This window comes from Humulus lupulus, chromosome 3, assembly GCF_963169125.1.
Source record: "Humulus lupulus chromosome 3, drHumLupu1.1, whole genome shotgun sequence".
Taxonomy (NCBI): domain Eukaryota; kingdom Viridiplantae; phylum Streptophyta; class Magnoliopsida; order Rosales; family Cannabaceae; genus Humulus; species Humulus lupulus.
Genome location: NC_084795.1, coordinates 163,495,155 through 163,567,243, shown reverse-complemented (window position 1 = coordinate 163,567,243; position 72,089 = coordinate 163,495,155). Strand labels below are relative to the sequence as shown.

General features: G+C 39.6%; 1 long non-coding RNA gene across 1 annotated transcript; it reads right to left on the bottom strand.

Annotated features, from left to right (window-relative positions):
* Positions 1-33,802: 33,802 nt before the first annotated feature.
* LOC133821431 (uncharacterized) lies at positions 33,803-53,166 on the bottom strand. Its single transcript, XR_009887569.1, has 4 exons — positions 52,982-53,166; positions 52,598-52,691; positions 50,799-51,223; positions 33,803-33,983 (listed from the first exon to the last, which is right to left on the bottom strand). It is a non-coding gene; the product is annotated as an uncharacterized LOC133821431 (long non-coding RNA).
* Between the last annotated feature and the right edge of the window lie 18,923 nt (positions 53,167-72,089).

Sequence of the window (72,089 nt, the reverse complement as noted above, 5' to 3'; positions counted from 1 at the left end):
TGGGGGGAAACGGGAGGTCCCGAGAGCTCAGGATTGGTTCCGGGAGATGGTTATAATGGGTTAGTAATGATAGTGTATGTATGTGTTGTGACTAGGTTTTCAGCGAGGCTCGGGTTAGAGGATCGTGCTCGTGATTTCGGTGCTCAAGAAGCTGAGGACACAGGTAAGAAAGCTGTTGTACTCATAGAGCAGGGCGAGGCCCATAGTTGTGTTGCAGGGCACGACCCTATTTGATTATGTGTTGGGTGTTTCCCATTGATTATGTTAGTATATGTTTAAGCTATGTTTAATTATGCTGTGTATGCATATATGTGAATGATCGACTAGAGCTGAGAACGGTGAAGGCTGGGAACGGCAAGGGCCGGGAACGGCGAAGGCCGAGAACGGCAAGGGGCCGGGAGCAGCGTTTAGCACGCGGAGTGCGAGTTGCCAGGGTAAGACCCTAAAGGATACCTGGGATATCCTTACAGTGTAGATCGCAACCTAGGGCCTGGTAAAGCGCCTGGGACGGCATGGCCGTATGTGTTTAGCCTGTTGGCGAATTTGTTATATGCTGAGTGGTTCATATGTGTATGTTATCTATTTATGTGGAGTTTTCTTGCTGGGCTTTGGCTCACGGGTGCTCTGTGGTGCAGGTAAGGGCAAGGAGAAAGTCAACCGACCATGAGTGGAGAGCGTGAGGCGGCGCGTACATGTCTGGTCTGCCTGGCTGCCACGACCAGGGGTATTTTGTTTGGAAGATGCTTGTAGTGAACTGTAACGCCCTACTTCCTTAGAGCCGTTACTAAGTGAGTTTAAAAACGTGCTTTCAACTCGTTAATCGAGGTTTTAGGTCAAATAGTGTCATTAAGCCATAAATAGAGGAAAAACTTTAGAAATAACAATTTCCATAGAAAATCATAAAAGTTTTACACTTGGAATCCCAAAATACAGTTTAGAAACATTTACAACATATAAATTGAACCAAGTCGACTAAACGACAAAATCTAGGTTTATTTACAAACTTCTCCCAAAATCCTCTGGCTGTGGCAGCCAGGCTGGCCAAACATGTACACGCCGCCTCACGCCTGCTACACTCACGATTGGTTGGCCTTCTCTTTACCTTTACCTGCACCACAAAGCATCTGTGAGCCGAAGCCCAGCAAGAAAACCCTCAAACAGATAACATATGCAATACATATATCAAGCATATAAACAGGCCACCAATGGGCTAAACACATACGGCCTAGCCGTCCCAGGCATTTACCAAGCCCTGGGTTCGCGGACCACACCGTGAGGATATCCCAGGTATCCTTTTAGGGACTTGCCCTGGCAACTCGCACTCCACGTGCTCAACGCTGCTCCCAGCCCCTTGCCATACTCGGCCTTGCACTCAACGTGCCTAACGCTGTTCCCAGCCCTTTGTCGTTCCTAGCCCCTGCCGTTCTCAGCCTACACCATTCCCGGCTCTTGCCGAACATTCACATAATAGCATAGCAAGCAAATACAGAATTTCAGTGAATTTAGATAAAGGGCTACGCCCTGCAATTCAAACACATTGGGCTCAGCCCTGCATACCAGTTCTATTCAGACACATTGGGCTCAGCCCTGCATGCAAGCTTTATGGGAACAAGGGTTTTCTTACCTGAGTCCCGAGCTCTCCGAGCACCGATGTCCCGAGCACAGTCCTCTAATTTGAGCCTCGCCGAAACCCTAGTCACAACACATTAACAATATCCATCAATCAAGTTCTAATCCAATAAATAACTTTGAGCCATAACCCTAACCTCCGGGACCTTGAATTCTATCAATCCGGGTGATAAAATTCATCCCGAGCCTTAACCATTGAGTTCCCAAGCCTAAACACCCTTAGAAACACAAGCTGGCACTAAGGGCCGCGGCCCCACCCTCAAGCGTCGCAGCTAGCCTCAAAATAGAGGCTAGCACTCCCCTGCAACACATACGGGCCGCGGCACGCACACCAAGCGCTACGGCGCGCATGAGCTTCTCGGCCTCCCATGGCCGCGCGCGCACACGGGCCGCAGCGCACCCATCCTAAGGCCGTGGCCCTCACCTCCAAACCCAAAATTCTTCACCAATTTTCTATATTTTTCTCAAGCCAATTCACCCTAAAACTTATCTAACAATCCCAGATAATCAACACAATCATTCCAGCTCAATATCAGCATCAAAACCCCATTAAAACCTGCTCCAAAGCCCAACTAAATACTCAAGACAGATCAAACTTAACCAGCATGCAAACTCTTAACAAACCAGCAGCAATTCTAAACATAATCCTTATAATTAAAGCTTACCTTTGCAGAGCTTAGTCCCTGAGTTTGATCCTTAATCCTCAAGCTTTTAGCTCCTAAGTTTTCTCAGCCCAATTCCTTGCTTTAGCTAGCTTACACCAGGATATCCCGAGTCGGAATCTCAACCCCATTGTGACTTCCTGGCTAACCGCTCCCCAGGACTGTCTTGGATCGTGCCGCACAGACATATCATATATATATATATAACATTTATCACATCTATCACATTTATACCCCTAATATCCAGACGGGGCCCACATGCACATTTAACTCAACTAAACATGCATCATTATCATATACTCACATAAATCCACATATTAACATATTAAATCACTTGTTGCCCTCCAGGCACACTAATCAAGGCCCTAAGCCCGATTAGCAAATTCGGGTTGTTACATGAACCCTATTTTTTTTTATAGTCGACTTTAAATATATTTTGAGTTGTAAATATTTATAAACAGTATTATGGGATCCCAAATGTTAAACGTTTTATGAGTTTCATTAAATGGTATTATTTTCAAAGTTTATGACTTTGTTTATGATTTAGTTACACGTTTGCCTTAAAACCTCGATTAGCGTGTTAAAAGCACGTTCTAAACTCACTTAGTAACGTGTGACAGTCAGAATCCCGTGATCCGTAAGGGGAAAGACCGGGTAAGCTGTGCAATTCCACACCTCCTGGGGAAGGTCAAGTGTGATGATTCTAAGACTGTGTAGGTATGGGACTACACAGTTGAAGAGGGCTTAAATGGATTGATGGGTACTACCTATATCAACAAGATGCATCTTCTTTTCGGTAGCCCATCACTTGAGAACTCCAAAGTTAAGCATGCTTGACCTGGGGTAATCTAGGGATGGGTGACCTCCTGGGAAGTTTTCCTCGGAAGCATGTGAGTGAGGACAAAGCACGCTGAAAAGACTCGTGCTGGTTTGTAGGACCAGTCGTCATTCCAGAAAGCAGCCATAGTGACGTGGGGCATCACAAATGGTATCAGAGCCTTGACCCAGCTGGAATTGTGGCTGACGGGAATGTCGGGCCTGTAAGGGGGGGGGGATTGTGATAGTCAGAATCCCGTGATCCGTAAGGGGAAAGACTGGGTAAGCTGTGCAATCCCACACCGCCTGGGGAAGGTCAAGTGTGATGATTCTAAGACTGTGTAGGTATGGGACTACACAGTTGAAGAGGGCTTAAATGGATTGATGGGTACTACCTATATCAACAAGATGCATCTTCTTTTCGGTAGCCCATCACTTGAGAACTCCAAAGTTAAGCGTGCTTGACCTGGGGTAATCTAGGGATGGGTGACCTCCTGGGAAGTTTTCCTAGGAAGCATGTGAGTGAGGACAAAGCATGTTGAAAAGACTTGTGTTGGTTTGTAGGGCCAGTCGTCATTCTAGAAAGCAGCCATAGTGACGTGGGGCGTCACATAACAGCTCTAAGGAAGTAGGACGTTACAGCTAGCCTCCCAGCTAGATCAGCTGCCGAATGTGCCACCTCAAAGAGGTCTCAATCCTAGCCCTCCGCTCCTGCCGGCAAGCCCTCAAAGGCTGGAGCAGCCGCCTATGGCTCAGGACGATGTCCCACCTAGGGATCCTGAGCAGCAGCCTCCATCTCAGACTGGTCAAGGCAATCCCCAGCGCTCGAGGCAGAATAGGGCCGGGCAACTGCCCCGCAGCCCTAGACGCCCAGGGGATGAAGAGCCGAATCTACCGAGCAGGGGGCAGCGTCCTTCTGCCAATAGAAGGAACATCCAGTGGGGCTCTGCGATCAGGGGCCCCCCACGGCATAGCAATGCACGGGGACCCAACGACCAGCGCAGGCCTCCCCCTGACACTCGGGAGATGCCAGCCCGAAGAAGAAATAGCGTGAACAGCCGGTCACACCGTAGTCAGCCACAATTTAGAGATGGCCATGACTATAATGAAGCCGATTGCGGCAGAGGAAATACTGGTCGTAGAAATGAAGAAAGAGGTAGAGGTAGAAGCCCCCCACCTAGAGTTGGAAGTCTGATGTATGCCATGTTGGAAGTCTGATGTATGCCATGTTGTGTACTAGACCAGACATCTGCTATGCAGTGGGAGTAGTGAGCAGGTATCAGTCAAACCCAGGACCGGAACATTGGATAGCAGTTAAGCATATCCTGAAGTATTTGAGACAGACTAGGGATTATATGTTAGTCTACAAGGGTGGTGTTCTGAACCCTGTAGGCTACACCGATTCAGATTTTCAGACTGATGTTGATGACAGGAAATCTACTTCTGGAATGGTGTTTACTCTTGGGGGGTGGAGCTGTGATTTGGAGAAGCGTAAAGCAGTCTACAATCACAGATTCCACCATGGAGGCTGAGTACATAGCCGCATAAGAAGCAGCTAAGGAAATAGTCTGGCTAAAGAAGTTCTATTCGGATCTTGGTGTTATTCCAGAAATGGATAAACCGCTTGTGTTGTTTTGTGACAATACAGGAGCGATAGCCAACTCGAAAGAACCTCGTAGTCATAAGAGGAGTAAGCATATAGAAATGAAGTATCACATTATTTGAGAATATGTGGCCAGGGGAGATATGAAGGTTATAAAGATTGCAACTGAAAACAATCTTGCAGATCCGTTTACAAAGACACTACCAGAAGTTACATTTGATAAGCATATCAAGAAAATGGGATTAGTAGAATTAAGGTATTGGTTTCAATTAGTGCAAGTGGGAGTTTGTTGGGTTTTTATGCCAAATTCTTTGTAATCTCATTTTACTATCAATAAAAAAATAGAAATTATTTTTTGACTTGGTCAATCACTTTGCTCACATGTTTTATTTTCATGATTATTTGTTTAATATAAACTTCTATTAAATCCCGAGCATATAGCTAATCTTATTTATAGTGACGCAATCACAGTGGAATATAAATATGATTATATGTTCAAAATAAGTTAGTCCTAAGATTAGTCAGTGCATAGGATATACACTGACTTGCCAATCTACGATATGATCTACTTACACATTACAGTGTTATGTTCTTTCCAGAACATTAGCAAAGTAGATAAGATCGGATGTATTTGTTACATCGGACTGGACCGATATTGACAGTTGATAAGATAAGTAAACATACCATTATTATCTATTCTAGTCATATCATATAGTTGGCCATAGGTCAATTCAATCTCAATTCTGAGTGGTTAGTATTCTAACTGATTGTATTATTTGAGTTCTTTGACTTGTTCGTTACCAGCTTACCCTATGGACTAGCCCATACTTACATCTTGGGAACTCGGTAGTATAATTGAGTGAGAGTGTTAATCATAGATATGAACATCTATAGCTTCTGATGAAGAAGTGAAACGATGGTTTCCTTTTAATTTGGTTCAAGGTGTTAAATGATAGAGATCTCATTTCAGTAATTAAATTAGTTTACTGAAATATCATTTACAAGGAAATAAGTGTTTTAAGGATAAAATACAATGAGGGGTAAAACGGTATTTTAGTCCTATCCCATTGTAGACCGTCTATAGAGGATTGAGTGACAATTATGGTTATAACAATGGATAATTAATAGCGTATCTATATTTGTTATAGAGCATTCTATGAATTCAAGAGTGCAATTCCGAGTCTATAGTGGAGTCACGAGGAATTAATAAGTTAGTAAATTGATTTGTTAGATTTATGATAACTTATTGGAGCTTGATTTCATAGGCCCATGGTCCTCATTGTACCTTGGATATAATCATCTAGATAGTCTCAATTAATTGATTTAATCATCAATTAGAATTATCAAAGTTGACCTGGTCAATTTTGGATAGTTTCACAAAGTTGTGTAATTTTGAGAAGAAAAGAGAAATTATGGCAGATTTATTAATTAAGATAAATTAGTATCTAAATTAATAAATAAGTTTAAATCAAGGTTCAAATTATAAATAATTAATTTGATAAATGATTTAAATAATTATTTAATTAATTAAATCAATAGAAAATAATACATGCCTTGATTTTAAGTCCAATGGGCTTATAATCAAATGGGAAATTTCACGGGCCTATAACCCATGATAATTTCGACCTAGGGCTTCAAAATGGCTATTATTTTATTGATTTTTTTAATTAAATTAAATGGCCTGATTGAGTCTATAAAAGGAATGCTTAGAGAGAAGTCAAAACATAAGTGACAAGTCAGATTTTCTGATAGTTTTAGATTATCTCTAAACACAAGTCCTTTTCTAAGCCTCTTTGTTATTTTCTCTTCTTCTCTCTATATCTATCTCATGTGTTGAGAATTGCCCACACTAGTCTAGGTGGTTCTAAGGATACATTGGAAGATTGTGAAGAAAATAGAAGATCGGTTCAGTTTCTTGATAATACTCTGCGACCGAGAGGATACAAGAGTTAGAGAAACTGAAGGAATGACTGTTTCATTTCGCTGCGTATACTGTAAGTATTCTATTCTTTGTTTATCTTTGAATTCAATTTTAGAAACATATTTTAGGCTATCTCATATTAATTTATTTAATATTAGATATACATGAAAATAAATAAAGATCCTGTATAAGCTAATCCAACATAGGCACCATTCACCCCTCTGGAGTAACCTCAGAAAGAATGGGGTAAGAAGTACCCAGGAGTTTTTGGATCGGGCTGATCGATATATCAAGCTCGAAGACGCGATTGCCAATGAAGGGAAATCGCCAACAAAAGACAAGGGGCTGAAGGAAGAACCCGCCAAAGTAGCCAACGAGTTGGAAAAGCTCAATGGCAATGACAAAGGCAACGGGAATGGCAATAGTAGGAACGGTGGAAAATGGGCGAACAATGAACCCTTAGCTTCTGAGAGTAAACGCCCCAAAGGCAGTCGATACGAGCCGAGATTTACCAACTACACGACCCTTGTCGAAAGTCGAGCTGAAGTCTACCAGGCGACCAGCTCAAGCGTGCCTTACAAACGACCCGCAGCTATAAGGAAAAATATATCCAAGAGAGATACGACGAAGTTTTGTCATTTTCACAACGACTATGGGCACGACACCAATGAATGTAACCAGTTGAAAGATGAGATTAAGTTCCTAGTCAGGCAAGGACATTTAAGAAGATATGTGCGAGCTGCAGGAGGGTCTCAGCGAGAGGCTCAAGGTGGCAACGAGCAGGCGCCTGCACGCCAACACTTGCCACCTCTACAGCCAGCTCCTGTGGCAGGCACTTTACTCACCATCTGCGGAGGCCCACATCTTGCAAGAGACAGTGGGAAAGCAAGGGAACGATATGCTTGAACCCTACGCCACGACCAGGACATCGAGATGATGAGAGTGGAGGATCGAGCACCAAAAAAGGCTCGAACAGAGGAGGAATTGATAACCTTCTCTGAAGACGATGCCCAGCACGTGCGATTCCCACACTCCGATCTGCTGGTCGTAGACGTACAATTTGCCAACATGATGGTGAAGAGGGTGTTGGTCGACACAGGTTGTTTGGTCAACATCCTGTACAAGTCTTTGCTGGAAAGAATGAAGCTGTCCGTCAAGGATCTGGAGCCATGCAACTAGACCATTTATGGTTTTTCCGGTGAAGGGCTCTGTAACGCCCTTGTTACCCCAGAACAGTTACGGTGAAGGGCTCTATAACGCCCTTCTTCCCAAACCTTCTCACCCCTTTCCATGGCGAGACTCTAAGGAAGACATAATCTCCCACCTGGAATTCCACGTTCCTATGCTTGGGATCTGCATAGCTCTTCTATCTACTTTGAGAAGCGAGCATCCGAGCTCTAATCTTCTCAATGGCCTCATTGGTCCTCTAAACTGCCTCAGGACCTAAGTATCTCCTTTCACCTCTCTCATCCCAGTGAATGGGAGATCTGCACTTCCTACCATATAGCATCTCATAAGGTGCAACTCTAATGGTAGACTGATAACTGTTGTTGTAGGAAACTCTATCAAAGGTAGATACTTACTCCAAGATCCACCAAAGTCCAGCACACATGTTCGCAACATGTCTTCCAATATCTGGATCGTCCTCTCAGATTGCCTGTAACGACCCAAATTCACTAATTAGGCTTAAGGGCCTTGGTTAGTGTGCCTGGAGGGCATAATGGGAATTATGTGTGATTTTAATGATTAAGATGCATGATTATGATTTAAAGCATGTTATATGATTATGTGTATTATGTTATGTGATAATTATGTTATGTGATTTGTACCACGTGGGTATGGTGATATCAATGTGATGCACGTGGGTATGGTGGTATGGTGATATCCTAGAAAACTAGATAATGGTAACTGGTGATTTGGTAACCTGTGTAACTGTCAGTAACCATAGAGAGTAACAGGTTTGGTTGGAAAAGTGGTAGGATTGTAATGTAAGTAAAAGGACAAGTGTGCCCTTGAGGTTTAGTTAGGAAGGGGTATTAGTGGAGCGATAAGGAGGTCTTTTGGTAGTGGCTTAGATGGCTTTGGCTGAGGGAAATGGATATACACGATTCTTTTATGCTAAGTGTAACTGAAATTAAGGTTTGGAAGGCTAGAGAAATCAAGAAGGAAAAGGGAGAATTAAGAACCTAGAAGGCAAAGTGAAAGAGGAGTTGAGTTGTGTTCTTTGAGGCTAGTAAAGGGCTTAAGGGTGTGGAATCAAACACAGATCAAGGTCTACACTGAGGTAAGGATTTAGTCCCTGTTTTGTTAAGTTCTGAATTTGATTTTGGAAGGAATTGAAAGATAGCCATGGCTTGTTTTGCATGGGAATTCAACTGGTTTGTCAAGGGGGAAATTCAGTTTAAAGCTTGGATTGGAGGAAGCTCAAGTTGAAATTCTGATTGAGTTAAGGGTATTAAACATGTTTGAAATCTCATAGCTGTTATGGTTTAAGAATCTAGAGGTCTGGTTTGCACTTTTCTCAAGTTTTGGTTTAAGGGTTTGAATCTGAAATTTAAGTATGAATTCTGTGAGTGGTTGTGTAATTGAGCTAGATTATGGTGTTTATAGGTTTTTGAATGGTCTATTTGGAGTTTTGAGTTGATTTTGGAGCTTAGGTATGAGTTTGGAATGATTTGAAGTGATTTAGGTTCGGGAAAAACGCAAGGGAAAACCCAGAAATCTGGGTTCGCGAAGGAGCGCCGCGGCCCTGTTCTTGGGCGCCGCGGCGCGAGGCTGTTTCTGGGCAGAGCAAGCTCTCTGACTTGCTAGGCGCCGCGGCTCTGACTTGCTGGGCGCCGCGGCCCTATAGGGAAGAGCCGCGGCGCTAGGCCAAATTCAGAGCATGGGATTTTTCAATTTTGAGCCTTTGCTCCGGGGGTTCGGGGGATGTCTTCGGTGCATTGTTTTAGGGATTTGGGGGATTCCGAAAGTGTGGGATTGATTCTGGGAAGTAGTTTTGGATTGGTTAGTGACAAAGGATGTTTCATTTGTGTTGTGACTAGGTCTTTGGAGAGGCTCGGGGTAGAGGACCGTGCTCGCAGCTTTGAGGCATCGGAAGCTAGTGAACTGGAAGGTAAGAAAACTGCACCTGGTTGTATGAGTGTGATGGGACTAAGTGCTCCCGAGAGTTGTGTCGTGTCAATGTTGGTATTACGCCATGGGACATGTCAAAGCGGTCTAAGAGTGCCGTACATGGTTTTAGCGCACAGGGCGCGGATTGGCCACTGGTAGCCAAGGACAACGGGATAACGGAGGGAGCAGCCTGAGGGCGCTAGCCCTAGTTATCATTTGTGTGCTATATATGTTATGGATTGATATGCCTAGTATGTGGAATACTTGATTATACTGATTGATGATATGGCTGAGTTTATGTGATGCAATGTGAGATTTGACTTGGCTGCTAATTGTTTATGCTCTGTTGTTGTTGTGTTTTCTTGCTGGGCCTTGGCTCACGGGTGCTACGTGGTGCAGGTAAAGGCAAGGGCAAGCTGGACCAAGCCTGAGGTGGAGAGCTCCGAGGTGGAATGTACATAGCCAGCGGTTCGACCGCCACGGTCGAGGAGTGGACCAGGACAGGGATCACCTAACTGCTTGTTTTGCCTTAGTATGGCCGGTTGTTGTACATAAACCTTGTGTCTTTTGTAAACGGTCTTTGAATTTAATATTTTTGGGATCCCATGTAACAGATGATGTTTTTTTAATGAAAATGTGGCTTTTGAGACCAAAACGCCTTTAACCCTAGTTCCTTTATAGTTTCAATAACACGATTTTATTTAAATGACTTGATTAGCAAGTCTGACACTTTATAAACACATAGTGTAACGGTCCTGGCTATCCAGGGCGTTACATTGCCCATCTGTCTGAGGATGATAAGTAGTGCTGAACTTCAATTGTGTCCCCATGGCCTTCTGTAAACTCCCCCAGAACTTGGAAGTAAAAGTGGGGTCCCGATCTGACACGATCGACCTCGGTGCTCCATGGAGGCGCACGATCTCTCTCACATAGAGATCTGCATATTGATCAACTGTATAAGTAATCCTCACTGGCAAGAAGTGAGTTGACTTGGTGTAGCGATCCACTATCACCCAAATAGAATCATGCTGACCAATAGTCCAAGGTAAGCCCACCACGAAATCCATCGTGATGTCCTCCCACTTCCATTATGGGATATCCAGAGGCTGCAATAATCCTGCCAGCCTCTGATGCTTAGCCTTGACCTGCTGACATGTCAAGCACTAAGCCACATACTCTACTACATCTTTCTTCATCCCCGGCCACCAATACAACGATCTCACATCCTAATACATCCTCATGGTGCCTGGATGCAAAGAATAAGGTGTAGTATGAGATTCATCCAGAATCTCTCGCCTCAAAGCAGTGTCTAACGGAACACATATCCGCCCATTGTATCTCAACAAGCCTAACTCAGGCACTGTATAATCTCTGGATGCTCCAGCCAAAACATCCTCTCTGATCTTGATCAGTTGTGGATCACTCAACTGACCCTCTTTGATTCTCTCTAACAGTGTAGACTGTAGCGTAATATTAGCCAACTAGCCCACCAGCAACTCTATACTAGCTCTGGTCATATCATTTGCTAACTCTCTGGCTATCAGCCTCATACCATAAATCTGTCTCGGACCCTTCCGGCATAAAGCATCAGCTACCACGTTGGCTTTTCCTGGATGATACAAAATCTCACAATCATAATCTTTTACTAACTCTAGCCAACACCTTTGTCTCATATTCAAGTCTTTCTGGGTGAAGAAGTATTTCAGGCTCTTGTGGTCTGTATAGATCTCACACTTCTCTCCATAAAGATAATGCATCCATATCTTTAAAGTAAAGACCACAGTTGCCAACTCTAAATCATGAGTGGGATATTTCTTTTCATACTCCTTCAACTGACGAGAGGCATAAGCAATAACCTTCTTTGATTGCATCAGAACACAACCCAAACCTTGATGAGAAACATCACAATAAATCACAAACTTCTCTTGATCTGTTGGAAGACTCAGAATTGGAGCTGTAATCAACCTCTGCTTCAGTTCCTGGAAGCTGTTCTCACATTTATCTGACCACACAAATTTCTGGCTCTTGTGTGTTAGCTCAGTTAATGCAGTAGCAATCTTTGAGAACCCTTCCACGAAACGCTTATAATAACCTGCCAATCCAAGGAAACTTCTAACCTCAGAAGCATTCTTTGGCCTTGGCCAATCTTTGACCGCTTCAATCTTCGTTGGATCCACCTTAATTCCCTTCTTATTGATAATGTGTCCAAGAAAGGACACCTGAGATAACCAGAACTCACATTTCTTGAACTTTGCAAACAACATGTGTTCCCTCAGTCTCTGTAGAACCAACCTCAGATGCTGCTCATGCTCTGACTTAGACTGAGAATATACTAGAATATCATCGATGAAGATGATCACAAACTGGTCCAAATAATCCTTGAACACTCGGTTCATCAGATCCATAAAAGCATCAGGGGCATTAGTCAATCCAAAAGACATGACTAAGAACTCATAATGCCCATACCTGGTACGAAAAGCAGTCTTCGGTATGTCTCCCTCATTGACCCTCAACTGATGATAACCAGAACGGAGGTCGATCTTTGAGAATACCTTTTTACCTTGCAACTGATGGAACAGATCATCTATCCTTGGAAAAGGATACTTGTTCTTAATTGTCAACTTATTCAGTTCTCTGTAATCAATACACATCCTTAGAGAACCATCCTTTTTCTTCACAAATAGAACTGGCGCACCCCAAGGTGAGAAACTAGGTCTGATAAAACCCAAATCTAACAGCTCTTGCAACTGTACCTTTAATTCTTTCAACTCGGCTGGGGCCATTCTGTAAGGTGCTCTAGACACTGGCTCCGTCCCTGGTGCCAGTTCTATCACGAACTCAATCTCTCTATGCGGTGGCAACCCTGGCAAATCTTTTGGAAACACATCCAGGAATTCACAAACAAGTTAGGTATCTTCTGGTCTCACTAGCACAACCTGAGTGGTATCAACCACACTGGCTAAGAATCCAATGCAACCTCCTTGCAATAAATCCCTAGCCCTCAATACAGAAATCATAGGTATGCGAGATCCATGCACAATACCAACAAACACAAAAGGATCCTCACCTTCAGGCTCAAAGGTGACCATCTTCCTTCTGCAATCAATGGTTGCCCCATACTTCGCTAACCAATCCATACCCAATATCATATCAAAGTCAGTCACAACTAACTCTATCAAATCCACTGACAATTTTCTACCATGCACTGTCACTGGCAAAGATCTGACCCACCTCCTGGATACCACTAACTCTCAAGTGGGTAACAAAGTTCCAAACCCCACAGTATAAAAATCATAGGGCCTACACAGTCTATCAATAATACTACTAGCAATAAAAGAGTGTGTAGCACCAAAATCAATCAAAACATTATAAGGGGTTCCAGCACTAAGAAGCTGACCTGTAACTATTGAGGGAGAAGCCTCAGCTTCTGCTTGTGTCAATGCAAACACTCGAGCTGGGGCCGAGCTGTCCGCTTTTCTGGGTTCTTCTTTTCTTGCCTTAGGGCAATCCTTTTTAAGATGACCCACTGCTCCACAAGAGAATCAGGCCCTTGCCCTACACTCTCCAAAATGACGCCTCTTGCATCTAGGGCATTCAAGATAAGACTTCCAGGCTTCATTACCACCTGGACGGCCCATTGAGATACCACGGGACCGCCTATCAGGACTTGGAACTGGGAAGGTGTCAAGAACCTTCCTTTTCTACTCACTGGGGCCTCCACCCCTACCAGAACCCAGAAATGGAGGACTTGTCCTCCTGAACTCTTTTCTGGCTGCATTGTCTCACCAGATCTTGTTCTCTGCACTCTCAGCCGTGAGTGCCTTCTCAACCACCTGTGCATAGGTAGTAACCATAGCCACAGTGGTAATACGTACATCACGGGCTAATCTGGGCTGTAGCCCCTGAATAAATCTCTCTCTTCTGGTCCCATCAGTGGGCACCAGCTCCATGGAAAATTTCACCAAACGATCAAATTTTAAGGCATACTCAGTGACTGACAAACCTCCCTGAAGTAGCCTAATGAACTCCTCGGTCTTTGCCGCCTTGATAGCATCATTATAATATTTCCCATTAAATAGAGTCTGAAACTCTTCCAAACTCAGGGCATTAATATTTCTGGTCTGAGTAATAACCTCCCACCAGATTTGGGCATCCTCCCGAAACATATAAGTGGCACAAGCCACCCTCTCATTACCAGTCACCCTCATGAAATCTAAGATGGTGGCAATCATACTCATCCACTGTTCTACCTTGGCAGGATCTGCACTGCCCTAAAAAATTGGAGGTTGTTGCTTCCTGAACTTTTCATAAAGAGGCACCCATTTATTTCCAACCTCAGGCAGCTGCCTAGCTGCTGGCACCGACACAGGAGGTGCCTCTGATACTCTGGCCACTGCAGGCGCTTGCTGTTGTCTCAGGAGACGAAGCTCTTTCTCCTGTCTCAACACTGTTGCCTACAGATCGCTAATTATCTGCTGCTAGTTTACAGGAGCTGGCTGTGGAATCTGTCCTTGGTCATTTTCCTAACCCTGATTGTTATTATTCTGGCCTTGATCATTCTGGCCAGCTGACATATTTGTCTGCCCTGGATTCATTCTTAACACTAATACCTTGCTGAAACAATGATCAATATGGCCAGTCAGGTAGTAATAACTAAACCTCTTGCCGCCTTACGGTCCAAGAACAAGCAGACAATTATCATATTCCACAGTCATACAAATATACAAGCAGATACATGTTTATAGCATTTAGCACTTAGCATGTATCACATAATAATCCAAAAACAACAATACTAATAAGTATGTTCCAACAATCTCAGTACTATTTAGCACACAATTGCTGAGGATATAATATTTCAGGGCACAGGTTTAACATGGTGTCTCACGCATACAGGTAAAGCATATATACTATATTTAAGTAGTTATACATATAACTACATAAATAGTTACCAAACCATGAGTCGAGCTTGACTTCAGTGATGTGTGTACATACCCAGCCAGTCTACAGGAGCCCTAACCTTGGCATGCTCTGATACCAAGTTGTAACGCCCGGGTTACCCCAGAACAGTTACGGTGAACGGTGAACTGGAAATTTAACTCGCTACCCGAGTTCTTTGGTTAAAAACGTGCTTCTAAGTGTTATTAACAGGCTAAGGTGAAAAACCAATCAAAAGGAAAGGATATATTTTATTCAATACATAAAACTATTCATGGGCCCATAAAAACATTTACAAGTTATTTACAACTCAAAATGGTCATTACTGTTTAAATTTTACAACCCACCGACCTAAGTGGCAAAAATAGGGTAAACCCCCTAGTTCCTTTGAGAACTGCTTGGTCGTGGTGGTCAAGCGGCCGCATATGTACACATCACCACCTAAGCTCTCCACTCAAGGCTGGATGAGCTTTTCTTTCCCTTTACCTGCACCACATAGCACCCATGAGCCAAGGCCTAGCAAGAAATCACAATGTATCATGAATATAATATCAACAATGATCATAATAATCATTCAGGACTTTCAGTCCAAAACAGATGAGTGACAGTCGCAAAAGTCACTAAGGTGGGTTATGTTCCCTCTAGCCATGTGACGATAGGGTCACCAGGGCTTTACAAATATGTGAACCTGTCACTAGCTTAAATAGGATAGGTGCATGATGAATAGTCACCAACATAACCTACCTCATGACCGTAGAGTCATAACCATGGGATTCCGCTCCCTAGCCATGTGACAAGCAGTCACCTAGGCCTTAGGCCCTAGCTCTGAGTAACTAGTCATAGACTAGTCAAGCGCTTATAAGTTTCATCGACCTTAGAGTCGGTCCAGCATTAATGGTCCTAGAGTCATTCAATGCTGATTTCGATTAGATCTAATCTTTTATCGACCTTGCGTTCATAATACTTATGCCGTTTCTGACTCTCAGATCAGTAATATGCGACCAGTGTCGTCCCTGACTAATCAGTGCCTTACACAAGTAAGCAAGCTTTGCTAATTATTTGATATGCAATCAATGTCCACATTTACCAATCAACATGCCTCAACAACAATCATGCATGTCATATACACATGGTGCAGTTTTCTTACCTTTGGTTCGAGTGAGAATTAATATAAGAACGACCCTTGAGAACGATCTGTCTTTTTGTCCCTTAGCGGTTACCTGGTCATAACCAATTATGGGATTTTGGGGCATTGCAGGCTCGCCCCAACAGGCTCGATTAGGCTTCCAGTTACAGCAGGTGCTGCACCTGCTAATAGGACATTACTCATTACTTTCATAGTAGTTGATTGTCCTTCAGCATACAATGCTATAATTGAGAGACCAATTCTGGTCGACCTACGGGCCGTCACTTCAATATGGCGCCTTGCCATGAAATTCCCAATAGACGCAGGGGTAGGATGTGTATTGGGAAATCAGCGGGAAGCAAGGGAGTGCTACAACACCTCGATCATCAAGGCAAAGAAGGGTGTACCAAGAGATGTTCCCGGAAAAGAGTTGCAAATGTCAATTGATGCTTGGACCCAGTCAGGTGATAATGTCACCAAATAGGGCGTTGCCCAAAGTGAGGATAGAGATTTGGATCCTCGCTTTGGGGATTTTGAGGAAGAAATAGGACCCATCAAGGACCTTGAAGAGGTCCAACTCGATGAAGAAAATTCAACCAGGGTTGTGAAAGTCGGTAAAAATTTAGAGACAACAACAAAACAAGCACTGGTGGACTTTTTAAGGAGGAACCAGGAAGTCTTTGCCTGGTCGTACATGGACATGGTCGGAATAGACCCTGCATTCATCAGCCATGTCCTGAACATCGACAAGAGTTATCCACCAGTGCAACAGAAAAGAAGGCTGCTCGACAAAGATAGATCAAAGGCCTTAAAAGAAGAAATCGAAAAGCTGAAGGAGAATGGGTTCATCAGGGTGGTGTTTTATCCATCGTGGGTCTCTAATCCCGTGCTAGTTCCCAAGCCGAATGACAAATGGCGAACATGCGTGGATTTCACAGACCTCAATAAAGCCTGCCCCAAAGATTGTTTCCCACTCCTTAGGATCGACCAACTGGTCGATGCCACTGCAGGGCACGAGATTCTCTCTTTTATGGATGCATACTCCGGATATAATCAGATTAGTATGCATTCTCCTGATGAGGATCACACTAGCATTCGGACTGATACCAGGCTTTACTGTTACAAAGTAATGCCCTTTGGTTTGAAAAACGCTGGTGCGACTTACCAACGACTAGTCAACCACATGTTCAAGGAGCTAATCGGGATAAACATGGAGGTCTATGTCGACGATATGCTGGTAAAGTCGAAGAAGGCAGAAGGGCATATAAAGGATTTGCAGGAGTGCTTCAACATCTTGAACAAATATCAGATGAAGTTGAATCCCCTAAAATGCTCTTTTGGAGTAGGATCAGGGAAGTTCTTGGGATTTATAGTTAACTCGAGAGGAATTGAAGCCAATCCCAAGAAAATCAAAGCCCTGATCGATATGAAATCGCCAGCAAAGATTAAGGATGTTCAAAGTTTGACCGGAAGGATTGCCGCTCTCAGTAGATTTATTTCAAAGTCAACAGATAAGTGTGTTCCATTTTTTAATCTACTTAGAGGCAACAAAAAATTTGAATGGACGAAGGAGTGTGAGCAGGCTTTTCAAGCATTAAAAACTCACATGGCGCAACCACCCATCCTATCAAAGCCGGTCGATAAGGAAACTTTGTTCATCTACCTTGCGATCACGGAATATGCTGCTAGTGCCGTTTTAGTATGGGAGGAAGAAGGCATGTAGAAGGCTATTTATTATGTAAGCAAGAGGCTAATTGGAGCGGAGCTGCAGTACCCACTGTTGACCACGTTTTTGGCCAACGACGTGAGAACGTCAAAAATGATACAGCCTTCAAGAGAAATAAAACGACACAGACAGTTTTTAACAGAAAGTAAATAAAACACGTAGTTTTTATAGTGGTTCAGCCCCAATATGTTGGTAATAGCCTAATCCACTTAGAGATTTTATTAAATATTCACACTCAAGATCAGATGAACCTATGTCAACTGAGTTTCTCCAGTGTGAATTCCCAGAATACAAAAGTTCTCTCATGAAAAAGCTCTTTCTCTCTCTAGAAAAATCCAGACCCCAAATTTCCAAAAGTCCTTTTCTGATCCCATAAGCCATGTATTTATAGGCTTAGGATCATACCTTGATATCCCCTAGGATCGGGATATTTTATTATTCGTATTATATTTAAATTACAAAAAATATTCAAAATGTAACAGAACCCCCAATTTGTGTGAAGAATGAGAGATTCCCGCGTACGCCCAGACCGTTTCTTGTTGAAGCCGTTTCTGGGAATCTTGACGTAGTCTGTTCTATCTGGTTGATAAATATCATATTCTGGTCTAACATGGCACTCTGGTCTAGCATGCCACAGTCATGCACTTGCTGGTAGGACACGCAGGTGCTGGTCGGACATATGCATGCTGGACATATGCACACGGACCATGCCTTTGTCACTCCTCAGATGCAGGGTGTCCGACCGGACACGCTTAGCCTGGTACCATGTCAACCATGGTTCGCTCGGACCAACCCACGCCTCTTTGTGGACACAAGGCACGCACCCTCTCGATCCTTCTCCTCGGATGCCTCTCCTCGAGCATAGAGTGTCCGACCGGACACTTGGATTGCTTCTTGGATGTATCGTGTCCAACCGGACACGCATTGGGCTCCTCGGGTGCAATTGGTTCGGACACAGATGGATAGCACCATGCCAAGCCCAAACTCGCACCTCTCCTCCTCGGACACATGGTATCTGATTGGATACCTCATAACTCCTCGCACACGCTGGCCACGCATCTCCTCGGACACGCCTTTAGTCTAAGTACACGCCTGGATGCATGCGGTTGGCCTTGCATCTCCTCGGGCCTAAGGTGTCCGACCGGACACGCCCCTTAGCTCCTCTTTGGACGCTGGGCTCGGACGCAGATGGATAGGCACGCACTTAGGCATGCACACGCTTGGATGCTTCTCGGATGCATGGTGTCTGACCGGACACGCATCGGGCTCCTCAGGTGCACTTGGCTTTGACAAGCCAGTGTTGGGCAGCAAAGTCACTGCTGGGTAGCAAAGTCATTCCTAGTCGGGTGCAAATTACCCGGTCGGTAATGACACCTCTCAAGCAGTCAAAACTCTTCATTGATGTATTGGGCTACTTCTAAGCCAGATCACCCAACCATTCCTTGCCACTTGTCATTTCTAATGCCACATCATCATTTTTAAATTTTGGGGATAACACCCACCTATTGAAAAGTTAGTGTAGCGACCCAAATTTGCTAATAGGGCTTGGGGCCTTGATTAGCGTGTCTAGAGGACAATAATTATTATATTGTATTAATATATGTGAATTTAACGAATATGTGATTAGAAGTGCATGTTTAGGCGATTAAATGTGCATGTGGGCCCCGTTTGGTTGTTATGGGTATATTTGTAATTTTAGCCAGTTGAGGGCATAAATGTGATATAATGGTGATATATTTGTGATGCACGTTCCGAGACGGTCCTAGGGAGCCATTTCGCAAAAAGTCACAACGGGGTCAAATACCCGGCTCGGGAGAAGCTTAGGGGTATTTTGGGAATATTATAAGGTGTTCGGGAATTATTGAGTAGCGTTTAGTGATAGTAATAGTTTAGACATGTCGGGATTAAAACGAGGATTTTTAGACGTACTCGAGGATTTAGCGGGATGTGTTAAAAGACTAAATCGCCTTTGGTGGCATATGAGGACTTGGGGTAACTTAAGGGGCAATTGGGTCTTTTTGACAGCTGGTTATGATGAGATAAGGACTGGGAAATTTTAGAACATTTTAAAAAGGCAAAGGAAAGAAAGAAAAAAATAGAACTTCTCAGCTCTCTCTCTGTCCCATGCGGTTTCCTCTTCCCTCTCCTTGGTGATTGAGAGCTTGCTGAGTCTTGAGGATTTTGGACTAGGAAGTTGAAGGATTTTGGCTGCTGTGACTAGGGGAGTTAGCTCAAGGGTGTGTTAAGCTCAGAGGTAAGGAATTCATCTCTATTTTCTTTAAGTTTCCAAGCTTGACTTTGAAAGTTTGAGAATGGAAGCTGAAAGCTGGATTTGTGGATGGTTAGTGTGAGAATTCATCTTGGTAATCAGAAAGGGGCTTAGCTTGGAGTTGGAATTGGAGGAAGCTCAAGGTCGAATTCTTAATTGAGGTAAGAATTCCATGCATTTATGAGGTTAAGCTCTGTTATGGTTTAAGTTTTATAAAGTTTTAAACCAATTTGTGAATCATGGGTTTGAATGTGTGTCTAGGCTTGTTGTTGATGTTTCTGAGTTGTTAGATGGTCTATATGGGGTTTGGATTGGATTTGAGACTTAGGTATGCTTTGGTATTGATTTGGGAGTGTTTTGGCTAGGGGAAAATGTTGGGAAAAACCCAGATTTCTGGGTTCGTGTATGGGCGTCGCGGCCCTGTTCTTCCGTGCCGCGGCGCTAGGATGCATCAGGGGAAGGGCACCACTCTGGGCGCCGCGACCCTTAGGGATTAGTGCCATAGCACTAGGCCATTTCTGGGCAGGGGAAATTTTCAGTTTTCAGGCTTTTTCCCAGGGGGCTCGGGGGATGCTTTCGCTACCTTGTGGGGGGAAACGGGAGGTCCCAAGAGCTCGGGATTGGTTCTGGGAGATGGTTATAATTGGTTAGTAATGATAGTGTTATGTATGTGTTGTGACTAGGTTTTCAGCGAGGCTCGGGTTAGAGGACCGTGCTCGTGATTTCGGTGCTCAAGAAGCTCGGGACACAGGTAAGAAAACCGTTGTACCCATAGAGCAGGGCGAGGCCCCATAGTTGTGTTGCAGGGCATGGCCCTATATGATTATGTGCAGGGCATAGCCCATTGATTATGTTAATGCATGTTTAAGTGTTTGATTAATCATGCCGTGTATGCAAATATGTGAATGATCGGCAAGAGCCGGGAACGGTGAAGGCCGAGAATGGCAAGGGTCGAGAACGACGAAGGCCGAGAGCGGCAAGGGGCCGGGAGCAGCGTTTAGCACGTGGAGTGCGAGTTGCCAGGGTAAGACTCTAAAGGGTACCTGGGATATCCTTACGGTGTGGACCGCGAACCCAGGGCCTGGTAAAGCACCTGGGACGGCATGGCCGTATGTGTATAGCCTAATGATGGCCTGTTTATATGCCGAGTGATTTATATGCATATGTTATCTATTTGTGTGGGGTTTTCTTGCTGGGCTTTGGCTCATGGGTGCTTTGTGGTGTAGGTAAGGGCAAGGGGAAGATTGGCCAACCTTGAGTACGGAGAGAGTGAGGCGACGCGTACATGTCTGGTCTGCCTGGCCGCCACGGCCAGGGGTATTTTTGGGAGTTACTTTGTACTAAATCTCATTTTTTCGTTTAGTCGACTTTAAACACATTTTGAGTTGTAAATATTTATAAACAATATTTTCTTTTTGGAATCCCTAATGTAAAACACTTATAATTTTCAATGAATGATTATATTTTCAAATTATGCGATTTTAATACAGTTTAGTTACACTTTTGAGCTAAATGCTTGGTTAGCAAGTTGAATGCACATTTTAAACTCACTTAGTAATGACTCTGAGGTGGTAAGGCGTTATAGTTAGCTTATTGCTTAATTTTGGCCTCGAGGAAGTTGCGGCCTTACTTTCAAGCTCACCCAATCACGGTTTTGACCGACCAGCCTCTACGGCAAGTTCTGCAAAAACCAGAGGCTGCGGGTAGATTGTTAAAATGGGCAGTCGAACTTGGGCAGTTTGATATCTCTTACTTTCCGCAAGCAGCGTAAAAGGGCAAGCCCTGGCTGACTTCATTGCAGAGTTCACCGAACTTACAGATAGCGAGCAGAACGAAGAACCTGATGTGCCTGAGTCTTAAAACCAAGCTCCCTCGTGGAAATTATTTACAGATGGTTCTTCGAATGAGCATCATGCAGGGGCAGGGGTGATCTTGATTACGCCTGAAGGGCATCGATTTCACTGCTCAATCAGGTTTGACTTCACTGCTTCTAACAATGAAGCTGAGTATGAAGCTTTACTCACTGGGTTACGATTGGCCAGGGACATGAATATAAAGGTGCTCGACATCTACAGTGATTCTCAGCTGGTGGTGAATCAAGTCATGGGAAAGTACCAGGCACGAGGTTTAAAGATGGTTGCCTATTTAAACAAAACAAAAGATCTATTGGCTCAGTTCGACAAATACACCCTCCAGCAAGTACCTCGCGACCAGAATTCCAATGCTGATGCTTTGGCCAAGTTAGCAAGCGCGAAGGATGCTGATACTTTGAACATAGTACCATTTGAACGGCTATCTGTGCCAAGCATCCAAGCAGAGGATACCACTTTGGTGATCCAGATGGCGGATACGTGGATGGCACCATATGTAGAGTATCTAACGCAAGGCGTGTTGCCGGCAGACAGAAACAGAGCTAGGACCCTTCAGCGATAGGCTGCTAGGTATATCCTGGTAGATGGAGTCTTGTACCGGAGGGGATACTCAATGCCACTCCTCAGATGTGTTTCGAAAGAGAAAACCAAAGAATTGATGAAAGAGGTACACAAAGGCTTTTGTGGGGACCACGCTGGGGGGCAAAGCTTGTAAAAAAAGATCCTGAGGCAAGGATACTTCTGGCCCACGATGAATGAAGACTCGATAGAGTTTGTACGGAGATGCGACAAGTGCCAGAGGTTCTCCAAAATCCCACGAGCAGCCCCTAATGAGCTTAAACAGATGCAAAGTCCGTGGCCATTTCCAGTTTGGGGTATAGATTTGATCGGCTCTTTGCCCGCCGGGAAGGGCGGCGTCAAGTACGCCGTAGTTGCCGTCGATTATTTCACTAAATGGGCCGAAGTTGAGCCACTCGCAACCATAACGACCAAGAAGGTGCTGGATTTCATGATAAAAAACATCGTTTGTCGCTATGGATTGCCAAGGAAAATTGTCTCGGATAACGGCACACAGTTTGATAGTAATTTATTCGCGGACTTTTGCGAACGGCATGGGATTATCAAAAGCTTTTCTTCAGTCGCTCATCCCCAAGCAAATGGACAAGTCGAAGCAGTCAACAAAACCCTAAAGGATACCTTGAAGAAAAGACTAGAAGAAGCTAAAGGTGCTTGGCCAGAGCAATTGCTTGAAGTCCTTTGGTCGTACAGAACTTCTCATCGAATAGCAACAGGCCATACTCCATTCACTTTGGCTTATGGATATGAGGCTATGTTGCCCGTGGAGTTAGATCCGCCCTCACATTGCAGAATAATGTACGATCAAGGCTCGAACAGCCAGCTATTGATGGAATCCCTGGACTTGATCGATGAGAAACGTGAACAAGCCCAACTCCGAGTAGCTGCGTCCAGCAAAACGTCGCCCGGTATTTCAATTCTAAAGTGCGAGAAAGGAAATTCAGTGTCGGGGATCTAGGACTTCGAAGAGTTTTCCTAAACACCCACGACCAGGCTGCTGGAGTACTCAGACCTAATTGGGAAGGGCCTTACCAGATTGAAGAAGTCCTCCATCCAGGCACCTACAAACTTGCTCGCTTAAACGGAGATCTCATTCCTCGCTATTGGAATGGAGAACACCTGCGCAAGTACTATCAATGAACAATTCTTCTCAAATGATTGGCTTGTATTAATTTTACTTTTTACAAGTTATGAAAAATGGTTGGTCATTTTATGTGACTAATTGCTTATAAGTGTAAGATCTTATTGATCAATCGTACAGACACGTTTTGTCCATTTATTACAAGAAATATAAGGGACTGTGCGCACCCAATCATTCTTGCCATTTATTGTATTTTATACAAGTATTTGCTCATTACGTGTGTTGTTTTGCTGTATTATAATTTTAATTATTTTGCTCCGAGCAGTAATATTCGAACAGGTTTTGGTCAAGGCAAGTGACCAAGGACCTAAAGCTCCTCGATCACTTGGGGGGCATATAAGGTATCTAGTAGGCAAAGCATATCGAAAGGTATGTAAACACATGAGCAAAATAAGTGAAAGCATGCTAGGGTACTTAGAGTATTTTTCAAAAATTTTGTTAAATCAAACCAAAGTACTATGCTAAGTTCGGTCATGCGAACAAATATTATAATAAAAGGCAAATAATATAATATCAAAAAGAATCCCTTTACACCGCGAGCAGTAATTGCTCGGATGTAATTGTTTGTTAAAAGAAAAAGTGGCTGCCCACGCAGCAATAAAAATAATATTGTCTTTACATCACGACCCATAGGCCGTGTACTTAAAAGGTTAAAGAGAAAGAAAAATAGCAGATTACGAGGTTGGAGGATCTGGAGGGGTGCCCTGATCGACGACAGTTGTAGCTTCATTGTCTGCCCCGTCCATGCCAGTGGCCAAAGAGATTTCGGGCGAGGTAGGTATCCTTGCTCTCTCTTCTTCCGCCAAGCGAGCAACGCAGCGGGCTATCTCAGCATGCCTTGTGCGCTCGAGAAGATAGCTGAAATTAGCCTCCTGGTTATGTTTCCATAAGTCATAGAAACACTTAGCCGTGGCGTTCTTGTACCTTTCCAAATTGCTAGCGTTGGCTTTTTCAAGTTTCTCGATCCGGCCCTCCAATGTTGTAGTCGCTTGTCTGCTCCCAGTCAAGTCCTCCTTGAGCTTTTTAGCCTCACGGTAATAGACGCGGTTAGACTCCTTGAACTGGTCTCTTTGCTCGACGGCCTTGTCCAGAGCAGTCTGCTTCTCCCTTAACTCCTCAGCCAACTTGTTCTTCTCCTCGAGCAGCGCTGCATTTGTCTTCTGGGCCGCCTCAAGCTGTTCAGTGTATTTCGCTTCAACGGCTTTGAGTTCTTCAGCGTGTCATTTCTTGGAGGTCCTGGATTGCTTGGTGATAGAACCCAAGCAGAGCGGAGCCGACCGGTAGTAACAGTCAGCATTGCCTGCGATCAGAGCGAAAGTTAAACTGACTGTAGTGTATAAAAGGACTTAGTCCCTACAGAAAAAGATGATTTACACTGGCAAGCTCGTTTAGTGCGCGAGTTAAGATTTGGTCGACATCCATCGTCTCTGTCCCCGCCATCGCCTCTCGGCAACGTTCGTGCCTCAAAATTTTGGCCATCCTATCTTTGGCTGATCTTAAGGCACGACTCGATATGTCGCCCCCTGTGGAAGCAGGAGCAGCCTGCTGAGTCTGGTCGGTTGGAGCCAGTGGAGAAGGTGTCGACCCGACCGGAGCAGGAGGAGTTTGATGCTTGAGAAGAGAAGAAGGTGGTGTTGCATTTGTTGACGGTCCGTCTGCTGAAGGGTCTGCAGTACAAGATTTCTTGGTCGGAGGCGCTTTACTGCTTTCCCCTTGATGCCGCCTGCTCGCTTTCTTCTTGCTCGCAGGAGCTTCAGGAGCCTCGGGAGCGCAGTACATGTCGAACACATTCTCGGAGTCCATGTCTGTAAGAAAAGCAAATACACAAACAATGAGATAGTACAAACGATTGAGTATGTTATGTCAGGAAAAGAAACAAAGAAAATGAAAGTATAATACCCAAGCTATATTTATTGGTTGCTACATTATATACTCTACTAGTGTTACACTCACTCTCTGGCATGAAGAATTCTGAACCTAAATTGGGAGCGTACTTAAAATTGCCATCCCCGTCAAACAAGTGACAGGGAATTGGCAAACTATCTAAAAGTGAAAGATCAATACCATTCTCACCCGAAGACTCGTCAAGGGGCTCGAGAGGTTCGGTGGCTTTCTTTTTTCCCTTTCCCATAGGGGTGGGGGGAGCAGCAAGTTGGGGGGCACCAGTTGGCTCATTGATGGTCACCCCAGTTGCCCTCCTCGGAGGAGGTTGTGACACATCTGGCTGTTGTTCGAGGACTTCAGTGCCGGTGGCACTCCCCACAGTGGATTCCCTCACATCCTGGTGAGGAGCCAAAAGGTCGACTAGTCGCAAATTGGCCTCTGTGACCAGTTGTTTGACACTTTTCTCCATGTCGGTCATGCTAGCCAGGAGGGCTGATCCGATCACCATGTCCGGAGTAGGGTCTGGTCGTAACCATGGGCCTGAAACGCACTAAATTTCTAAGGGAAATGCAGCAAAAAATTAAAGAAAAATAAATGATCAGTGGTACAAAGACTTTACCTCCTTGTGTGAAGGCCAAGTTGTTCGCAACCATGTCAGTCATAAGAAAGTACTCCAGATGGTACCTCCCCATGTTCGAGATAAAAGTGGTGTCAGTCAGGAAAGTGCGACCTGTTTCCTGGTGACAGAAGTGGAAAAACCCCGTGTTTTCCTGGTTAGGGTTGGATTTTAGGTCGAATAGGCAGTTGACCTCATGTGGCGTGGGGACGGGCCATTTCTTATGGCTATAGAGGATATAGATTGCAGAAAGCATTCTATATCCATTGGGAGTTATTTGAAAAGGAGCGACCCCGAAATAATTGGCCATTCCCTGGAAGAAAGGATGAAGAGGCAGGATCACTCCTGCCTCGATGTGATACCTCGACCAGGTGCTGAAAGCGTCTCCAGGCAAGTTTGCCCATTGGTCTTGGGTGGGTTAGACTAGAGTCACCCCAGGAAGTCCATATTTTTTAATGTAATTAGCGATCATCCTAATCGTTACTCGGCTAGGAGGGGCGACGTACCATTCAACATCTGGTTGAACGACGTTTCGAAGTTGAGCGTGAGTTTGGATGTTAAGGTCGGGGATATTTCTTTCTCGACCACTGGTTGAGGGAATTCCAGCCTGAGGAGCAGGCTGATTTGAAGGGTTGGAAGATTTCTTTTTTGGGCAGTGGATTTTACTCTACCCATGGCTGGAAGGTTTGACTGAGGTCTATTGGGTGGGGTTCGAGAAAAAGGAATTTCTGGTATCAACAGCAAAGGTTGCTCCTTGTCTTCAAGCAATTGGGCAAGAAAGTCGTCGTTGATAGGCCTTTCACCTCCCCACGGATCTTGCATGAAAAGCTGCTAACAAAGAAAGGGGGAGATGAGAAGGTAAAGCCTAAAAATCTGTGTTGAGAGTTAGGATAACGTTGTTCGCGTATAAAAGTTAAGCTTTTATACGGCCAACAACATTCTAACAAAAACACTAAATTTTATTCGAGCAGTTTGAGAAACAGATTAAAAAGCAGAAGTAAAAAGTTTTTCAGAGAAATGCTTTTTCAACTCCGAAGGGGCGGGGAAAACCCAGTTTTTCAACTAGCTTAAAAATCAAATTTTTACTTCGATTTTACGCCCTTAAATTTACAATCTCGACTACCAAACTGGCTCCTAACTCCTACGAAACGTTACTTCACTACCCTATCAAGCATCTATTGATATACACACAATCCCCATAACAATTTCATCCAAGAACATTCAAGGGTTCAGAAATAAAAATAAGTATGAAACAGTTTTGCATGGCAACTCAAACGTCTAAAGAGTTCGTGAAACATACTTAGATGAAAAACGGAGTCTGAACACGAAAGCTTTTGAACGTCCGGATGTGAGTTCCTGGGATTTTTGGGCTCTGAAGATGGAAGTTCTTCGCAGTTCTTGGAGAGGAGATGGCAAGTGAAAAGTAAAAAGTAAAAATGTGGATTTGAGATATTATTTATAGTGACTGCCACACGATAAAAGAGGTAATCATGAATTACTTTTTTTGAGTATGGGGAAGTGTGATAGCAGTCAGACAAGTTTTTGGGAAACCAAAAAGGCTTGATTAGACATGATTGATTGCTTTTTCCGAGAGAGCATGGGCAGTTCTGACAGATTTGGTGGAGTAAGCGAAGGGTCAGTTTCCTAAGTTTACTTATTGCTGGTCACAATAAATAAACTTGGGGGGCAAATGTTTACCCAAAAAATGGCTGCTGATAACGTGGCAAGGATTTCTCACACGTGGTTGACACGTGGCGGAAGTGCTGTTCGGCTATCGACCAGAGGCACATCACTTTGTCAAGCTTAACTGTTAGAAGCGACCAGGCTGGTCGTATAATTTGATTTATTTACTTCTAAGATTGTAATCCTGTAATAATTGCATTGAATATTTCATCTTTATTACCTTGATACGCGGTTATTAAGGAAAGTTAAGGCCCATTGGCCCATGTAATCCTCCTTGAGCCTATAAATATGCATGAAATAGCTCAAGGAGAGGACTTTTGATATTTGAATCATTTTTGCGAAGTATTGAGAGAAAAAGAGCTATAGTGTATTATCCATCGTTTTATTGTAATTCTTTCAAGGTTTGTGAAACTCAAGAACCTTAGTTCTTTGATCACGGCTTTGAGATCCAAGATTAATAATAGCACTAAATGGACATAGGTCATTACCATTCTTTGGGGCTGAACCACTATAAATCCTTGGTGTTTTCTTCTTTTTCATTAGATCAAATTCTTAATTGTCATTTTATCTTTTGTCGTACATTTGACTCTGTGTCTGTAACGACCCCAAATTCACTAATGAGGGTTAAGGGCCTTGATTAGTGTGCCAGGAGGGCATTACTGGATTAAATGTGATTTAAATGTGTAATTATATGTGTAATAATGTTTGCATGATAGTAGATGATAATATGATATATATATATGTGATAAATGTGAGAACCACATTATTATGTGGTAGGTTTGCAGGACACGACTCGAGGCGATCCTAGGGCTAGTTAGCGGGGAAAAGTCACAACAGGGCTTAACAGTTGGCTTTGGATAAGTCAGGGGTATTTCTGGTATTGGGTAGTTAATTAGACTACCGAGTTATGAAAATAAATATATGGAGATATATTTGAGGATAGGAAGTCTAGGCGGGAATATTGGGGGATTTTACCGTTTTGCCCTCGGGGATGTTTCCAGCACCCCGAGTCTCGGGATTGATTTAATGAGATAAGATTAGACTGAGGTTTTAGAAAACAGTGGATGGAAAATTAAACCGACTCTTTCTCAGCCCTTCTCTCTACTCTCTCTCAAGGAAACACAAGGAAAGAAAGGAACACAGAAATCTTAAGGGAATCAAGCTGGAATTTCTGAGAATTGAGGTGGGGATTTGGAGGCTTAGCTCAAGAGTTAATCAAGAACTAAATCAGGGCTAAGGTAAGCATTTAATTTCCTTTTCTGTGGTTAGAAATTCTGGGCTTTGGTTGGGTTTTGAGGTAAATATGGTTTTGATGTTTAAAGACATAATTAAGGAGGGAAGCTTGGGAATTTGCTTGGTTTTGGCTTGGTGAAGTGGTTCAGCAGAAGAGCTAAGTTTCAATTCATGGTTTATAAGTTTTAAATTGGATTTGAATGGCTGTTTTGAGTGTTTATAGCTCTTGAGTTTCAGAAATTGAAAAGAGAAGATTTGTGTGTGTTAGGCTGAGTTTTCTGTGGAATTATGTTGTTTAAGTCATGCCAAAGGTGTTGGGATTAATTGGTTATGAGTTGGGGAACTTTGGGATGGTTTAAGGTGAGGTTTGGATGTTAGAAATGGTGGGTTTTCTGGGCACAAAGGGAAGGGCCGCAGCTCTGTTCTAGAGCGTTGCGGCCCTAGGATGAGGATGAGCCAAGGGGGCTCGGCCAAGGGTGAGCGCCGCAGCGCCCAAGGCAAGGGCCGTGGCACGTGTCCTCTTTCAAGGGTGGTCCTTGGCTCTGTTTGAGGCTAGGGCCGTGGCTAAGCTTCAAGGGTTGCAGCCCTTAATTATGCACTTGAACTTTTAAGGATTTAAGGCATGGGAATGTGGTCTAGTATGCTCGGGATTGGTTTCACCACCGTGCTTGGTGGAATTTGGATTCCTGGGAGTTAGTTTTGTAACCGGAAACCGATATTTGAATATTAATGGAACCCTATACCTTGGTTGTGACTAGGTGATAAAAGCTTAGGCTCGGGAACGGATCGTGCTTGAGGAGTGTCGCTCATAATCAGTAATCGCAAAGACTAAAGGTAAGAAAACTACACCTGGTTGAATATATGTGACGGGACAAAGGGTTCCCTATTGTAAATGCTTGAAGTGATGGTATTATGCCATGCAAGCTATTTAGTGAACCAACGACCTAAGGGTGCCAAGGGTTACACTAGCGCACAGGACGCGGCTCGGCCACTGGTAGCCGAGGACAGCTTATTATGCACTGAGCTCGGTTTAAGCGGGCCGGAGTCAATGGGATAAATAGAGGGTGCGGCCTAAGTCGTCGACCTTGAATATTATGTGATATGAGTGATATAAATGATTGATTGCATCCTGAATCTGAGTATATGTGCTGAATGTCTATTGTGAGTTATTTGATGAGAGTTCATGCTTGATGAATTAACTATCTGATATCATTGATTGTGTTGTATATGATGTTTCCTTGCTGGGCCTTGGCTCACGGGTGCTACGTGGTGCAGGTAAAGGCAAGGGTAAGTTGGATCAGCCTTGATTGGAGAGCTCAGCGAGTGGAATGTACATGGCTAGTTGCTCAGCTGCCACGGTTGAGGTTTAGGCAGGGACGCGAGACCCAAAGACTGTCTATTTTTCCTTAGTATGGCTAGTGATTTCTCACGTACCTTTGGGAGTCTGTAAACTTACTTTTAACTCTGTTTCTTTTGGGATCCCGTGTAAGTAATAGTTTAGTTATATAAAATGAGTCTTTTGAGACCAGAACCTTTTTAACCCTAGCTCTTACATGTTTAATGGCACGTTTTCAAACTATTGACTTGGTTAGCAAGTCTTGCACCTTTATAAGTACACAGTGTAGCGGTCTTGGTTATCCAGGACGTTACATTGTCGTTGGCCAAATCAAGGGTCAACATGATCGTTTACTTCATTTATATTTGATGAATTTGATTTCTGGACATGATTATTGAATACCTTGTATGGTAACTTCTTAAATTTGCGAATATGTTATTGATCAGTGACATTATTCATACTTGTTAGTTTTAGAAGTTGGAAGGTGTGATAAGTTATTATATACTATTACTACTAAAAGATATTACAATACATATACATATATTAAATTTTCTATGTAGCAATATATTTTGATGGGATGATAAATTTAGAATTTTTCCATTCTACTTACTCGTATCTCTTTCGAAAAAATAGAATGATTATTGAGAAAGATTATAGGCTTTTGTATCATAATTATAAGATTCAATTCAAATTATATCAAAACTTCACATATAATAATAATAATAATATATTTAATAATATCCATCGAGAATAATTTTTAATTAATTTAAAAAATAATTATTTAAATTTATATTCATATACAAAATGATAATTTTCTATAAAATATCTTTAATTCTAAAAAAAAAGTATACAAAAATAGATATGAACATTGTTATCCACGTTTTTTTCCAAAATGTACGGATCCACACTCTAAGTCCATGGGCCGCCTTCCAGGGAGTTAAAGCCCAGATCGGGCCCATTAGACGAAGAGAAAACGAATATTGGCAGCCCAAGTCTCGGCAAGGCCCAAAGGGCATCCGGGAGTGTAAGTTGGGACCATCGCCGGGGCAGGTTGTATAAACCCGGGACCGTGTACCGGGATGTCTCTTGAGATGCGATAGAAGAGGTCGCGGCTCCCAAGTTCGAGATTAGGCCGGGATCGCTGTGGATGAACCTGGGTCCTAGTAAATGGACTGGGACCTTGGTAAATGTAGGGGGATGTTGGTAAACGGACTTGGGTCGATTGGCCGAGTTTGGCATGGTAAAGTATCCCCGATACTGACATCATCCCAAGAAGCCTGGAGCTATGTTCCCATAAGTAACCTGCAGAGGAGGCTACCTCGGGAATGTACGCCGTTGGTTCAGAACTACGCCGCCACTACACTGATAGATCTTGTCTCCCGAATCTACCTTGTAGCCCATGACACCCAGACTGAAACACCAGTTTGTCTGTGATTGTGTTTGGGCTGGCCCAATGGGCCTTGGTTAATTTACGTTTTATATTTCAATCATTTGTATTGAGCCTCCATCAGAGAGCAAATAATATTTACACCCTTATTGGGCCCGGACTAGCCCGGCCCAAGCCCAGTGCACTCGCTTGCCTATAAATATGAATAGTGGTGCATTGATAAGGGGCCCCCAGATTTTTCTTGTAAGCAATTACTCTGCTAAAACTTGTAGAAAACTCTCTTGTCAAAAGCTCTCTAAGCTCTAATACAACTGACTCGTGGACTAAGGCTCATTAACGCCCCAACCACGTAAAAACCTCGCTTGCATTTTCTAAATCCTTTCTTTTTAAGCTCTCTTGTCTTTTATAATTTTCATTTCCGAAAAACTCGGTAAACAAACATATTATTACAAATAAAAATATTAATATTTTATTTAAATTTAAAATAATAATAGTAAATTAATTAACCACAAATAAGCACATAAAAAATAAGATAGTTATATCATTTTTTTTCTATTTTTATTCATTTTAAATAATAATAGTAATTAAATAAAATATAAATATATTAGAACTCGCAATAACTTCCACACTATTGGAGATGGTGGAAAATCTTTCGATTAATGATGCTACAAAATCTATTTGAAGATTTATCAATTAACTTATGCTTACTAATTTGTTAAAACTTTGATGTCTCTTTTTTCCCAACCATCTCCAACAATTTCAATATCATCCGCATAACATAAACACCTGATAACATCTAAAACATGATAGAAATATAAAATGAAGATGTTAGAATATCAAGATCAATAATTTAAAATAAAACTTTAAAGATTAATAAACATTAATGATTGAATAAATACTCAAACTTTAAAGATTAACAAACATTAATAAATGAATAAATACCTGAGAGGATTGTGTTATCATTATTACTATGTAAATCAATCAAATTTGGAGATATGAATTGAAATTCATTGAAAATTGAAATTGAAAGAATTTAGAGAGAAGAAAAAAAAAATTAGAGTAGAGGAAAATATGAGATTAATGGAGAATGTTTATAATATATATAGATTTACAAAGAGATATTTATCTATATTTAAATAACATAAATATCTCATTTAAATTTAAAAAATTACATTTATAATTATTATAATCTATAAAATGAATAAAAATATTAGATTAAAGGAGAAAATAGATAGAGTGGTTTGAAAAGTTTTTAGAGTGTCACATCATCACTTTGGTGCTCTCCTTTATATATATATATATATGGGGACCGATTCTATCTCGTGCACGGAACCATTCCGTGAAAAGCAGATAGTCGTTGGATCAAATCCAAGGGCCGGGGTTCAATTGGGCATTAAAAAATTTAGCTGACATTCCCAGCCTTTTGTCAGCAGGGGTAAACAGTGTTTTCACTGTTCACTATGTATTGAATAACTGGTTACCCAATCTCTCACTCTCACTCTCTCCTCTCAGCCAGTCTCAAGCAAAACTCGGCTTCTTTCTTCAAGAAAAACTCATCCTTTCTTCAAAAAAAAAAAAAACACAACCTCTCTCTGTAAAGAAAAACACTCAAACTTCAGTCCATGATCCCCTTATCTGTTGAAGCGAAAACTCAGTACAAAACTCTTTGGTAATTCATTTTTTGGGTATGGTTTAATGGATTCCTCTGCTGTTATGCATTATGATTTGACATTTTGCTTCTTTTACTTGTGTTGGGTGTTAAACAATGAAGGTCTAGATCATGGTTTGTCGGTTTCAAGCTTTGAGCAGGTATAGTTCTTTATCATGATCAGTTATTGTGTTATTTTTTGCTTCTTTAAAACTCAATTCCATGTTAATTTGGTCACTCATTCTCTCGTCATTGAAGCTCAAAACAAGAAGCGAACTCTGTATCTAAAATCTAGAAGACCCACTGCAATTTTTGAAGGTATGATGGATCAGAAAGAATAAGTTGTCTCAGAGAGTGCAAAGGAGAGCATGGAATAGTTGAGTTAATGTATTGATAAAGTTAGTTTCAAAGCCTCTTTTATTTTGATTTTTTAAAAAAAAATATTAAGCGGGAAATGCATGCTGTCTGTTGTTGAATATTGGTTGATTGTAAAGATTTAGTGTTTCATATTTTTGTTTGTGATAGTCATGATCAATTGTTTTTTGTGAGTGATACATTTTTAGGATTAATCTAGGACATTGCCGAGAGAAGCATTTGAGAATTTGTGATACATTGTTAGTCCAAGAAGCTAAATTATAGCATAAAAGCATTCACTTAAAACTCATTTCTCAAATTCCCATTACAATCAAGGGACTCAAAACCAATATAAATATGTGTAGTTGCTAGTTACAATCAAAGCACTCAAAACCAACATAAGATGATCTCAAATGAAGAATGATCAAAAAGCCATGTCCAGACTTAAAATCCCTGCAAACAAAAAGCTATTTACCATGAGAAGAAAGAAAGAATGTCTCTATTTCCTTTTAGAGGCAATGAAACGATATATATATATATTTATATGCATAAAGAAATTGAGAAAGATGATGCCTCAGAACAAGAAATCATGAATATATATGTATAAGCACCAAAATTTAAATCATTTATTGACTATTAATCCAACCAAAAGTAAACATAGATAAAGAACAATAAGACTTTCAAAATAAATATAAACATTTCCATTTTAATTTTCTCTCTTAAGTTGCAAATATAGTTGCCTTCAATTTCATTGACCATAAAAATTCAAATAGTATTAAAACTGAAAATGAACTTAGTACTATTAGTAACAAGAAAAGTCACTCTTGAAACCTTTTGTTGGTTGCTAATTTAATGCATTAAAACACTTTACTTGAACCTGGTTAAGCCCTCGTAACCCATGAACAATAGATATCAATGTCTTTCCAAGTTAGTATCCTAGTGTAATATGAACCTTAATTTCTTACCATGAAACAATGAAACAACTATTGAATAAACTAATAGCTATACATACAAAATGAATAACTAAGAATTGAAACTCATTTTATGAGGACACTTATAGGAAGCCAAAGTTAACCAATATTTAAATAAGCAGCTGTTGTTATTTTCTGGATATAAATATTGTAAGATCAGTGAATCTCACTTTTATTTTTCCATGCTATTTTAGAGTGTACATGTTGAGTGGTAGAGAAATCCATGAGTTAATTTTCCATAACTGTCCCAGACATGGAAATAAAGCACTTTCAGACTCTTAAGGGAACATTCTTTCTTCTCAACTAGTAAGAGTAGAATCATTGTTAATTTTGGTTTTTGTCTAAAACCTTGGAGGTTCGTAATTTAATTTTCATGAGACTAATCATAGTAAGAGATAAGACTTGTTCATTTTTGTAATTGCTGCAGTTGGAATATACATTTCGATAATCGATCGTATTCTTAGATGGAGAATTGTTTGTGAGGGAAAAGTTTTTTGTACCCTTTTTATATACATTTTGTTTCTAGCGTAGCTGTTAGTTCGCACCATTTATTTAATTTTTTGTAATGTACTATCTAGATCGTAGTCGATTATTCTAGATGGTCATTTAGATATGTGGTTTAAATCGGGTTGTGAAGCAAATTTTTAATTTAAAGACTAATTTTTTCATAAATATTTCAACTTGTAATTTAATTTTGAATTTGATAAGTGGTCAAATTTGTGAAAACTGATTATGTACATTGTTTATAGGTTGTTGTGAAGAATATTAACATTATAAATTGATTTCTATTTTGACAGCTACTATTTTCGGGCCGCATTCAAGCAGACTCTACACCATTAAATAAGATTGAACAAGTTTCTACAGAGACATGTACCACCTATTGTATCCAATTGAGAAAGATGCCCCATTACCCCCCCCCCCCCCCCTCCCCCCCCAAAAAAAAATCAACCACCTCGAAGACTGATCGTGTCGAAAAAGTAAGAGAAAAAAGTCTCGATGCAGCATCAGGGGATGAAGGAATATCAAAGGCTGGGGACATCATCACCCGGTGCTTGTTCGAGAGAATTGGTCGAATCATGTCAGTCATGTCACCAAACCAAAAGGAGGAGGCTACAATTACAAGATTTTGTTTTCTAATGACAATTGATGGTCTTAGCACTAATAGTAGCTTAATTCAATGGTTGGTTAAGAACGTTGATACGACCAATAACTAGCTATGCATATATGGCAAGGAGTTCTACATCAACGCTGCTGCCTTTGAAAGGGTGATGAATATAAAAGATGGGGGAACAAAGATTAAAATGACCCGCCCACTTCCTAAAACAGATTTGGTGAACGTTATTGTGGGAAAAGAATGCAGCGTTTGCCTGAGGAAGCTGGAGAAAGGCCTGAAGGAGTCACAATATGCCAATGACCTCTTCTTTGTAAGATTTTCCCTGGCATGCATCGGTAGTATCTTGTGTCCATTGGCCAAAAATAAAGTTAGCACTTCCTACATGAAGGTGTTGCATGATGTTAATTCCATAGCATTGAAAGACTGGGCCACCTTCTACGTGCAGTTCCTTATGGAGTCCATCAGGAAGTTCCAAGTGGGTGGGTACAGATATTTTTCCGGATGCTTAATCTTTCTCCAGGTATCTTATTTGTCTTTTAATTGTTCAAGTTATGACTAATTTTTTTGCACAGGCAGTGTATAGAAACTTACATTTTTTGTTTACTATTTTCTGGTGTAACTCTTCTATTTGGATCACATTGACTACGGTTACGTTGATCGAACCATTCCTTGCATAGATTTCTGGATGGACAGCCAAGTGAAGCGAGTGAAGAAGTGGCTTAAAAAATCTGGAGGATTCCAATTGAACAATGTAATTTTTTTTTCCTTTCTTTATTTTAGTGACATGTTTGTTTGATGTGCTAATCTTGATTATGCCAAAAAATTATGTAGTTATTGCTCAAGATCCCTTTCTTTTTGTTTTATTTTTGCAGATTCCACTTGCTAAGGGGGCCAGGACCGTAGCTGTTGGTACCTCTAAGTCCCCCCTGTTGATGTAGCTGATGATGGGACAAAGCAGTATGTTGACAGTCTAAGGCAAGTTGTAGATGGTCTAAGGTAGGATGCGGGTGCTCTGAAGTAGGACTTTGGCACATTCATGAATGAGTTGACAGAAGTGAGGAAATTCATACTCATTTTACCACAAGAAACATCCGTGAAAGTCCAAGTGGCTTTGTATGCAATGTAGAAGCATTTAGACCAAAAGCTGAGTGAAATAGCTTTATCCATTACAACCAGCCTGGTTGAAGAGCGTACAAAAAAGGAGACTATTGAGGATATCCTTAGGGCTGCTGCGGTTAAAGATTCAGAGTCCACAATGGAGTGTGAGGTAGAGAGTGTTGGAAAAAGATGAAAGAATTTTGAGTTAATAAAAAAAGAGAAAAAGGGATTTAGTGAGAAAAAAAGTGATACAGAGAACACCTAACCTGCGGCTGAGAGGGTAGTGCATGATCTTATGCACATCGATTTTGACGGGGATAGGAGCCCCACAAAATCAAAGTCCCCAAAACAAAAATTACTAGCTCAAACAGGTCCTTATGGTGAGAAAGCCATTGAAGTTTTCTCTAGTTCGGGGGGAATGGTGGTGGGCTATTTTCACCTAGATGTGCCAGTCCTACTTGAGGTGATGAAGCTTGCAAAATGGATGTTCAGCCCATACTTGGAGTGGAGGTATGGAATCCTGCAATTGAGTGTTATGCCATTTCAATTGATAAAATCAATTTAAATACCATCTAGCGGTGTATTAATAATGTGCCTTTATATTTTCTCTGTTTCGTTCATCTCAGCTACACTCTGATGAAGTTTGGCAAGATGAAACTGTTCAGGAGCTCCACGTGGACCTTGATTCCCGAAAGAGACCTTTCTGGTGATGTAAGTTGCAACTACATGTGGATTTTATATTTTCGACGTCATTACTTTGATTATTAACATTTACATTGTGGTTTATTGATTTTAGATCATTACTTGCTTTTCCCGGGTGTTGACACACGAGGAAAGGCAGCGACATGAGGTTCCTGAAACGGCTTCCATTTGGTATATGCCCACTCAAATATCGATAATTCACCGCTAAAGTCCATAATCGCTAATTCAACCCACATTTTATGTTTACTATTTCGTGTTGTATGAGGCAATTTGACAAACGTCGTGAATATAATAGGAGGCATACTTGGGGAAAGGGAGGCCAGTGGAAGATTACGCCATAAGTCAACAATGGACTGATTTCCACTTTGGGCAATTTTCCTTCTATGAACTAGTTTGTATTAAGCCTAACCCTTTAATAAAATTTATTTGTTAAAGTTAACAATATCCCCGCTGCTAAAATGGTGATAATCTAATGAACACCTCACTATCATCTAATTTTGATGTATTCTTAGATGCTTGTACTCGTGTTGGTTACTGAAATTTTCAATCATTGGTTCCTAGTCGTGGTGAATATAATCAATGGTGTGCTGATATTTGAGACCCCCTTGTTGTAGCCAGAAGCAAAACTGTAAGCACGAAAGCCACAAAAGAGATGGTGAGAATATGCCCCAACACCCTTGTCATGGTTATTCCTTTTAAAGGTTTTTTTTTTTAAATTTCTCATGACTACTAAAATTTTTCACTTCAGCTAAGCACTCTTGATCGCCTTTTCAAGTCGGAGATAAAGCAACATAAACAAAATAACTTCCAATTCTCCAACTTCAAAGTTACAATAAAGAGCGGTACACCCCAGCAGGACAATGGGCACGATTGTGGAGTATATGTCATGAAGTTTATGGAGTCCTTCTACAAACGGAAGGAATCCGTGTCTCTGGTATGTAGTTGTTAAAATTAATTATTTGTCTACCTGTGTGTTAACACTAAAATAAACCGTTTTAATCAATGGGTCCTTGCAGTTTGCTCAAGTGGATGAGCGGCTGAAGATAGCATGTCGGCTTGTAATACATGATTGAAATGAGGTGAGGGCGACCGTTTTCACTGACAAAGCAAAATACTACATGCAACAAAGTCCTCTACCCGTAGGTAGCCCTGTCAAGACCCCTTCCGACCCCAGATTTTCAACGAAGAAGCTAAAGTCGAAGAACTCCATTCCCACACGTCTAGTACCAACAAGGACCAGTGGTAGACTGAAGAGAATTAAGTATGATGAATAGTTAATCAAACCATCTATGTTTTTTGGTATTTTCCATGCCCACTTTTCCTTTTCCTGGATGTATTATATCAAGTTAGAAGGGCTTGAGGAATTGTAAAGGAGAACTAGTTTAAGTTTTTGAATAGACATTTTTATTTATTAGGTCCACATACATTTATCTACAATCGGCATTGTAGATCATAAACTCTAAATTTGGCTAGTACGAAGTAGGTATGTTTGTATACTTAGTTAATATGTAATAATTAAGTACTGAATTAATTTGTCTAAAAAAAAGTATATTTCCAAATTAATATTCAAACTTACTATATATCCAATAATTTTTTTCTATTCAAACTCTTATCTATAGATTTAAATTCAGTAGGAGAAGCCACCACAATTGTATCCCTAAACTAGACCATTCGATTGGTCTTTGGTGAAAATATAATAAATACATTATTCGATAACCATTTGATTAGAACAAGTAATGAAAAAAAAATTATCTTCGAAAGTATAGAAGTTATTTCACCTTTCTTTTTACTTTTGGATAAACTAGATGGATCTAGATGTCAGTCGAATTTATTAGCAGATTGTATTTCTCAATTGAATTGACATTTAAATTTATTAGCAGAGTCCAAGAACTTTACTCAGCTAGTTAGATAGTAGTAGTAATAGTAATAGCTAGTAGTACTTATAGTATGTTTATTACTGTGGATTTTGGTTCAAGACGAGACTTAGTTGGAAACTCCTAGCAATAGTTATGGATTTTATAAGTTTAACCTATAGTTTAAGAATATTAATTATAACATAAGGTTTGATTAATATTGCTGGTTATTAATATGATAATTATTATAACCTAAGGTTTAGATAGAACCAATAAGAATATGACACTTGTCATGAGCATGGTTATTCCTAAGAGCCAATAGGATTATGACACTTGTCATATGCATGATTATTAAGGAATTATTATTTTAATGATAAATAAGAGAAATATAAGACCTAGTCTTCACCAGAATCTGTTAGGAGCATGACATTTGTGACAATTTTATTTATTTGTGGATTAGGTTGTTATTTAGATAATTAAATAGATTTTTCGTAACTTTAGGGTACTGAAACTTCCAACCTATTTTTGACTTAGTTATGTTATGAATTTCGAAACATAGTATTTCTCAAAAGTTGTAGATAATTGAATTAGCTTTCTAACAGTATAAAGATGGTCTAAATCGGAGTCCTACATCTCCAGATATGTTGATTTTACTGCAGGTGAGTTTAGAGTTACGAGATTTAGGGAGTTAGAAGTTAGGATTTTATTTGTTTTTATTATTTTTGTTTTTAAAAATCAAGCTTTGACTCCTTAAACCTCTCTATGAACAATTTTACCAAGTCCTAAGCCTTTGATTGAAGAATATTCAAATATTTTCAATTAAATTCATTATTTTTATTCAAAGCCAAAAAGAAGATTTTTATTCCTTGAACTCTATAAATTGGACCTAGCACCAAGCCTTTTCATTCATTCTTCAAGCATTGATCAGAGCCTTCCAGGTGCTATTGAGACTATCGAGTGATAAACACTTGGGTTGGGGTTATAAGCTTAATAAACACTTGAGAAGTAAGGTTATAGTGTATTTCAGTTTCGAGGTATAGTTCGGTCATAGAAGCATTCAAGGTATTCCTAATTCTAGTTCCTTTCTGTATTGATTCTTATAGTTTTTCTACTCAAATCCTAACTCGTATTCTGTATTCTTGGTTAGGCATCTAAGTTCGAACTTAGGGTTTTCGTTGGTAAGTATCGTTTTGATAGTGTAGTTTATTCTTTCCATCTCTTTTCTTTAGTATACTCACCTCTCTATTATAGTTTTTAGGAGTGTTCCAAAGTCCCGATCTTGTTCTCATATTCTGGTATTTTTGGTAAGGAAAATATGGTAGATTTGTATGCTTTTATGTTGTTGATATATGTTTATGTTGTAAGTATGATATGTTTTTAGTTGTTGGATTATTTAGATAACAATCACATAATTTGTTTAGATAATAAATAAATAACTTGTTTAGATAACAAGTCCCAATAGTAGATTCCTTGGGCATATGATTGTTTAGATAACAACCCCATAAATTTATATGACTTGTTTAGATAACTAGCCCTGTAAATTTATGGGCATATGATTGCTTAGCTAGCAAGTCCCAAGAAGTATGATGGCCATTGTAATAGATGTTGTAGTTATATAGTTATATGATTATAGTTTGTAGCTTATAGTTTATGTGTATGTATATGTTCTATGCTTATAGTAGATTTTCCTTGCTTGGCATTAGGCTCACTCCTTTATGTTTTATATGTGCAGGAAAATAGTTATGGCGGCGAGAAGATTCTTGACAGTTTGGGGATGTGTATTGAGGCAGGATGAAATCGGTGGATTTCACGTTCGATTTTAGGATGAAGTTTGTAAGTCTTTTAGCTATGATTTCTATGTATGATTTTTCTGCACTTAATTTTGTAACCAAATTGTTTAAGTTATGTTTTGTTTTATTTTCAAAACAATGGGATCACATATCCTAAGTGAGATTTTTATGTAATTAAACCTTTACTTTATAGTTTTAAATAAAGTTATGGTGTTTTCATATGTACGTTTTCTTAAGATTAGTATAGTAGTTTTTAATGGTCCAAAGTCTAGAATAGTTGGGTCGTTACAGTTGGTATCAGAGAAACGGTTCATTCACATGAAGTTCTCCTCGATACACACGCTCAAGCTTCGAATCTAACCGCCAATGTAAGTGTTTATGTTTATTATGTTTACGTTTATTTTAATAGCCTGATTTTTTTTATGTTAGTTTATTGTTATTTATTTGTTTATTGTTTTAGTTTGCATTTATGATTGTACTTAGTGAAAATCTTTTTCCAAATAAATATCATTGTTATTTTTGAATGACATGTATGAGTTTGATTTTTTTTTTTGCAATCATAATAAATGATAAAATAAATAAATAATGACTAAGTTCAGTGAGGGTGGATACAAATCAATGAACCAAGTTTCTATATTGAGAGTTAGGGGGCCATAGTAGTGGGAACGATTTTACTGATCCCAGCCCTCCCTCAGTATGGTTAACTTTGGAACAACAATGAGTTTCGCGCTTGAGAATTAAGTCATATAGGATAATTAGAAACACACTTAGAAAATAATAAAAATGGCTTTTTTTTTTTTTTTTTTAAAGTTTAGAAACACACCCTAATTATAAAGAAGGCTTACATATTTTTTTTTTCATAAGAAGTCATAATTAATATGTCCGAGTTATGTTTGCTTAGATTAAGTTTTGCCTTAGAACCTATTATGGTAAGTTCTAACATGTTCTCAACTGTTAGAACTTTTGGTGAAAATGTCGCCCAGAAGATCTGCTCGCAACAACGCAATGCCTCAAGCGTCGCTCTTGAAATTTATGAAGCCCCTACAGCTCGCAGAAGGAGGCGTGCAACCAATGCTGCTGCTAATGAAAGAGCGTCGCCGCCGTCGTTGCTGCCGGTTGACAACACTGCAGAAATTGCAAGACTACGACAACAAGTGGAGGAATTACTACAGCAATAGCGACATCAGACTCAGCCTCCACCTCCGCCGCAACCACAGCCTCAGCAAATGGCTCAAGTACCCCATCAAGTAGGTCCTTATGGGGGGTGGCCAATGGCGAACCATGCGCCATACCCAGCTCAGCACATGGAGCCAATCTATGAGCGGTTTCGTAAGAAACACGCTCCAAACTTTGAAGGGACAATAAACCCCTTCGAGGCAGAAGAATGGCTCAGAAATGTAGAGCCGATCCTAGCGCATATGAATCTCAGCAATGCGGACCGCATATCCTGCATTTCTTCCTTGCTCAAGAAAGATGCCAGGATATGGTGGGACTTAGTCCAGCAGACGCATGATGCTGCCACCATGACTTGGACTCAATTTGTGGAGCTGTTCCAAAAAAAGTACTATAATTCGGCTGTACTCGCTTCAAGAGTTGAGGAGTTCGCTGGCCTGAAGCAAGGAAGTTTATCAGTGGCAGAGTATGCTTGGACGTTCGACCGTTTGGCTAAGTTCACACCAGAAATGGTTCCAACCAACTATTTGAGGGTGTCTAAGTTCGTTAGAGGACTTCGATCGAAGATCGAGCTGGGGGTTAAGATCTAGAGACGGCAATAGAAGTAGAAAGGCTGCAGGCTAACGTTAGTAAAGAAGAAGCCAGTAAGCCTGAGCCTAGACAGCAGGGTCAATCTCAGACAAGTCGGAACAACAACCACAACAGCAATAATCAGTCCAGCAACAACAACAACAACAACAACGGTCAGAAATGAAGGCATCCTGACAACAACAGTCCGACAACGATAAAAGGGCACGGACAAATAATGGAGGAAGTAGGTCGGGTTATGTAGAGTACCCGCCATGTGCTAAGTGCCAAAGGAAACATCCTAGGGAATGCCGGGAAAACACCAAAGGATGTTACAACCGTGGTCAAGAGGGACACCGAAAGAAAGAATGTCCTCAGCTCAAGTTAGAAGGGAAAAAGGAAGATAAGATGGTTCCTGCTAGGGTTTTTGCATTAACCCAAGGAGAGGCTGATGCTAGCAATAAGGTGGTCACATGTTAGGTTTCTGTAACGCCCTACTTCCTTAGAGCCGTTACTAAGTGAGTTTAAAAACGTGCTTTCATTTCGCTAATCGAGGTTTTAGATCAAACAGTGTAATTAAACGGTAAACAGAGGAAAAACCTTAGAAATAATAATCTCCATAGAAAATCATAAAAGGTTTACATTCGGGATCCCGAAATACAGTTTAGAAATGTTTACAACATATTAATTAAACCAAGTCGACTAGACGAACAAAATCAGAGTTTATTTACAAGCATCTCCCAAAATCCCCTGGCCGTGGTAGCCAGGCTGGCCAAACATGTACACGCCGCCCCACGCCTGCTATACTCATGGTTGGTTGATCTTCTCTTTACCCTTACCTGCACCACAGAGCATCTGTGAGCCGAAGCCCAGCAAGAAAACCCACAAACAGATAACATATGCAACACATATATCAGACATATAAATAGGCCATCAATTGGCTAAACACATACAGCCTAGCCATCCCAGGCGTTTACCAAGCCCTGGATTTGCGAACCACGCCGTGAGGATATCCCAGGTATCCTTCTAGGGACTCGCCCTGGCAACTCGCACTCCACGTGCTTAACGCTGCTCCCGGCCACTTGCCGTTCTCGGCCTTGCACTCAACGTGCCCAACGCCGTTTCCGGCCCTTTGCCGTTCTCGGTCTACACCGTTCCTGGCTCAAGCCGACCATTCACATCATAATACACATAACATAACAAGCAAGTATAAAATTCTAGCATAATCAGATAAAGGGCTACGCCCCGCAGTTCTAACATATTGGGCTCGGCCCTGCATATCAATCCATTCAAACACACTGGGCTCAGCCCTGCATATCAGTCCGTTCAAACACATTGGGCTCAGTCCTGCACACAAGCTCTATGGGAACAAGGGTTCTCTTACCTGAGTCCCGAGCTCTTCGAGCACCGATGTCCCGAGCACAGTCCTCTAACTGGAGCCTCGCCGAAATCCCTAGTCACAACACATTAACAATATCCAGTCATCAAGTTCTAATCCAATGAATAACTTCGAGCCACAACCCTAACCTCCAGAACCTTGAATTCTATAAATCCGGGTGATAAAATTCATCCCGAGCCTTAACCATTGAATTCCCAAGCCTAAACACCCTTAAAAATGCAAACTGGCACTAAGGGCCGCGACCCCACCCTCAAGAGCCGCGGCAAGCCTCAAAACAGAGGCTAGCACCACATTGACCCCCACACGGGCTGCGGCGCGCCCACCAAGCACTGCGACGCACTTGAATCCTCTCGGCCTCCCATGGTCGCGCACGCACGGGCTGCGGCGCGCCTCTCCTAGGGCCGCGGCCCTCATCACTGAACCCAGAATTTCTATCACTTTCTTGCATTTTTTCCTCAAGTTAACACACTTAAAACTTATCTAACAAGCTCAGATAATTAACACAATCATTTTAGCTCAATCACAACACCAAAACCCCATTGAATCCTACTCCAAATCTCAACTAAAGCACTTAAAACAGATCAAACTCAACCAACATGCAACTCTTACAAACCAGCAGCAAATTTAAGCATAATCCTATAATTAAAACTTACCCCTTGCTTAACTCAATTCTTGAAGTTGATCCTCATTTCCCCAAGCCTCAAGCTCCCAAGTTTCCTCAGCCCAAATCCTTACTTAAGCTAGCTTACACCAAATTCCCTTGAGTTGTTTCTTAGAGAGTGAAAGAGAGAGATGAAAATGGTAAGAGATGCTATCCTTAGTTGGAAATAGAAATATAAGTCGGTTCCCCAAAGCTTCCAATTAATTCCTCTTTTTTGTTTTATTCAGCTTAAGTCTATGTGATTACCTCAAGGCTCGGGGTACCGAAACATCCCCGAGGGCAAAATGGTAAATTTCCCCAGTATTCCCGCCTAGACATTCTATCATCAAATATATCTCCAAATATTTATTTTCATTCCCGATAATCCCATAACACACCTAATACCCAAATTACCCCTCGACTTGCCCCGAGTCGGAATCTCAACCCCGTTGTGACTCTCTGGCTAACCGCTCCCCAGGACTGTCTCGGATCGTGCTGCACGGACATATCACATATATATAACATATATCACATTCATGCCCCTAATATCCAGACGGGGCCCACATGCACATTTAACTCACTAAACATGCGTCACTATCATATATTCACATTAATTCTCCCATTAACACATTAAAGCATAATAAATCATTTATTGCCCTCCAGGCACACTAATCAAGGCCCTAAGCCCGATTAGCAAATTCAGGTTGTTAAAGTTTCTATCCTCAATAATATATGTTATGTATTATTTGATTCGGGAGCCACTCATTCGTATATCTTGTTAGAAATGATAGAAAAACTAGACAAACCTTGTGAAAGATTTAGAACTAGGTTTGTAACCGAGTTGCCTTCAGGCAAAGTAGTTCTATCATCACGGATAGTACGAGGCGTACCGATCAAGATTGAGGACGTAGAACTAGAAGGAGACCTGATAGAACTGGAGATCAAGGACTTCGACGTAATACTAGGCATGGACTGGCTAGCACGGCATGGCGCAACCATCGACTGCAAACACAAGAAGGTGATGTTCGAGATTCCTGACGGCCAGAGACTATGTTTTATGGGACAAGTTTTAAGACTACGTACACCGCTAATATCATCTCTCAAAGCCCAAAGAATGATAGAAAAAGGGTGTTAAGAATTCTTAGCTAGCATCACGGATGTGGTAAAGGAAACACCACTTAAGGTTGGAGACGTCCGTATTGTAAGAGAATTCCAAGAGGTATTTCCCATTGACTTGCCAGGGTTGCCGCCGACTCGGGAAATTGACTTCACGATAGAATTAGTACCAGGCACCGAGCCATTGGCCATGGGGAGCACCGGTGCTATTCATGAAGAAAAAGGACGGAAGTATGCGAATGTGCATAGACTACCGCGAGTTGAATAAGGTAACAATCAAGAATAATTACCCGCTACCCCGGATTGACAATTTGTTTGATCAACTCCAAGGTGCGACCGTATTTTCAAATATTGATTTACGGTCCGGGTACCATAAGCTCAAGGTGCGGGGAGAAGATATTCCTAAGACAACTTTTAGAACTCGTTATGGGCATTACGAGTTCTTAGTTTGTCTTTCGGTCTTACCAACGCTCCAGTCGCGTTTATGGACTTGATTTATAGGGTCTTCAAGGACTACTTAGATAAATTCATCGTAGTGTTCATCGACGACATCTTAGTATACTCCAAGGATGAAGAAGAGCACGAGGAACATTTGAGATTGATTTTGTCATGACTAAAGGAGCATCAACTCTACGCCAAGTTCAAGAAATGCGAGTTTTGGCTTTCGCAAGTGGCATTCCTCGGGCACATTATATCCAAGGATGGAGTTGCAGTAGACCTATCAAAGGTAGAGGCTATGAAGGATTGGCCAATACCAAAGAATGCATCCGAAGTAAGGAGTTTTCTGGGATTAGCAGGTTGTTATAGGAGGTTTGTAGAAGGCATTTCTAAGATAGCCACTCTACTCACCAACTTGACCCGGAAACATCAAAGATTCAACTAGAATGATAGAAGCAAAGAAAGCTTCCAGTTGTTTAAGGACAAGCTTTGCTCAGCACCAGTACTATGTGTATCGACACCCAACGATAAGTTCGTAGTCTACTGCGATGTGTCGAAGCAAGGGTTGGATTGCGTGTTGATGCAGAATGACAAGGTGATAGCCTACGCCTCAAGACAGCTGAAGGAGTACGAACAATGTTATTCAACGCATGATATGGAGTTGGCAGTGGTGTCTTTGCGTTGAAAATATGGCGCCATTATCTTTACGAAGAACGATGCGAGATTTATACGGACCACAAAAGTTTAAAGTACTTCTTCACTCAGAAGGAGCTCAACATGAGGCAGCGCAGGTGGTTAGAGCTAGTGAAGGATTACGAATACGAAATCTTATATCACCCGGGAAAGGCAAACATAATGCCGATGCACTAAGTAGGAGGAGTTATGGAAGTTTAGCAGCACTAGCCGAAATGGGAAAGATGCTACAACAATAGCTGATTAGAGCCGGAATAGAAATAGTTGTCGGTAAGCTGGCTAATTTGTCTATCCAGTCAAATCTGCTAGAAGATATCCGGATTGGGCAAGGGCATGACGACACACTAGCGACACATATGGATGTAGTCAGAGAAGGCAAGGCCACAGATTTCTCAATATCAAGTCAAAAAGTATTGAGATATAAGGATCGAGTATGCGTGCCAGATAATCAAGGGATTAAGATGGGGATTCTAGAAGATGCGCACAGTACCCCGTACTCAGTTCACCTAGGATCGACCAAGATGACTCACGACATCAGGGAAATCTATTGGTGGCCAGGGATGAAGAAGGACATAGCAGAATTTGTGTCTAAGTGTCTAGTATGCCAGCAAGTGAAAGCAGAACATCAGCGGCCTGCAGGTTTATTGCAACTGCTTAGCGTACCAGAATGGAAATGGGACGATATAGCTATGGATTTCGTGACGGGTTTGCCACGAACGAATAAGCAGCATGATTCAGCTTGGGTAGTAATAGATAGATTAACCAAGTCAGTTCATTTCCTGTCTATTAAGACTTCGTACACAGTAGATCAATACGCAGACATTTAAGTCCAAGAAATAGTACGACTGCATAGAATCTCTAAGACAATAGTATTCGATAGAGGATCGGTGTTTACATCGAGATCTTTGAGTAAGTATTTGCCGCTGATAGAATTCTCCTACAACAATAGCTACCAGTCAACAATCAGGATGGCACCCTACAAGCTACTTTATGGAAGAAGGGTCGACCTCCGATGCTTTATGACGAGGTAGGAGAAAGGCAACTACTTGGAACTGAAGCTATTAGAGGAGCTCAGGATGTAGTAGCGCTGATTAGAAAGCGTATGCTCGCTGCTCAAAGCCGTTAGAAAAGTTATGCGGATGCCAAGCGGCGTGATGTGGAATTCAAAGTCGGAGATCAAGTCTTCTTAAGGATATCTCCTATGAAAGGTATGAAGCGGTTTGGGAAGAAAGACAAACTTAGTCCCCGATTTATAGGTCCTTTTGAGATATTGGACAAAGTGGGAGCAGTTGCGTATAGATTAGCCCTACCGCCAGCCCTAGCAGATAGTCACAACGTGTTCCACATCTCAATGCTACGAAAGTATGTGTCAGACCCATCTCACGTCCTCAAGTACGATACGATAGCACTCCAGAAAGACTTGAGTTACGAGGAATGACCGGTTAGCATCCTAGATAGAGGGATGAAGCAGTTACGGTCAAAGAGTATTCCGATAGTCAAAGTCCTATGGAGTAATAGTTCTGAACGAGAGGCAACGTGGGAGTTGGAGGAGGACATGCAAGGACGGTATCCGAAATTATTTGGTAAGTAAATTTCGAGAACGAAATTCTTTTTAGTAGGGGAGGATTGTAGAGTCTAAGAACTTTAGTTAGCTAGTTAGATAGTAGTAGTAATAGCTAGTAGTAGTTATAGTATGTTTATTACTGTGGATTTTGGTTCAAGACGAGACTTAGTTGGAAACTCCTAGCAATAGTTATGGATTTTATAAGTTTAACCTATAGTTTAAGAATATTAATTATAACATAAGGTTTGATTAATATTGCTGGTTATTAATATGATAATTATTATAACCTAAGGTTTAGATAGAACCAATAAGAATATGACACTTGTCATGAGCATGGTTATTCCTAAGAGCCAATAGGATTATGACACTTGTCATATGCATGATTATTAAGGAATTATTATTTTAATGATAAATAAGAGAAATATAAGACCTAGTCTTCACCAGAATCTGTTAGGAGCATGACATTTGTGACAATTTTATTTATTTGTGGATTAGGTTGTTATTTAGATAATTAAATAGATTTTTCGTAACTTTAGGGTACTGAAACTTCCAACCTATTTTTGACTTAGTTATGTTATGAATTTCGAAACATAGTATTTCTCAAAAGTTGTAGATAATTGAATTAGCTTTCTAACAGTATAAAGATGGTCTAAATCAGAGTCCTACATCTCCAGATATGTTGATTTTACTGCAGGTGAGTTTAGAGTTACGAGATTTAGGGAGTTAGAAGTTAGGATTTTATTTGTTTTTATTATTTTTGTTTTTAAAAATCAAGCTTTGACTCCTTAAACCTCTCTATGAACAATTTTACCAAGTCCTAAGCCTTTGATTGAAGAATATTCAAATATTTTCAATTAAATTCATTATTTTTATTCAAAGCCAAAAAGAAGATTTTTATTCCTTGAACTCTATAAATTGGACCTAGCACCAAGCCTTTTCATTCATTCTTCAAGCATTGATCAGAGCCTTCCAGGTGCTATTGAGACTATCGAGTGATAAACACTTGGGTTGGAGTTATAATCTTAATCATTATAAGCTTAATAAACACTTGGGAAGTAAGTTTATAGTGTATTTCGGTTTCGAGGTATAGTTTGGTCATAGAAGCATTCAAAGTATTCCTAATTCTAGTTCCTTTCTGTATTGATTCTTATAGTTTTTCTACTCAAATCCTAACTCGTATTCTTTATTCTTGGTTAGGCATCTAAGCTCTTCGAACTTAAGGTTTTCGTTAGTAAGTATCGTTTCGATGGTGTAGTTTATTCTTTCCATCTCTTTTCTTTAGTATACTCACCTCTCTATTATGATTTTTAGGAGTGTTCCAAAGTCCCGATCTTGTTCTCATATTCCGGTATTTTTGGTAAGGAAAATATGGTAGATTTGTATGCTTTTATGTTGTTGATATATGTTTATGTTGTAAGTATTATATGTTTTTAGTTGTTGGATTGTTTAGATAACAATCACATAATTTGTTTAGATAACAAATAAATAACTTGTTTAGATAACAAGCCCCAATAGTAGATTCTTTGGGCATATGATTGTTTAGATAACAGCCCCATAAATTTATATGACTTGTTTAGATAACTAGCCCCATAAATTTATGGGCATGTGATTGCTTAGCTAGCAAGTCCCAAGAAGTATGATGGTCATTGTAATAGATGTTGTAGTTACATAGTTATATGATTATAGTTTACAGTTTATAGTTTATAGCTTATAGTTTATGTGTATGTATATATTCCATGCTTATAGTAGATTTTCCTTGCTGGGCATTAGGCTCACTCCTTTATGTTTTATATGTGCAGGAAAATAGTTATGGCAGCAGGAAGATTCTTGGCAGTTTGGAGATGTGTATTGAGACAGGATGGAATTGGTGGATTGCGCGTTCGATTTGAGGATGAAGTTTTTAAGTCTTTTAGCTATGATTTCTATGTATTATTTTTCCGCACTTAATTTTGTAACCATATTGTTTAAGTTATGTTTCGTTTTATTTTCAAAACAATGGGATCCCATATCCTAAGTGAGATTTTTATGTATTTAAACCTTTACTTTACAGTTTTAAATAAAGTTATGGTGTTTTCATATGTATGTTTTCTTAAGATTAGCATAGTAGTTATTAATGGTCCAATGTCTAAAATAATTGGGTCGTTACATACATCTTTGCAATCCTTAAAGACCTCCTCCAATTCGCTTGACAAAATTCTGTTAGTGCCTTCGAAGTACAGCTCCACTATTCTTCCACTTTTTAAAGTTAGCTTCTCATATTTCTTAGTGTTTGGTGCTTCGAAAGACACCCCAGTGATCATCGCAAACTCCATTGTCCTGAACTGGAGCCGTTCACATCCGATATGAAACTGTACCTCATGCACCTTGTTCGATGGTGTCTTTCTCATAAGCAGCCCATGTATCAGTGTCCTTGAAAATTTGAATTGTGGTGTTGTGAAAAACTGCTTAAATATTGACTTGTTAGCCCTCTCAAGAAGATTATGTTCATTAAACTTGTCTTTCAACTTCTGCAGCACCGATGTTCCTCAGTAGGTGATCCGGCCCGGAAACTGGTCCTCCACGAGAATTATGAGGTCTGATATCCGAGAAATAAGCAACAACCATATCAATCAGAATATGTATTTGCTTCAGTTGAATTTGAAAACTATTTAAATTTTTTTAAGCAAATATTATATGATCTTTATTTTTAATTTGTCAAAGCAAATTTTAAAATTAGTACATCAATTAAATGTATAATAATAGTACACCAACATCAGTTTTTGTTTTTTTTTTCAATTAAAGTTACATTTTCTAAAATTAACTAGACCACATTAGTCCAACAATGTCATCTAATATTTTCCATCTGAATCATATAAACTAGATTGAAATTAATCTCTAGTGTCGTTGAAATTTCTTATTCATCAAACAAGGTGCTGGTTTTCTGTTCTTAAATATGCAAACTACAAAGTCCAATTTATTTTGTGAGAGTAGTTAAAAGGCAACAGAGAGGTTCAAGGAAAATCAAAGTGTATCAAACAACAAAGAAAATGGTATCTAACAACAATAATTCATAAAAAGAGTATCATTACATGATTAAATTTGACGTGAGAGTTGCTTGGAATATGCAAAATTGTTTCATTATATCTAAAAGAGTCGATTGTTAAGATGTGGAAAAGGAAAAGCATTTATACGGCATAGGCTGTGAAGAGATGAATCTAAGTAGAAAATTGCAAATCAACTTCTCATAAATAGATTCCCTTCAGAATAAAATAAGTCTGTTGACTAAGCTACATGATGTTCGATTTCACTATTGACCAGTGATGATAGTTATATTTCAAAGATCTCAAATCATCTTTTTTGAATTGGTGTGGCTTTAATTCTTGTATATGGTCCCAAGCTTATTAGAATGATCCATTGGTTAATAAGTTGAACACACCATCATTAACCAAACTCCAACTAATCTCTTTTACAGTGAAAAAATATTAATATCCAAATCTTAATAGTTCTTAAGTATTAGCTTCAAATGTCTTACTCAAAGACTACATAATTTGTTGCTTATCAGACAATTGAAAGGTGTTAAAAACTCTTTAAAAAGCTATTGATAACACTTTAAATTGAAAAGGGGAATGATGTAACTTGTTAGCTAGCTCCTAAATTGTTAACTTTATGTTCATTTGATTGCCACCAAAATTGGTAATTGTAGCATTATAATATGTCATAGACACATGAAAGGCCTATTAATTCATTATAATATGCAATATTTTTTGTCTTTTAACTTGGTAGTAAACCAATTAAACAAATGTCAGTAAGATTCTTCTATTTATGTTTTGACTTTCAGATTTTGCATGAATCATAACTTGTATAGACTTTCAAATATTGCATTGTGAAAGCTAATAGCTAACAAATGATGTCATAGTAAATCAGAGCTTCCAAAGACATCTGCATGAAAAAAGAGAAAGAGAACACCAACCTCATTGATATCGTATTTTGACTTAAATCATGAATTTCTGATGCCACATATTACTTCAATTTTTACTAATTCAAGTGGGCTCTACCATCATAATCTATAACACGACCAAAAAGAAAAAAAAAAGGCAAATAATTATAATTAACTGGGAAAATTATCATTGCAATACTATGAGATGAGTTATCAACAACTACAACTATAGGTGTAGTCTGAAAAACCACGCACACTTATTACAGTAAAGAGAAATCACAAAATGAAATTAAAAGGGAAAAAATCACGGTTTAAAGTTCAAATGAGGCAATATTCACTAATTTTTAAGATTATATACATACATTTAACAACCATTTATTGTATTCTTTCAAATCAGCGGAGAAAAAAAGAGCTCACCTCAGACATTTGATGAAGCAACGACGGAGGAAGACAGCGAAGAGATGTGATGGTGTGGGTGTGGACTGTGATGAAGGATTGGGGGTGGTAAGTCGATTCCTCTGTAGTCGGTTGTTGAAGAAAGGGGAGAAAAAAGAGGAATTTGGTTTTGGATAAAATTTCAAGAAAGAGAGAAAGCGTGAATTTTTCATTTTCTTTTTTACTTCATAAAATTTGAATTGGTATTTGGATCTTGTTTTAAAAAAATAATCAACCAATCACTTATTTTGATGGGTTTACTTATTTTATGTTTTCAAAATCATAAAATCATTTCCAAATCATCTACCAATCATGTCCTAAAAATATTGGTTTCACTTTTCTAGCATAAAATTGAAATTAGTGTTTGTATTGAGTTTTTTAAAATAGACAACCAATCACATATTTATATACAGCCCTACTTGTTTAATGTTTTCAAAAACATAAGATTCACTTTGGATCACATACTAATCTGGGCCTATTTTTTTGCTCCAAAATAATTGATAAATATTTTTTTATAAATGGAAGGGGGTCAAATATAATGATTGCAAGATAAAAATAAAAATTTAATTTGTATTTATTTATGTACGTCCTAAATATCAGCACGTACTTTGTTGAGATAGCTCGGGAAAAGCGAACTAACAAAAAGTCATAAGCAATACGCCACGTGTTCACCATTCATCTGGGAAAATTTGGTACGATCCCCTAGACGAATAGCTCGAACTGATGAATCATTTAGTAGCTTATCACCTGGAACCATTGTATAAACATGGCACCAAAAGACACAAGCTAGATTTACATTAAGCTCCTGGTACCTCAAAGGCCTGACATACCCCAGGGTCTTTGTAAAGTTGACCACGTAATATAAACGTGCCTATAACAGACATCACGTGTCTGTTTAATTCCTGAATTTCCGGATACGTAATTTAAATGTGCGTGATCAGACATTACACACCTGATTAAGGCCATGCGGCCCATTACCTTTTTTATCTGGTTGATTAGACCACACCTCAGTGTAAAATTTAGATATTAATCATCAATGTCACTGGAATGATGTGAAGGATCAAGAGATCACGGGATGACCCCAATACCTACCCAGAGATCATTCTCCTATAAATACCAGGATCTTGGGTAGTGCAAGGGGTGGAATTCTTTCTGTAATGCAAATACTCTGTAAAAATAGCAAGAGAGAGAAAAAATAATAATATTGACTCGTGGACTAGGGGGATTTTAACTTCCGAACCACGTAAAAAGGAGTGATCATTTTTGTCTTCGTAGTTGGCTTCCAACATCCTTGAATATTATCATTTTCTTATTACGGTTTATCATTAAGTACTAATCCATCCTAGTTATTCATATAATTCACTGTTGGCAAAAAATCCCGTAAACAATTTAGTATACAATTTATATTTCACAATATTTTATTTTAAATTGGTATACAATAAGCATTTTACATTAAATGGATTTAGTTTTATACATGAATTATTATTTCTTTTAAAACAAAAAACATGACATAGTATATTATGATTTATTAATAATGAATGAGATGACTATGGAGTTTCAATTTTTTTTAATTTGGTTAAATCTTTTATTGCATCTTCCCTTATATTGGCCAATAATTTAATTTTGTTTGTAATTTTTTTATATCTTCAAAATAAAATAAAATCAATGTCAATTTACCGAGTGTTTGGGTAAACACTAAAAAGTTTTGAATACTGAATTTCCAATGTATTTTTGGGTTGGTTTTAGAAGACCTTTTTAAGAAACAACTTTTTAAATTAGATTTTTTTTCTGAATATATTAATATTAATAAAAGCTTATTTTTTATAAAATAAATTCCCAATTTTATTTATTATTTAGTGATTTTCTATTAGATATGATAGCACTTTATTTTAACAATAACATAAGTATAACTTCACTTCTATTTAAATTCTTAATTGTTTTTATTGATAATTTTTTAAACATGATTAAGTTATAGTTCTTTACATATTGTCTACACGAGTAACATACTACACTTTAATAACAAAATAATTAAATAATATGTAATGAATATTATTCACATATACCCTATACTTTAATTTATTACTACTGCAAGGTATATAATATTACAATCTGTTCTTTACTTGAAAAATGAACTTAATAGAAAATATCGTGTAAGTATTTAATTCCACCCAAGTAATAATATCAAATTGTTGCTAATTGTGCTACTTGAAAATTTGACCAATCTCAAAGGATCTAGGCTCCTGTCGAAATTTTTGGCAGATTGCATAATATCACACTTGAAATTTCTACCAATATCGATGTGACAAGACAACAGTCGATTTTTTAAGCAGAGTGCTTTTCTGTGTTACTTGTAGCCCTTAGTATATAACCAACATACTGATTTTGCATTTTTTTCTTTTCCTGTGTAACACTCAAGTGCAAATATTTAAATTAAAAAATCTTAAATTTGACCCAACCACCATCTCTATCTTGTTTATAGGAAAATCACAATTTACTTATTTTAGGTTAAAAATAATGAAACCATGTACTAATATCATTATAAGGTTAACAAATGATTAAAATTCAATGATTTATAATTATTTTTTATTTAAGCAACCCCTATGGAATAAAGTTTGAAATTATGTCTTTATAGAGAGTTAATTAAAATTTTCATATACATGTTAATCCTACACTTTACCCCAATATATCCCCATAATTTACATGTGACTCATTGAAAACCAACAAAAATTCGACACAGCAAAATACCATCACCAAAAATTTATCATAGAGTTCCATGTAAATTATAGATATTAAAACATTAAGCAAACATACTAAATTTGGAACATACCAAGTAATCATAATTCTAATTCTTTGTGGAGAAGTCATTAGTTACAACTAACACAAACATTATGAAGATAGAAGTGAAGCCCAAGATTAAGAATACTAGAAATATCTTATCAGTCTTTACTGTGTTGTTGTTTGTGTTAAGTTTGTCAGTTTCCAACCTTTCAATTCTCTCCAGCATAGCAGGTATAATTTCTTTCGACATTGGACATATCGATGGATCTTTCCATCTAAGAAACCCACAACATGGATATGGTGAAGTGTTGAGGTATCAATCAGTACAACAACGCATTATAATACGTACAAGCAAAAATGCGATCATTCCTGTATGAGAAATCAAGAAAAGAAGTTGACATTATTTACATGCATAGTTGGTGCATCCAAAGAATCTTCTTCTAGAATTTACTGGACTCCAGCAAACTTTCAAAGCTGCCGGTTTCCCACATTTGCACAATGGATTATCATACTCATCAATGGCCGTGTTCGAGTCAACATCCACAGTGTTAGTGTAATTTTGATTACGACTATTACCAGTTCCAATATGACCACTCATTTTCATGTTCATTGTTTGAATCCTTTTGACGTAAGCTTTTTGTACATAACAAAATTTGGTGGAGAGTTTTTCAATAGAGGCACTTGTATTTTGTTCCTTAAACAAAACTAGGCAAAAGAGTCTAATCCACAACTATCCATGCCATGCTTGTGATATGGGACCTAGTATGTGAAATGAATTGATGAATCCATAGATTTAGGCCATGCTTGTGACGTGGGTGCTAGTTTGTTTAAAGAATGTTTAAAAATTATTGGCATACGTGTGAGGTGACTCCACCCTGTGAAATGGATTGATGTGCCATTTAAGAAGACAACTCACAAGTGAAGTCCAATGCACAACTTCAATAGTGAAAAGTACTACAAATAGTGCAAAGAAATTTATACATAGTTAGACGAGATTGGTACCATGTCATGGAAAAAATTACCAACACAACATATTTAAGTTTTTATTTAATAAGTAACCATTTCGTATGGGTCCCAAAAATTTCAAAGGGACTTGTTTTGTTTGAATTTTTTATAATAAAAAATCTTTTTATAGTAAACAAAGAAGGTGAATACATCATCGAAATTAGTTCATGGAAAAGAATAGAAAAAGAAGTAAGAGAAGAAAGAGAGGAAATAGAGAGAGGTCAAGAAGAAAGAGAGAGATAGATCTAAAATAGTCTAAAGTATTCTTTTTATAGTGATAAAGTTGTGAAAATAATTTTCTAGATGTTTCCATTTGTTACTTGATAATGCTCCAAAATATCTTTATTTGAATTTCAAATTCTGTACCTCTAGCTTGCGTAATCTTGTAGGTCAAATATCACCATGTAAACGTCTGAATTTGACTTTTCATGTGAAACAAGTTTTTGAAGGTCTTTGAATAACCTTTCCAACCAAGAACACATAAATCGGATAAGTGAGTTAGGAGATATGATCAAAATATCGAAACTATCTCAGATACAAAATATCTAAGATTTTTCCAACAATTTAAGTTTGAATTCTCCTTTACTTCTCCAATCAATTCAAATAAATATCTTTTTTATTTTTTATCTTGATTGAAGATAATATTTTAAATAAATTTTAAAATATTTCTCAAATATCCATTTAACAAATGACAACCTGAAAAATACAACAACCACACATAAAAAGTGTTGGAAAAACTTATACAGGATCTTTATTTATTTTCATGTAGATCTAATATTAAACAAATTAATATGAGATAACCTAGAACATGTTTCTAAAATTGAATTCAAAGAGAAACAAAGACAAGAATACTTACAGTATATGCAGCGGAATGAAAGAGTCCTTCGTTCAGTTTCTCTAACTCTTGTATCCTCTCTGTCGAAGAGTATTATCAAGAAACTGAACCGATCTTCTATTTTCTTCACAGTCTTCGAATGTATCCATAGAATCACCTAGACTAGTGTGAGAAATTCTCAACACATGAGATAGATATAGAGAGAAGAAGAGAAAATAACAAAGAGGCTTAGAAAATGACTTGTGTTTAGAGAGAATCTAAAACTATCAGAAAATCTGACTTGTGACTTATCAAACTTATGTTTTGACTTCTCTCTAAGCACTCATTTTATAGACTCAATTAGACCATTTAATTTAATTAAAAAATCAATAAAATAATAGCCAATTTGAAGCCCTAGGTCGAAATTATTATGGGATTTAGGCCCGTGAAATTTCCCATTTGATTAAAAGCACATTGGACATAAAAACAAGGCCTGTATTATTTTCTATTGATTTAATTAATTAAATAATCCTTTGAATCCTTTATCAAATTAATTATTTATAATTTGAACCTTGATTTAAACTTATTTATTAATTTAGATACCAATTTATCTTAACTAATAAATCTGACATAATTTCCCTTTTCTTCTAAAAAATACATAACTCTTAAAACTATCCAAAATTGACCTGATCAACTTTGATAATTCTAATTGATAAGTAAATTGATTAATTGAGACTATCTAGATGATTTTATCCAAGGTACAATGGGGACCATGGGCCTATGAAATCAAGTTCCAATAAGTTATCATAAATCTAACAAATAAATTTACTAACTTATTAATTCCTTGTGACTCCACTATAGACTCGGAATTGCACTCTTGAATTCATAGAATGCTCTATAACAAATATAGATACGCTATTAATTATCCATTGTTACAACCACAATTGTCACTCAATCCTCTATAGATGGTCTACAATGAGATAGGACTAAAATACCGTTTTACCCTTCATTGTATTTTATCCTTAAAACACTTAGTTCCTTGTAAATGATATTTCAGTAAACTAATTTAATTACTGAAATGAGATCTCTATCTTTTAACACCTTGAACCAAATTAAAAGGAAACCATCGTTTCACTTCTTCATCAGAAGCTATAGATGTTCATATCTATGATTAACACTCCCACTCAATTATACTACCGAGTTCCCAAGATATAAGTATGGGCTAGTCCGTAGGGTAAGCTGGTAACGAACAAATCAAATAACTCAAATAATATAATAAGTTAGAATACTAACCACTCTGAATTGAGATTGAATTGACCTATGGTCAACTATATGATATGACTAGAATAGATAATAACGGTATGTTTACTTATCTTATCAACTGTCAATATCGGTCCTGTAACGCCCTGGATAGCCAAGACCGCTACACTGTGTACTTATAAAGTGCAAGACTTGCTAATCAAGTCATTAATCTAAAAAAAACGTGTCATTAGTCTAAGTGTTTTAGGGTTAAAAGACATTTTGGCCCCAAAAGATACATTTTATAGATTATAAATAGTTTATAGAAGGGATCCCCAAAAACTAGTGTTTAAAAGCTGGTTTGCAAAACTCAACAGTTAAAAGTAAACATTAGCCATACTAAGGCAAAATACAAGTTTCTGGTCCTCTTGTCCCTGTAATCTCCTCAACTGTGGCGGCTGAGCGGCCTGCCATGTACATTCACCCTGCAGAGCTCTCCAATCAGGGCTGATCGATCTTGCCTTTGCCTTTACCTGCACCACGCAACACCCGTGAGCCGAGGCCCAGCTAGAGAACAACATACACAACATATACAACGATCTCAAACAGATATTCTAGTAAGCATGTTCAATTATTCAATCCATAGCATATAGGCATACTCCAAGGTACAAACAACCTCATCTACACTTAGATTATTCAACAATCTCATCTATAGCCAAATACAATATTCAATTTACACAAATACTAGGGCCGACACCTTAGGCCGCACCCTCTGTTTAACCCATTGACTCCGGCCCGCTTAAACCGAGCTCAGTGCATAATAAGCTGTCCTTGGATACCAGTGTCCGAGCCGTGCCAATTGCACAAGTTAACCATGGCACACTTAGGCCGTTGGTTTACAATTTACATGGCATAATACCATTCTTTCAATCATATATATCAGGGAGCCCTTAGTTCCATTCAAATATTCAACCGGGTGTAGTTTTCTTACCTTTAATCTTTTCGGTTTTGGATTACTAGCAACGCCCCTCAAGCACGATTCGATTCCGAGCCTAAGCCTTTAACACCTAGTCACAACCAAAGTATAGGGCCCCATTAAAACTCAAGTTAAGGTTTCCGGTTACAAAACTAACCTCCGGGAAAACAAATCCCACCAAGCACGGTGGTGGAATGGTTCCTGAGCTTTCTAGACTGGATCTAAGTCCTTAAAAACCCTAAAAGGTCAAGTGGGCAACCAAGGGTTGCGACCCTTGAAGCTTAGCTGCGGCCCTATCCTCAAAACAGAACCAAGGGTCACCCAGGCAAAGACATGCGCCACGGCCCTTGCAATTTGGCGCCGCGGCGCCCACCCCTGGCCGAGCCTCCTTGGCTCATTCTCATCCTAAGGCCGCAACGCTCTAGAACAGAGCCGCGATCCTTCCCTTCGAACCCAGAAAACCCACTATTTCAAAGCTTAAAACCTCAGCCAAAACCACCCCTAAACTCCCTAATTCAACACCCAACATTACCACAACTTATTACACTACTTATGCTACACAATTCAACAGAAATTTAGCTAAAAAACCCATAGAAAACTCACTTTCAATCCTTGAAACTCTAAGAACATAAACACCCAATTTTAATCAGTCAAAACTCAAACTCAAATCATCAATTCTTGAAGCAAAGCTTACCTTCTTGATTGAACCCTTCCTCAAGCCAAAACCCAGCTGATTCCAAGGATTTCCCCAGCTCAATTCCACCCTAATCATCAATTGAACAATACCTCAATACCCAGCTGAAACACAAGTTCTAACCACAAAAAGAAGGAAGTTCATGCTTACCTTAGCCCTGATTTAATCCTTGATTGTTTGTTGAGCTAAACCTCTAAGTTGTCCCTAATTTCCTCTAAGTTTCAAGCAATTCCTCAGCTCCAATTCCCCAATTTCCTCTGTTTTTCCCTTGAGTGTTTCTAGTTTAGTTTCCTTTGTTTTTCTTGAGAGTGAGAGAAAGAGTAACCAGCTGAGTAGGAAATTAAGTCGGTTTATATTTCCCTAAAGACTTCCTAACTTTTTTCTTACTTGTTAAGATAATCCCAAGGCTCGGGGTGCCGGAACCGTCCCCGAGGCCAAAACAGTAAAATCTCCCAATATTCCCGCCTAGACACTCTAACCTCAAATATATCTCCAGATATTTATTCTCATGACCCGATAGTCTTAATCACTACCCGATACCTAAAATACCCCTGACTTGTCCAAAGTCACATTTTAAGTCCCGTTGTGACCTTTCCCGCTATCTGACCCTAGGATCGCCTTGACTCGTGCTCTGCAAACCTACCCACATAATAATGTGGTCCTCACATATATCACATAAATATTTCATATTATCACATAATATAATTAATTATCATATATTCATCATTAATCACATATTCACACATTTAAATCAATAATATTCACTCTAATCCCGTTTATGCCCTCCCAGCACACTAATCAACGCCCTTAAGCCTTATTAGCGAATTTGGGTCGTTACAGGTCCTGTCCGATGTAACAAATATGTAACGCCCTAACTCCAGGGACCGTTACGGTGTGCCTTGTAAACAGTGCTAAACTCGCTAATCGAGTCATTTGGCCAAAATCGTGTAACTAAGTATGATTAGCGGTTTAGGGATTAAAAATTTTGGTTAAGATATAACGTTTCATTTGAACGTTTAATATTTACATTGGGATCCCAAAATATAATTTCAGAGTCTACTACAAGAAAATATTTACAACAGGCCGATCTAAGCGGCAAAACAGGGTTTAGCCCTAGTTCCTCTTCAAACCTCGACCGTGGTGGTCGAGCAGCTGCATATGTACACATCATCACCTAAGCTCTCCAACTCAAGGATGGTCCAGCTTTCTTTTGCCTTTACCTGCACCACATAGCACCCGTGAGCCGAAGCTCAGCAAGAAAACTTAATATGCTCATGAACAATAATAACATGTCATCAAGTCATAAGGCACACGCCTAGGAGATATAGCCCTATTCCAGCAAGCAACAGATCCACGTAATGTTGAGTATAACACATCAACCAATGACCATAATAGTCATCCAGGGCTTTTAACCCAAAATAGAAACGTAATGTTGAGTATAACACATCAACCAACGATCATAATAATCATCCAGGACTTTCAGTCTAAACAAATAGGTGACAGTCGCAAAAGTCACTGAGTTGGGTATAGCTCCCTTTAGCCTTGTGACGATAGGGTCACCGGGGCTTAATAGACAAGTGAACTTTTATTAGTTCAAACATGATAGGTGCATGGTGACTAGTCACCAACATAACCTTCCTCATGACCATAGAGTCATAACCTTGGAACATCGTTCCCTAGCCATGTGACAAACAGTCACTTGGACCTTAGGCCCTGGCTATAGTAACTAGTCTTAGACTAGGCAAGCGCTTATAAGTTCAACGACCTTAGGGTCGGTCCAGCATTAATGCCTTAGAGCCATTCAATGCTGATATCGATTAGATCTAATCTTAATTTGGCCCTGCGTTCATGACGCTACGCCATTTCTGACTCTTAGGTCAGTATCCCTGACTAGTCAGTGCCATATACAAGTAAGCAATGCCACCAAACATATATCACATATCCAATATCCGAATACAATGCATTCAACATGCTTACTTAACAAATACTAGCATAATTAGGATCACGCATAAACACAGAGGCTCAAGCTCGGAACAATATCATACTCAGTATACAAAGCATGTCCTAATCACATGTTTCTCGTGCATCATATTTAACCACTTGACATGCCTCAACGATAATCATGCATGCCACATTTAATAATCCAACATGCACCAATAATAACCATGCATGTCACATATATACAGGGTGCAGTTTTCTTACCTCAGATTCGAGCTAGAATGAATAAAAGAACGACCCTTGAGAACGATAAACTTTTAGTCCTTTAGCGGCCACCTAGTCATAAACAAATACGGGACACCATCAATAAAATGATAATCAAGGGTTCCCAAACCAAGATCTAGCCTCCGGGACATCAATCCCCACTAATCCGGGTAGTAGGAGCGATCCCGAGGCCTAAAACCATGTTCCCGGGGTCAAAACGCACAAACAGGCTCAACCCTGCTCAAGGGCTGCGGCCCTAGCACCTTGGGCCGCGGCCCCCAGCCATTTCAGAAGCAAGGGCCGCGGCGCCCAGCAAGCACAAAACTGCTCCACCTGCTTCTTAGAGTTAGGGCCGTGGCGCCCAAGAATAGGGCTGCGACCCCCAACCCAAAGCCATCCCCAAACACGATTTTCAACATCCCAAAGCCTCCAAATTCATGCCTAAACATTACCAAATCATCAAATCAAAGTTCCCAAGCTTCCCAATGGTCCAAAACCATCAAAACCCAAAGCTCAATCGAACCAAAAACTCAACGATTCACAAAATCCAATTCAAAGCTTAGAAACTCTAAAAACTCAAAACTTAAACTTAGATTACCTTCGATTGGGTTGTTTTCCGTCGAATCCTTCGGTTAAGAAGCTTCTAATCTTTCCTAGGATCGCTATACCTCGATCCTCACTTGATTCCGACTCCTAGAACTCAAGATTTCTTCAAAAAGGCTTCGAACGGTAAAATGAGCTAACGAAGGAGAGAGGAAATATTTTCTAACGTACGTTCTATATGACAAGCTACTTCAAGCTTAAGTAACCTCAAATAAAACCTAGTGCTCGGGGTCCCGAAAACACCCCCGGGGACATTATAGTCAAAATTTCCATAATTTCCTCCTGACCAAAAATACTCCCAATTTATCATCAAATAAACATTCTTATTACCCAATAATCGACCCCATTATGACAAAACCGCTAACTCACAATATAAGATTGTCTCATGTCGAATAGCTTGAATATATCTCCATAATAATGAAATCTCATTCACAAATTACAATATGCACCCAAATATACAAATATGCCATCAACAGGCCAAATTACCAAAATGCCCTTATAATTATAAATACGCTCATATGCATGAATTTATCATCATACAATAATATAATTCACATTAGCATGCATATAATAATTTAATATCATAATAAATCAATTATGGCCCTCTCGGCCTCCTAATCAAGGTCCTAACCCTTATTAGGAAATTCAGGGCATTACAACTATCCCCTCCTTATAGAAATTTCATCCTCGAAATTTACTCAAACAGCTTGGAATAAGAATTCCGCACAATTGACTCAAATTTCCCCAGGTCGCTTCCTTGACCTCACTGTCTCTATAGCATTACCTTAACCCAAGGTACACTCTGTTCAACAGAACCTTATTACTTCTGTTACAGTCTGAACTGGCTATTCCTTACCGGAATACTTAACCTTAACCTTTAGATTCTTATTACTTAACTTATGAGTTCCTTTAACCCATGTCCACTACATGGAAATACATAACACACTGTATACAACTGACAGTGCCAAAGGTAAGGCTGATCCAGAGTCAACCTAACCAGACCCATCCAGGATTCAACTGCCGAGATAATCTAGGGCTTAGCTTGCCCTAACACCTCACCCCTTTCCATGGTGATACTTTAAAGAAGATACATTCCTCTACCTGGAATTCCACGTTCCTACTTTTCAATTCAGCAAACTTTTCCATTCATTCTAAGAAGTGAGCATCCAAGCTCCACTCTTTAATAATCTCAATAGTCCCCTGAACCACCTCAGGATTCAGATATATACTAGCTCATTCATCTTATAAGATGTTCTTCCAATAATAATTGGATAACCCTTTCTCTCTGATTTATCACCAGTCAGAGAGTAGTAAACTGTACTAAATTCCATCTATATTCTCATCGCCTTCTTAACCCTTCCAAAGCCTGGAAGTCGCAATAGAGTCTTCATCTGATAAGATAGACCTTGAGTTTCATGAAGGCGTTCTATCCCTCTCACAAAGAGATTTAAATACTGATCAGCCGTATTATTTACTTATCCTTGCTGATAAAAGTGAACTCACTTGGATAAACCGGTCCACAATAACTCAATGCTAACGCACGCTGATCCACTAACCTGGAAATCCCACCGCGAAACTCATCGCGATGCTCTCTTATTCCCATTATGAAATACTCAAAGGCTGTAATGGCCTCGCTGATTCCTGATACTCTATCCTGACCTGCTAACAGGTTAAGAACTTTACCATGCATCCCATTACACCCCTCTCCATCTCAGGCCATCACTATAAAGATTTCATATCCTGTTACATTTCCATAATGCCTGAATGAAGAGAATAAAAGAATAGCATGAGATTCATTCAGAATCTCCCAACTAACCTCAGATTCTAAATCCGACCCTTATACCACAATAAATTTATATCTGACACTACACGACTCTTAGCTAATCCAGCTAAGACTTTCCATTCAATCTTTCTTATCTGTGGCTCACTTAACCATCTTTCCTTTTTATCTTCCCTGAGATAATAATCTCAAACAATAAACTGGCCACTTGGCCCACCAGAAACTCTACTCTAGTTCTGGTCAGATCCTTTAACCAACATATTGCTTAGGCAATTACTTTTCTCTATCATTGAGATGTCATAACAACCCACAAACTAATTCTGATCTGCAAGAAGACCCAGAACTCCTTCTCCAAGGCACCTGTAATATCCTTACCACCCAAGGACACTCCTGCCCCTAAGGCATTCTTCAACCTTGGCAAATCTCCGCAGAGAAAATACCACAATACCATCGTCCAAGACGATCACAAATCCCATTAAAATAAACCTTTGAATGCTCTGTTCATCTGATTCACAAACACTTGGCATTAGACAATTTCCCAAATCATGCTCAGCACTCTCAGTGCTCTTATCTGATACAAACACAATTTTTCTATATAATTTCCTCTCTGATCTCTAATTGGTCCTAACCAGATTCAAGATTCACCTTAGAGAATTCCATCTCACTCCATAACTAAACCTTTAAGTCTTACAACTCCGTTAAGCCATTCAAAACAGTGCTTACATCTGATTTCATCCCTGGCACTGATCCAATCACCATTCTAGTTTCCTTTCATATAGAAGAAACCCTGGCAAACCACCTGGAAACACATTCAGAACTCACAGACTAATTCGGTCCGTCCTGATCTCACTGGCACAATCTAAGTGATATCCACCACACTAGCTAAGAGTTCTATGCATCTCCCTGCAATAAAACTCTAGCTCTCACTACAGATTTCATAAACATACAGAACCATGCACCATGCCAACTAACACAAGGCTTCCCACTCTCAAGCTCAAGAGTTACTATACTTCCCTTGCCATTTAACATTGCCTCATAGTCACTTAACCAATCCATATCCTGGATTAAATCGAAGCTGGTCATATCCAACTTTATCAAAATCACTAATGAGTCCTTCCACAATAATTCACCTGATCACTTAAATTACCAATACAACATCACTTTTCATCATAACATAACCATATGACCTGTATATCAACTTTATACCTTTCTATATACAACAAATAAAGGAACAACATGGCACCAAAACCAGTCAGCATAACTCAAAACTCAAAACTAGAAAATTAACCTGCCACCCCTGAGGAACTAGTCTCGGTCTTAGACTCTGACTGCCTCGGAATAAACACTCGAGTTGGAATTGAGCTGTCTATCCCCTTTTGCTCATGCTCTCTTAGCCTTAGGAAATCCTTTCTAAAATGCCCAACCATGCCACATGCGAAACATGCCCTCGCTCGTCATTTTCCCAGATGACGCCTCTTGCACCGCGTGCATATTGGACGAGTTTTCCAGCTTTCATTCTTACTTGCTCCAATTAGTGGAAATACCACTATCTGAGCTCCGTGCTCCCTGGCACTCTTCTTCTCATCTTTTATGCTCTCAACAGCAAGAGCCTTCTCTACCTCCTTAGCATAGGTAGAGACTTCATGCGCTGGGGCAACTCTAACGCCCTGAGCTGTTCCAGGATTCAATCCCTGAACAAACTTTTCCTTTCGAGCTATATCTGTGGGTACCATGTCAAAAACGAACTTGGCCAACCCATCAAATTTATTAACATAGTCGGTTACTGTTGCCTTTCCCTGAACGAGATTCAGAAACTCATTCATCTTAGTAGTCTTAGCTGCATCACAATAATACTACTCATTAAATAGCTGCCTAAAATCTTTCCAATCCATCACAGCTGTATCTCGTGTCTGGGACACTACCTCCCACCACGTCCGGGCATCATCCGCAATACATATGTAGCACAGATCACCCTATCGTGACCCACCAGCCCCATACTGTCCAGGATGGAACTGATCATGCCTATCCATTGCTCAGCTCTGAATGGATCTAGGCCTCCCTCGAAGACTAGAGGGTAATACTCTTGGAATCTTCCACAGAGAAATTCCCATCTATTCTTAACCCTTGGCTGGGCTAAAGCTGATGCCACTCCTGGCATAGCAAAGGAAGAGGTGCTCCCCAATAGATTCCGCTGTTGCTTCAAACACCTAATCTCTTCCTCATGCCTCTGCAACCTTAATTGCAAATCTGTAAGCATCTGCTAAAAATTCATAGGTGCAGATGAAGAACTAATACCCTGGCCGTAACTCCCAGCCTCATTATAACCACCACCAGGCCTCATTATCTGCCCTGGCTATAAACTTGCTGATTAAATCTGCAGTCAATAACTTGACCCATTAATCCTTATGAGCATATCAAGAACATTCCCCACGGGATAAATCTTACCACACCACAATCACAACCACTTGCAGTGCTAAAAACATGCCCATGGCATTCATACATCAATCATAATCCCTGCTCTTCCAATATTCATACCACGCCTCCAACTCCAGCATGCAAGTATCACAATTAAATAGATTCATGGAGTAGGTAATCACATAATTACATCCACATATATATTCACGGAGCATATAATCATATAGTCAAGAGCCAGGCTCTATCAGATCTCATGCTCCCTAATACAATGTGCAGGTAAAGCATTTACATTCTATTTAAGCAGTTAAGCACTTAACTACAGAAATAATTACCATTCCCTGAGTGAAGCTATCTTCAGTAATGAGTGTTCATGCCCAGCTTGTCTTCAGGAACCATAAACCTTGGCTCGCTCTAATACCAAGTTGTAACGCCCTAACTCCAGGGACCATTATGGTGTGCCTTGTAAACAGTGCTAAACTCGCTAATCGAGTCATTTGGCCAAAATCGTGTAACTAAGTATGATTAGCAGTTTAGGGATTAAAAATTTTGGTTAAGATATAAAGTTTCATTAGAATGTTTATTATATACATTGGGATCCCAAAATATAATTTCAGAGTCTACTACAAGAAAATATTTACAACAGGCCGATCTAAGCGACAAAACAGGGTTTAACCCTAGTTCCTCTTCAAACCTCAGTCGTGGTGGTCGAGCAGCTGCATATGTACACATCATCACCTAAGCTCTCCAACTCAAGGATGGTCTAGCTTTCTTTTGCCTTTACCTGCACCACATAGCACTCGTGAGCCGAAGCTCAGCAAGAAAACTTAATATACTCATGAACAGTAATAGCATGTCATCAAGTCATAAGGCACATGCCTAGCAGATATAGCCCTATTCCAGCAGGCAACAGATCCACGTAATGTTGAGTATAACACATCAACCAATGACAATAATAGTCATCCAGGGCTTTTAGCCCAAAATAGAAATGTAATGTTGAGTATAACACATCAACCAATAATCATAATAATCATCCAGGACTTTCAGTCCAACCAAATAGGTGACAGTCACAAAAGTCACTGAGTTGGGTATAACTCCCTTTAGCCTTGTGACGAAAGGTTCACCGGAGCTTAACAGACAAGTGAAATTTTATTAGTTCAAACAGGATAGGTGCATGGTGACTAGTCACCAACATAACCTTCCTCATGACCATAGAGTCATAACCTTGGAACATCGTTCCCTAGCCATGTGACAAACAGTCACCTGGACCTTAGGCCCTGGCTATAGTAACTAGTCTTAGACTAGGCAAGCGCTTATAAGTTCATCGACCTTAGGGTCGGTCCAACATTAATGCCTTATAGCCATTCAATGCTAATATCGATGAGATCTACTCTTCATTTGGCCCTGCATTCATGACACTATGCCATTTCTGACTCTTAGGTCAGTATCCCTGACTAATCAGTGCCATATACAAGTAAGCAATGCCACCAAACATATATCACATATCCAATATCCGAATACAAGGCATTCAGCATGCTTACTTAAAAAATACTAGCACAATTAGGATCATGCATAAACATAGAGGCTCAAGCTCGGAACAATATCATACTCAGTATACAAAGCATGTCCTAATCACATGTTTCTCGTGCATCATATTTAACCACTTGACATGCCTCAAAGATAATCATGCATGCCACATTTAATAATCCAACATGCACCAATAATAACCATGCATGTCACATATATACAGGGTGCGGTTTTCTTACCTCAGATTCGAGCTAGAATGAATAAAAGAACGACCCTTGAGAACGATAAACTTTTAGTCCTTTAGCGGCCACCTAGTCATAAACAAATACGGGACACCATCAATAAAATGATAATCAAGGGTTCCCAAACCAAGATCTAGCCTCCGGGACATCAATCCCCACTAATCCGGGTAGTAGGAGCGATCCCGAGGCCTAAAACCATGTTCCCGGGGTCAAAACGCACAAACAGGCTCAACCCTGCTCAAGGGCTGCGGCCCTAGCACCTTGGGCCGCGGCCCCCAGCCATTTCAGAAGCAAGGGCCGCGGCGCCCAGCAAGCACAAAACTGCTCCACCTGCTTCTTAGAGTTAGGGCCGTGGCGCCCAAGAATAGGGCTGCGACCCCCAACCCAAAGCCATCCCCAAACACGATTTTCAACATCCCAAAGCCTCCAAATTCATGCCTAAACATTACCAAATCATCAAATCAAAGTTCCCAAGCTTCCCAATGGTCCAAAACCATCAAAACCCAAAGCTCAATCGAACCAAAAACTCAACGATTCACAAAATCCAATTCAAAGCTTAGAAACTCTAAAAACTCAAAACTTAAACTTAGATTACCTTCGATTGGGTTGTTTTCCGTCGAATCCTTCGGTTAAGAAGCTTCTAATCTTTCCTAGGATCGCTATACCTCGATCCTCACTTGATTCCGACTCCTAGAACTCAAGATTTCTTCAAAAAGGCTTCGAACGGTAAAATGAGCTAACGAAGGAGAGAGGAAATATTTTCTAACGTACGTTCTATATGACAAGCTACTTCAAGCTTAAGTAACCTCAAATAAAACCTAGTGCTCGGGGTCCCGAAAACACCCCCGGGGACATAATAGTCAAAATTTCCAGAATTTCCTCCTAACCTTAAATACTCCCAATTTATCATCAAATAAACATTCGTATTACCCAATAATCGACCCTGTTATGACAAAACCGCTAACTCACAATATAAGATCCTCTCATGCCAAATAGCTTGAATATATCTCCATAATAATGAAATCTCATTCACAAATTACAATATGCACCCAAATATACAAATATGCCCTCAACAGGCCAAATTACCAAAATGCCCTTATAATTATAAATACACCCATATGCATGCATTTATCATCATATAATAATATAATTCACATTAGCATGCATATAATCATTTAATATCATAATAAATCAATTATGGCCCTCCCGGCCTCCTACTCAAGGTCCTAAGCCTTATTAGAAAATTCGGGGTATTACAAAATACATCCGATCTTATCTATGTGTAAGTAGATCATATCGTAGATTGACAAGTCAGTGTAAACCCTGTGCATTGACTAATCTTAGGACTAACTTATTTTGAACATATAATCATATTTATATTCCACTGTGATTACATCACTATAAATAAGATTAGCTATATGCTCGGGATTTAATAGAAGTTTATATTAAACAAATAATCATGAAAATAAAACATGTGAGCAAAGTGATTGACCAAGTCAAAAAATAATTTCTATTCTTTTATTGATAATAAAATGAGATTACAAAAAATTTGAGTTTTAATTAGGGCATAAAACTCCAACAAAAATAACTAAAAATATAAAATAATAATAATAAACTAAGACTAAAAAGTATAAAAGATCTATCCTACATAACATGTGTATACCCAAATTTTGACACTGTCATAAATGAGTCTCGAAATGTAGGCTCGTAAAGCGTAAGTTAGAAAATGACAAGTAATGGCTCATTAGTTGTATAAATGTGCATGATTCATGACTTGTTCCTGTTGGTGATCGAGCACAAGGTCAGAAGGCTCGAGTTTAAGCATCAAGCATGAAAGAACGAATCTTCCCCGAGGCATGTGTGTAATTCGAGTCTTAGTGCGAGCTCGAAGGTGCTGGTCTCCGAAGATTGAGGTTGATGAAATCATTGGCTAATGATGTATTTCACTATAATAACGAGCTCGAAGTGTCAGTCGATCTTGAAAATGTGTAAACCTTGCGTTTGAGGTCAGCAACGCGCTTTGTACACGATAACTATTGGGAGATCCCTACTCCTTAGGGATTTGTTGTTATTTGATACTAAATCCCAATAATCATGGGATATTATGTAATTAATGCATTTAATTATATTTATTTCAAATTTGAATTGTAACTTCCCGAAAGAAGGGGAAGATTTTTTGTTAACCAGGTCTATAAATAGCCTAGAGAATTTCATTTATGGACACACACAATTTGGTACTAAGAACACTCTGCTAAATTGCTTTGTAAAAGCTGTGACAGAATATCACAAATCAATAATATTGACTCGTCATTTAAGGAGAGATTTTAACTGCTGAACCACGTAAAAATCCAACTATTCTTCCTTGTTTACTTAAATCATTGTTTAGTGCTCTTTAGATTTAAGATGACGAAAAAACGGCACCAACAACATGTCTTATCGTTACTGGAATATTACCCAATACATGTCTTATATGTAATTGACATACAAATTCTCTTTGAATATTAATAATTAATATAAATTTAATCATAGCTGAACTCCAAAACAACTAATGCACCACTTCAATTGAACATTGTCATTTTATTAAGGAACAACATTGGATTAAGATATCCCATTTTTATTAATAAATAATATAAATTTATTTTAGCTACGTACCCACATATTTATCTATTTTTTTCTTCTTTTTCATATTCTTAAAAATACATAAAATTTATTATAATTGTAAATATTAAGATATATAAAAATTCAACCAAAAATATGTAGAAGATCTTATTATACACAAATTGTTAATACATTATAAAGATAAGATCAAATTTAATTT